The sequence below is a fragment of the Peromyscus eremicus genome, chromosome 19 (assembly GCF_949786415.1).
Source record: "Peromyscus eremicus chromosome 19, PerEre_H2_v1, whole genome shotgun sequence".
Classification (NCBI taxonomy): Eukaryota; Metazoa; Chordata; class Mammalia; order Rodentia; family Cricetidae; genus Peromyscus; species Peromyscus eremicus.
This window is the reverse complement of record NC_081435.1, coordinates 66,773,782-66,845,870: the sequence shown is the minus strand read 5'-3', so window position 1 is coordinate 66,845,870 and position 72,089 is coordinate 66,773,782. Positions and strand designations below refer to the sequence as shown.

Sequence of the window (72,089 nt, the reverse complement as noted above, 5' to 3'; positions counted from 1 at the left end):
CTCAGTGGCAGCATGGACCTAGAAACTTCCCAGAATTGGGGTGGTAAACATCACTTTCAGAACTGTTGGTAATGCACCTCTGCAATGAAACTAGACTCTCAGGAAACTGAGGGGGAAGTGATTTAAAACACTGGAAATCACCTAGTATTCCCTTTAAGAAGAGATGTCTGCTAGGGAAGTTCTACCTCAACACCACCATTCACATAGCCCAAATCATCTAATTTTGAAGGTTTTCTTATTTGTAAAAGTATGCAAATAAATTCCTGATTATGCAGTACAATAATATTATCAGAATCAATTGTAAGGAAAAGGGATATACTGAATATTCCATCTATGGAATTCCATTTATTCATCTTCCATTTATGGCTGCCATGTCATTATTCTAAAATACATTTCCAGAATAGTCATAAAATTCTAAGATTATGGGAATCTTTGGCTAGAAGCAATATGAAGAAATCTGTAGCTGTCCCAGATCAATAGTTACAGTATGTTTTCTTGACATTTTGCTTTTCAGGTAGAGCTGCATAATCTTTCTTAGCAGCTTGAGTCTTTGTTTTGTATTTCTCCTTTTTTCTTTTACTTATTTTTTCCAGGGTTCGAGGAGGCAGTCCTGGGACTCCAAACTAGAGCCTTTTGCATGCTAGGTAAGGGCTCTACAAGAGCGGCATCTATGATATTTACCTTCACAGTAACTGAGCTCACTCTTGTGCAGCCCTTGCCCTATTCCCTCCTATGTGACCTCATCCCTTTCATTGAGTGGCTGGATAATTCTATTCTAGATTTAAATTGACTGTTTATTTTCATTGCTGAAGTTTTAAGATATATTTAAAGATGTCTTGGAATGAGTTCCTATTGGGCATTATAATTACCAATCTGTATGTTTATATTTGCAAGTCAAACACATCCTCTAATGACAGCTAGTGTGTCGACCACATAGTTCAAGCAGTAATTAAGAGAGTTTATTCTCCTCTTCAATTATACTTCAATAAGCCCTTTCAAAATATCTAAATATTCAGGTCATGATTTTTGTACAAGGAAATGCATAGTTTCAGATGTAAAGATACAACTAATGAAACTGAAGTCTTTTTAAATTTAAATTTGATGCATTTATATTCATTATTTAATATAGTTTTGGGTTTTGTTCCCAAAGTCTAAATAGTCTACTAAGTTTTCATAGGAACACTAATGGTTTATATTCATCAAACTAACTTTAACATACACACATTTTATTACATGCCATTGACACATTTTCTTATCATTTGTGCCTGGGAAGTTTTAAATAAAATATTGTCATTGTTACAAGAGGTAAATACAATAGAATTTCAAGTTACTCAACATCCCCACAATCCTAAGGGGACAATATGAAATCATGACTTCAAAATATATCACTCTCTGCTATTAGTTTATGGAATATCATTTAAAATATTTTATTTAATATCTATACATGCATGTAATGTGTTTGGATCAAATCTATCTACTTCTAAAAAAAATCTACTTCTAATTCCTCACCCATAAATTCCTCCCATCTCTCCTGCCACTTTCATCTCTCAACTTCATTTGATCTCTCTCTCTCTCTCTCTCTCTCTCTCTCTCTCTCAAGTCTACTTGCTGCTGCCTACAGCAAGTCTTGTGCATAGAGTCCCCACTGTATTGAGTATAACCATTATACTCTGCAAACACTGAAGACATCTATTCCCTCTGGCGTTGTAATATTTCCACACCCTCTTTTTTTGTGATACCTGAGCTCTAGGGGAAGAGGGTAAATGCAGATGTCCCATTTAAAATTGAGCACTCGACAGCCTGCCTCTTATTGCCTGCATATTGACTATAAATCATCACCAATTATAAAAAGGCAGATTCTCTGATGATAATTGTGTACTGATAGCCTATAATGTCTAAGAAAGGCATTATGTCCTCTCCCCAAGGCAAGGTAACACCTTTAAAAATGATTACATGTATATATATATATATATATATATATATGTATATATTTCTTTATAATAGATGCTTTTTTATGGCATTTCAAAAAGTCTTTATTATTAGTTATCCTTCCCCACATTCCCTTCTCTATCCTCCTCCCCCATCTTCCACCCCATTTGCTCCTTCTTGTTCCATTATTCACCCTGTTACTTCCACACTCCCTGTGGTGTTCTATCTCCTTTTCCTTTAACACCCCCCATGGAAGCTTCCTGGTTTCCTGGCATCTACAGATAATCCAATTTAAATACACATACTAAAAATTCAAATATGGCATCCACATATGAAATAGAACATGTGGCATTTTTTTTTCCTGGGAATGAATGAACTCACTGAGAATGATTTCTGGCTCTATCCATTTACTAGTAAATTTCATGATTTAATTTTTCTTTGCAGCTGAATAATATTCCATTGTGTATATGAACCACATTTTCATTGTCCATTCATCCATTGGCAGACTTCTTTGTTAAATCATTTCCTGGCTATTGTGAGTAGAACAGCAATGAACATGGGTAAGCAGGTATCTCTGGGGAGAAGAGTATAGTCCTCTGGGAATATGCCCAGGAGGTGTATAGCTGGATCTTATGGTAAATTTACTTATAACTTTTTTTTTTTTTTAATTTTTATTTTGCAACACAATTCAGTTCTACATATCAGCCACAGATTCCCTTGTTCTCCCCCCTCCCGCCCCCCTCACCTTCCCCCCAGCCCGCCCCCCATTCCAATCTCCTCCAGGGCAAAGCCTTCCCCACAGACTGAGATCAACCTGGTGGACTCAGTCCAGGTAGGTCCAGTCCCCTCCTCCCATGCTGAGCCAAGGGACCCTGCATAGGCCCCAGGTTTCAAACAGCCAACTCATGCAATGAGCACAGGACCCGGTCCCACTGCCTGGATGCCTCCCAAACAGATCAGGCCAATCAGCTGTCTCACCCACTCAGAGGGCCTGATCCAGTTGGTGACCCCTCAGCCATTGGTTCATATTTCATGTGTTTCCGTTTGTTTGGCTATTTGTCTCTGTGCTTTATCCGACCTTGGTCTCAACAATTCTCTCTCATATAAACCCTCCTCATTCTCGCTAATTGGACTCCCAGAGATCCACCTGGGGCCTAGTCATGGATCTCTGCCTCCAGATCCATCAGTAGTTGGATGAGGTTTCTAGCACGACAATTAGGGTGTTTGGCCATCCCATCACCAGAGTAGGTCAGTTCGGATTGTCTCTCGACCATTGCCAGCAGTCTGTTGTGGGGGTATCTTTGTGGATTTCTGTGGGCCTCTCTAGCACTTTGTTTCTTCCTATTCTCATGTGGTCTTCATTTACCATGGTCTCCTATTCCTTGTTCTCCCTCTCTGTTTTTGATCCAGCTGGGATCTCCCACTCACCCAAGCTCTCTTTCCCTCGACCCTCGCCCTTCACTACCCCCACTCCTGTCCAGGCTGTTCATGTAGATCTCATTCCATTTCTCTGTCGTTGGGCGATCCCTGTGTCTTTCTTGGGGTCCTGTTTTCCAGGTAGCCTGCCTGGTGATGTGAGTAGCAGTCCAGTCATCCTTGTTCCACATCTAGCGTCCTGTTATGAGTGAGTACATACCATGTTTGTCTTTCTGAGTCTGGGATACCTCACTCAGGATGATTTTTTCTAGATCCATCCATTTGTCTGCAAACCTCATGATGTCATTGTTTTTCTCTGCTGAGTAGTATTCCATTGTGTATATGTACCACATTTTGTTTATCCATTCTTCAGTTGAAGGGCATCTAGGTTGTTTCCATGTTCTGGCTATTACAAACAATGCTGATATGAACATAGCTGAACAAGTGCTCTTGTGGTGTGGTTGAGCATTCCTTGGGTATATGCCCAAGAGTGGTATAGCTGGATCTTGGGGGAGATGGATTCCCAATTTTCTAAGAAATCGCCATATTGATTTCCAAAGTGGTTGTACAAGCTTGCATTCCCACCAGCAGTGGAGGAGAGTTCCCCTAGCTCCACATCCTCTCCAGCATAAGGTGTCTTCAGTGTTTTTGATCTTAGCCATTCTGACAGGCGTAAGGTGGTATCTCAGAGTTGTTTTGATTTGCATTTCCCTGATGATTAGGGATGTTGAGCAATTCCTTAAATGTCTTTCAGCCATTTGAGTTTCCTCTGTTGAGAATTCTCTGTTTAGTTCTATAGCCCATTTCTTAATTGGACTGTTGGGCATTTTGATGTCTAATTTCTTGAGTTCCTTATATATTCTGGATATCAGTCCTCTGTCAGATGTGGGATTGGTGAAGATCTTTTCCCATTCTGTAGGCTGTCGCTTTGCTTTGTTGACCGTATCCTTTGCCCTACAAAAGCTTCTCAGTTTCAAGAGGTCCCATTGATTGATTGTTTCTCTCAGTGTCTGTGCTACTGGTGTTCTATTTAGAAAGTGGTCTCCTATGCCAATGTGTTCAAGACTACTTCCTACTTTCTCTTCTAGCAGGTTCAGAGTAGCTGGATTTATGTTGAGGTCCTTGATCCACTTGGACTTAAGTTTTGTGCACGGTGATAGATATGGATCTATTTGCAGCCTTCTACATGTTGATATCCAGTTTTGCCAGCACCATTTGTTGAAGATGCTTTCTTTTTTCCATTGTGCACTTTTGGCTTCTTTGTCAAAAATTATTTGTTCATAGGTGTGCGGATTAATATCAGGGTCTTCAATTCGATTCCATTGGTCCACATGTCGGTTTTTATGCCAGTACCAAGCTGTTTTTATTACTGTAGCTCTATAGTACAGCTTGAAGTCAGGGATCGTGATGCCTCCAGAGGTTGTTTTATTGTACAGGATTCTTTTGGCTATCCTGGGTTTTTTGTTTTTCCATATGAAGTTGAGTATTATTCTTTCCAGGTCTGTGAAGAATTGTGTTGGTATTTTGATGGGGATTGCATTGAATCTGTAGATTGCTTTTGGTAAGATTGCCATTTTTACTATGTTAGTTCTGCCTATCCATGAGCATGGGAGATCTTTCCATTTTCTGACATCTTCTTCAATTTCTTTTTTCAGGGACTTAAAGTTCTTGTCATATAGGTCCTTCACTTGCTTGGTTAGTATTACCCCAAGGTATTTTATGTCATTTGTGGCTATAGTAAAGGGTGATGTATCTCTGATTTCCTTCTCCGCTTTTTTGTCCATTGTATATAGGAGGGCTACTGATTTTTTGGAGTTGATCTTGTATCCTGCTATGTTGCTGAAGGTGTTTATAAGCTGTATCAGTTCCTTGGTGGAATCTTTGGGGTTGCTCAAGTATACTATCATGTCATCTGCAAATAGGGAAAGCTTGACTTCTTCCTTTCCAATTTGTATCCCCTTAATCTCCTTATGTTGTCTTATTGCTCTGGCTAGAACTTCAAGTACTATATTGAATAAGTATGGGGAGAGCGGACAGCCTTGCCTCGTTCCTGATTTTAGTGGAATTGCTTTGAGTTTCTCTCCATTTAATTTGATGTTGGCTGTTGGCTTGCTGTAAATTGCCTTTATTATGTTTAGGTATGTTCCCTGTATTCCTGATCGCTCCAAGACCTTTATCATGAAGGGGTGTTGGATTTTGTCAAATGCCTTTTCAGCATCTAGTGAGATGATCATGTGTTTTTTTTCTTTGAGTTTGTTTATATGGTGTATCACATTGACAGACTTTCGTATGTTGAACCATCCTTGCATCCCTGGAATGAATCCTACTTGATCATGGTGGATAATTGTTTTGATGTGGTCTTGGAGTCTGTTTGCCAGTATTTTATTGAGTATTTTTGCATCAATGTTCATGAGGGAGATCGGTCTGTAGTTCTCTTTCTTTGTTGTATCCTTGTTTGGTTTGGGAATCAGGGTAATTGTAGCCTCATAGAAGGAGTTTGGTAATGTTCCTTCTGTTTCTATTGTATGGAACAATTTAGAGAGTATTGGTATTAACTCTTCTTTGAAGATCTGGTAGAATTCTGCACTGAAACCATCTGGTCCTGGGCTTTTTTTGGTTGGGAGACTTTTAATGACTGTTTCTATTTCGTTAGGGGTTATTGGACTATTTAAATAGTTTATCTGGTCTTGATTTAATTTAGGTATGTGGTACCTATCCAGAAAATTATCCATTTCTTTTAGGTTTTCCAGTTTTGTGGAATAGAGGTTTTTGAAGTATGACCTGATGATTCTCTGGATTTCCTCAATGTCTGTTGTTATGTCCCCCTTTTCATTTCTGATTTTGTTGATTTGGATGCTCTCTCTCTGTCTTTTGGTTAGTTTGAATAAGGGCTTGTCTATCTTGTTGATTTTCTCAAAGAACCAACTCTTTGTTTCATTAATTTTTTGTATTGTTCTCTTTGTTTCTATTTTATTGATTTCAGCTCTCACTTTGATAATTTCCTGGCATCTATTTTTCCTGGGAGACTTTGCTTCTTCCTGTTCTAGAACTTTCAGGTGTGCTGTTAAGTCACTAGTGTGAGATTTCTCCAGCTTATTTATGTGGGCGTTTAGTGCTATGAATTTCCCTCTTAGTACTGCTTTCATAGTGTCCCATAGGTTTGGATATGTGGTGTCTTCATTTTCGTTGATCTCTAGGAAGTCTTTAATTTCTTTCTTTATTTCTTCCTTAACCCATTGGTGATTCAGGTGGGTATTGTTCAGTTTCCATGAGATTGTAGGTTTTCTGTAGTTTTTGTTGTTGTTGAAATCCAACTTTAGACCATGGTGGTCTGATAGAACACAGGAGGTTATTCTAATTGTTTTGTATCTGTTTAGATTTGCTTTGTGACCAAGTATGTGGTCGATTTTAGAGAAGGTTCCATGGGGTGCTGAGAAGAAGGTATATTCTTTTTTGTTAGGATGGAATGTTCTGTAGATGTCGATTAAGTCCATTTGAGTCATGACATCAATTAAGTCCTTTATTTCTCTGTTAAGTTTCGATTTGGGGGATCTGTCCAGTGGTGAAAGTGGGGTGTTGAGGTCTCCCACTATTAATGTGTGGGGTTTTATATGTGATTTAAGCTTTAATAATGTTTCTTTTACATATGTGGGTGCCCTTGTGTTTGGGGCATAAATGTTCAGAATTGAGACTTCATCTTGGTGGATCTTTCCTGTGATGAGTATGTAATGCCCTTCTTGATCTCTTTTGATTGATTTTAGTTTGAAGTCTATTTTGCTGGATATCAGGATGGCTACACCCGCTTGTTTCTTAAGACCGTTTGATTGGAAAGTCTTTTCCCAGCCTTTTATTTTTAGGTAGTGTCTATCTTTGAATTTGAGATGTGTTTCTTGTATGCAGCAGAAAGATGGGTCCTGCTTTCGTATCCATTCTGTAAGCCTATGTCTTTTTATAGGTGAATTAAGTCCATTGATATTGAGGGATATTAATGTCCAGTGATTGTTCATTCCTGTTATTTTTTGGTGGTGATGTGTGTGTACTTTTCTTCGTTGGGGTCTACTGCTGTGGCTTTATCTATTGCCTGTGTTTTCGAGGTTGTATCTGACTTCCTTAGGTTGGAATTTTCCTTCTAGTGCTTTCTGTAGGGCTGGGTTTGTGGATAAATATTGTTTAAATCTGGCTTTGTCATGGAATGTCTTGTTCACTCCATCTATGAGGATTGAAAGTTTTGCTGGGTATATTAGTCTAGGCTGACATCCATGGTCTCTTAATGTCTGCATTACATCTGTCCAGGACCTTCTGGCTTTCAAAGTCTTCATTGAGAAATCGGGTGTTATTCTGATAGGTTTGCCTTTATATGTCACTTGGCCTTTTTCCTTTGCTGCTCTTAATATTCTTTCTTTATTCTGTACGTTTAATTGTTTAATTATTATGTGGCGAGGGGACTTTTTTTGGGGGTCTAGTCTGTTTGGTGTTCTATAGGCTTCCTGTATCTTCATAGGCATTTCCTTCTTTAAGTTGGGAAAGTTTTCTTCTATGATCTTGTTGAATATATTTTCTGTGCCCTTGAGTTGGTATTCTTCTCCTTCTTCTACCCCTATTATTCGTAGGTTTGGTCTTTTCATGGTGTCCCAAATTTCTTGGACATTTTGGTTCATGACTTTGTTGACTTTAGTGTTTTCTTTGACTGATGAATCCATTTCTTCTATTGTATCTTCAACGCTAGAGATCCTCTCTTCCATCTCTTGCATTCTGTTGATTATACTTGCATCTGAAGTTCCCAATCGTTTTCTCAGATTTTCTATTTCCAGCATTCCCTCTGTTTGTGTCTTCTTCATTTTTTCTATTTCCCTTTTCAGGTCTTGGACTGTTTCCTTCATTTGTTTCATTGATTTTTCTTGATTTTCTTTCAGTATTTTATTGTTCTCTTCCAGGACTTTATTGATTTCTTCTAATTTGTTTGCCCTTTCCTCTAGTTGTTTACAGCGTTCTTCACATTTTTTTGTCTTTTCCTCTACACGAGCCTCTAGCTTCTTCATGATGACATTCATAAGGCTATTTTCTTCTGCTTCTTCCAATTTCTGATGTTCAGGTCTAGGTGTTGGAGGAGGGCTAGGGCCTGGTGATGGTGTATTACTATTCATTTTGTTGTATGTGTTTCTGCCTTGACGTCTGCCCATCTCCTTGTGGTTCGTTCCTGGCCTTATTCGCACACTTGGTTCAGAGCTGACAGATTCAGGAAGTCTCTCTCTCTTGTCCAGATGGGAGCTCTCTTGTCCAAATTGGAAGTCCGGGACAGGATGGAAGCTCTTGTTCAGAAGGGAAGTCCGGGGGAGGATGGGTGCTCTCCTCTCTCTCTCTCTCTCTCTCTCTCTCTCTCTCTCTCTCTCTCTCCTCCAGATGGGAAATCCACTGCAAGATGGGAGCTGGGGGCCAGCCTCTAAGTCTCAAGAAGAGGCTTGGGGCTCAGGCGGATGGGCGTGGGGGCAGGGCGTGGAGACTGCAGGGTCTGCCAGGGGTCTTGGAGAAGGAGATCCTTCCCGGTGGGGCTAGAAGGGCACCTGCCCAGGGACTAGAACCTGGGGCCAAGTTGGGCAGGTCTTCCCCAGAGTGGCTGGTGCCCAGGGATGGGGTCGGGGGCAAGCTAGGGCACTCACCTGTGCTTCAGAAGGGAAGTCCTGGGCAAGATGGGAGCTGGGGGCCGGCCTCTAAGTCTCAGGAAGAGACTTGGGGCTCAGGCAGATGGGCGTGGGGGCAGGGCGTGGAGACTGCAGGGTCTGCCAGGGGTCTTGGAGAAGGGGATCTTTCCCGGTTGGGGTAGAAGGGCACCTGCCCGGGGACCAGAACCTGGGCCCAAGTTGGGCAGGTCTTCCCCGGAGTGGCTGGTGCCCAGGGATGGGGTCTGGGGCAAGCTAGGGCACTCACCTGTGCTTCAGAAGGGAAGTCCTGGGCAAGATGGGAGCTGGGGGGCCTGGCCTCTAAGTCTCAGGAAGAGGCTTGGGGCTCAGGCGGATGGGCGTGGGGGCAGGGCGTGGAGACTGCAGGGTCTGCCAGGGGTCTTGGAGAAGGGGATCTTTCCCGGTTGGGGTAGAAGGGCACCTGCCCGGGGACCAGAACCTGGGCCCAAGTTGGGCAGGTCTTCCCCGGAGTGGCTGGTGCCCAGGGATGGGGTCTGGGGCAAGCTAGGGCACTCACCTGTGCTTCAGAAGGGAAGTCCTGGGCAAGATGGGAGCTGGGGGGCCTGGCCTCTAAGTCTCAGGAAGAGGCTTGGGGCTCAGGCAGATGGGCGTGGGGGCAGGGCGTGGAGACTGCAGGGTCTGCCAGGGGTCTTGGAGAAGGGGATCCTTCCAGGTTGTGGTAGAAGGGCACCTGCCCGGGGACCAGAACCTGGGCCCAAGTTGGGCAGGTCTTCCCCGGAGTGGCTGGTGCCCAGGGATGGGGTCGGGGGCAAGCTAGGGCACTCACCTGTGCTTCAGAAGGGAAGTCCTGGGCAAGATGGGAGCTGGGGGCCGGCCTCTAAGTCTCAGGAAGAGGCTTGGGGCTCAGGCAGATGGGCGTGGGGGCAGGGCGTGGAGACTGCAGGGTCTGCCAAGGGTCTTGGAGAAGGGGATCCTTCCCGGTTGTGGTAGAAGGGCACCTGCCCGGGGACCAGAACCTGGGGCCAAGTTGGGCAGGTCTTCCCCAGAGTGGCTGGTGCCCAGGGATGGGGTCGGGGGCAAGCTAGGGCACTCACCTGTGCTTCAGAAGGGAAGTCCTGGGCAAGATGGGAGCTGGGGGCCGGCCTCTAAGTCTCAGGAAGAGACTTGGGGCTCAGGCAGATGGGCGTGGGGGCAGGGCGTGGAGACTGCAGGGTCTGCCAGGGGTCTTGGAGAAGGGGATCTTTCCCGGTTGGGGTAGAAGGGCACCTGCCCGGGGACCAGAACCTGGGCCCAAGTTGGGCAGGTCTTCCCCGGAGTGGCTGGTGCCCAGGGATGGGGTCTGGGGCAAGCTAGGGCACTCACCTGTGCTTCAGAAGGGAAGTCCTGGGCAAGATGGGAGCTGGGGGGCCTGGCCTCTAAGTCTCAGGAAGAGGCTTGGGGCTCAGGCAGATGGGCGTGGGGGCAGGGCGTGGAGACTGCAGGGTCTGCCAGGGGTCTTGGAGAAGGGGATCCTTCCAGGTTGTGGTAGAAGGGCACCTGCCCGGGGACCAGAACCTGGGCCCAAGTTGGGCAGGTCTTCCCCGGAGTGGCTGGTGCCCAGGGATGGGGTCGGGGGCAAGCTAGGGCACTCACCTGTGCTTCAGAAGGGAAGTCCTGGGCAAGATGGGAGCTGGGGGCCGGCCTCTAAGTCTCAGGAAGAGACTTGGGGCTCAGGCAGATGGGCGTGGGGGCAGGGCGTGGAGACTGCAGGGTCTGCCAGGGGTCTTGGAGAAGGGGATCCTTCCAGGTTGTGGTAGAAGGGCACCTGCCCGGGGACCAGAACCTGGGCCCAAGTTGGGCAGGTCTTCCCCGGAGTGGCTGGTGCCCAGGGATGGGGTCGGGGGCAAGCTAGGGCACTCACCTGTGCTTCAGAAGGGAAGTCCTGGGCCTACTTATAACTTATTGAGGAAACTCCACACTAATTTTTATAGTTCCTACGTGAGTTTGAATTCTTTTTTTTTTTTTTTTAAATTTTTATATGCATTGATGTTTGACCTGCATGTCTTTGTGAAGGCGTCGGATCCACTGGAACCTGAGTTACAGACAGTTGTCAGCCGCCATGTGGGAGTTGGAAATTGAACCTGGGTCCTCTGGAAGAGAAGCCAGTGCTCTTAACCTCTAAGCCACCTCTCTAGCCCCACAAGTTTGCATTCTTAACACTAATAATTAAGTGCTTCCCTCTCCCCATGTCTTAGCCACTGTTCTATTGCTGAGGAGACACCATGACCAAGGCAGCTCTTATAAAAAAAAAAAAGCATTTAATTGGGTTCTGGCTTGTGATTTCAGAGCTTTAGTCCATTATCGTCATGGTGGGAAGCAGGCAAACATGGCTCAGTAGCTTTACATCCTGATTCACAGGCAAAGAAAGTAATACCGGGCCTGGTGTGGACTTTTGAAACCTCAAAGCCCATTCCCAGTGACACACCTCTTCCAACAAGGCCATGTCTCCTAATCCTTCTCAAACATTTTTTCCAAGCATTGAGATATATGAGCCTCTGGGGCCATTTTCATACAAACCACCACAGTGCCCATCCAGACTAGAATGTTTTCTTTTTTAACTCTCAGTCATTCTCACTGCAGTAAGATGAAATCTAAAAGGACTTTCAATTTGTATTATATTTCCCTGATGGCTAAAGATTTTGGACATTGGAAAACATATTTCTTGGCCATTCTATTTCTTCCTTTGAGAATGCTGTTTAGTTCCATGCACAAAATTTTAATTGGGTTATTTTCTTGGAACTAATTTTGAGTTTTTTTTGTATATTCTAGACACCAAGCTTTGCCAGATGTATACTGGGTAAAGCTATTTTCCCATGTTGTAGGCTTTCTTACTCAAATGATGTTCTTTTCTGCCCAGGAGCTTTCTCTTTTAAATCTCATTTGTTAATTGTTGGTTTTGACAGTCCTGTGCTATGAGACTGTTGAGAAAGGCCTTTCTCTGCCAATAAGTTGAAGTATATTCCCTGGTTTCTTCTATAACAGATTCAGACCACTGGGTCTTATGTTGAAGGACTTGATCCATTTGGGGTTGAGTTTTGTGCTGGGTGAGAGACAAGAATCTTTCGTTTATCTACATTTAGTTATGCAGATTGTCTGCATGTACCATTTGTTAAAGATGCTGTCTTTTCTTCTCCAATATGTAATTCTTGCCTCTTTGTAAAAAAAAAAAATAAGGTGGTTATAGTTGCATGGACTTATATGTGGGTCTTCAGTTCATTCCATTTGTCAATTTTTCTCTTTTTATGATAGTACTATACTGTTTATACTGCTCTGATTTTAGAATAACTTGAAATCAGGGATGTTAGTACCCCTAGAAATTATTTTATTGTTCAGGATTGTTTTGGCTGTTCTTAAATTTAGCTTGCAAGTATTATATTGAGAAAAAATATGAGGCAGTTATTTTTGGTTAGCTCATGTTCTAAATATGAACTAAATATAATATCTCTTAAATGTCTGTTTTCAGCTTGTCCTCTGGATTCAAGAATCAGATATCCACTGCCTCCCCATTCTCTGTGTTTGGGTGTTGTGTGCGATTTTGACACAGCAGTATCTTGACATCACCACCACCACTGTCCCTGCCACAGTTACTGCTGCAGCTGCTGCCTTCCTAATGGAATACGATGGCACCACCATGGTTGTCACTGCCTGAGTTACTGTTGCAGTTCCTATCTTCCCAGTGGAGTGTGATGTGACTCAGTTGCAAACCACAGATCAGGCTATGAGACTGCGTGGTGAGCAAAAAAATAACCAATGTGATGGTAGTTTAAGGAAAACTGAGGAAAGCGTATTCTTTTTCTAGATGACAAACAAGTTGTATCCACTGATAAAAATGATTAATTTAATGAAAAATGAAAGATATAAAACAGAATGAAAATCATGGTAACATGAGTATCTCTCAAAGAATTCAATGGATATTTCACAAATAATTCTATTAAAATTACATCAATAGCTACTTAATGTCTATAGGTGGTCCTAAGAGAATATAGAAGATGAAGCTATTCATATTCACACTATTCATTGACATCCACTGAAGACCAGTTAGAAACTGTGTGTCTATGGCATCAGAACTACAACCCCTCTGTCTTCCACCTTAGCTCAGTGAAGTGGAATGTCATTACAGAGAAACACAGTAAGCAACACAGGACACTTACTCCCTGGCAGCTTCTGACTTGGAGGCTACCTTCCAGGGAGAAGCAGAATCTCAGCATTCCTTACCCTGCCTTCACCCACCCATTGAGGAACACAATCCTAAGTGAGACCAAGGTCAGGTTCACTCACGTGTAGGGAAGAAAATACAGGAGCTCTGATCGCTGCTCCCTGTTGCTTCCACCCAGGACAGTTAACCAAGAGGAGATAAGGACTCTGCTTTCCTTTCATACAGCATTTAGAAATAAATGTGGCATTTTCCACACTGATAACTCCAGATTTGAGACTTAATAACAGTGCTTAGGGGAAAAGCAGGATATCACTAAGAGAGCTATTGAACTCCCTCCCTAAAGGAACTGAAGGAAACAGGATAAAGAAGTTCATGGTTAAGGGAACCATTGAGAACAGTGGTGGCAGTGGTAAGCAGCAACTTATCTGCAAGGTTGCTGGTTCATTGGAGAGAAATGAGGAAAGAACCCTGCTATGATCAGAAAAACATCAAATGTTGACACTAGAAGCTTTTTTTTTCCTCTCAAAAGATCCAGAATAGATTGAAGAAATTAATACATCAATTTATGACTTGGAAGAGTATTGGAAATAACACATAACTGGCAAACAATTAATGGAGTCGAACAGGTCAATAAATCATGAAGTGCCAGAACAAGAAAGCATGGTGGAAAATGCTGTAATCCCAGAGCAGCTGTGGACATGGCCTGACTGTTATCCCAGGAACCACTAGAAAAGCCCTCATTATTGGATGAACCTGGCTTCACTGAAATTATCCAGTCAATTACTAAATAAATAAACAAGCAAACAATAAAAGCAAGCTCCAGAAGAGGAGTATAGTAACTGCAGATGATACACATTTTATTTGAAATGTCCAAAACTCAACAGAATTTACAAAACATGCAAAGAAACATAATGTATGCTCTGGATGGGTGGAAGGAAGGCAGCACCCATTCCTGTGAAAGTGGTCAGTACAGAATAGACATTCCAACACATACAGAGATGGGAAGAAACTTGGCCACAGAAGTAAGAGGAAATATAACGACCCTGTGGCATAAAATATAGTAATATCAGCAAGGAGATAGATATCATGGGAAAATCAATGGAAATCATAGAGCTGAAACATGCAGAAACTGAAATAGGAACTCAGTATAGTGATGTGAATTGACATAAGAAATAATTATAGACATGAGAATGGCATGATAAACTACCCACCTCAATGAACACAGATGAAGGGAAAACAAACAAACACAACAAAAACAAAAACAATAACAACAACAAAAGCATGAGCTCTGTCTCTCTAAAGTGAGCAGCAATGAGTGCATACGGGCATTTCTCAGAGAAGGTGAGCAGCAGTGAGCACGTGTGGGCATGCAGAGAAGGCAGGAGACAGGGAGCATGTGTACACTAGGTACCAAGAAGAGAGGAGAGGTGTAAAGGAGAAAAGGAAATGTATACTCTTTTCAATAATGTTCAGAAACCAAACACTTTAATAAAAATAATTCAGTTGGGAAGCATAATAATTGAAGAATTATGAGCAAAAGTGCCCCATGAACACAACACCATGCTGAAAGCTGAGGAGAGAAAGAGAACTGAGCACTTACGAGGGTGTCTCAACACAATCAGTAGTAACATTAAAAACAATGAAGATGAAATGGTCACAGGAAAAGATTATCAGAGTGCAAAAAAAAAAGTTATCCAACTTCAAGTCCAAAAGTTCCCTATATAGTAAAACTACTTTTCAAGTATGAAAGTTGAATTGCCTTATAATAATACTAAAAGAAATTGCCCAGGCTAAAAGCAAATGACTCCAAGCAGTAATTCAAAGAACAGAGAGTGTATTTCTAAAAGGAACTAATTAATTATGAAATATTTATTACCTTTCCTCTCTTAAGTAATTGAAAAAGCAACTGTAAAAATATATATAATCATGTACAGTCTATCACACACAAAATTGCAAAATGTGTCAATATCAGAAAAAAAATGGTGACTGGAAGCAAACCTTTTTTATGGTACAGAAATAAATCCAGTTTTTATCCATGAGCACAGAGAAAAAGAAAAAGGATTGAAAGGAAAGCTCATATTAAAAAAAAGCACTAAAGCAAATCTGCTTTCTTCTCATTTCCTTAACTATCAAAAATTGTATACGGCAGTATTTTAACAATATATTTCTGAACATAATATTTATGGAAAGGATAAATGCTTATCTATATAAAATATTATGGAAATGGAGAAAAAGACTAGTGTTACCAAGGAATGATGTTTCTATGACCCAGTAAAATTAAGTTAGTGCCAAGTCCAAAGCTTCTTCTTGTAAGTTAGGGTATGTATGGTGAGGCCTGAGCAACCACTGATGTAAACCTGAGAAATAATTACAAAGGGAACTAAAAGGCAACATTAGAAAATGTTTGCTTATCAAAAAAGCATGTAGTGAGGAAGTGATGAGGGAACAAAGGAACAAAAACAGATATGAGACATGAAAATAAAACATATGACACAAGCTCAGCTACTATAAGAATAGTATTAGATGTAAATAGGGTTTTAAACCCAACTAAAGGGCAGGGAATTGACAGATTGGCTAAAAAAAAAAAAATCAGAATTGAACATGACTTGAGTACATATTGTTTATAAAAGACATTTAGACCCAAGAGAAATGTAGATGGATAGTAAAGAAGAGTCACAAATTACAGATAGAGTAGCTACAAGAGAAGCTGAGCAGTCTCACGAACAACGAATACACTTGGAAAAAAAACGATTCAAGATAAAAGACATTTTACAGTGGAACAATGTGTATCTATTGGCTATTGGAGTTATAGAACTTAAATTCATATACACACTTAATAACATAGAGCAATGGTATTTATATCCTTAGTGACAGTATAGAAATACATAAAGCAAAAATTTATATACATATAGGTGAATGTTCTGAATAAGGGGAGATGGTAATACCTCACTTTCAATGTTGTCAATATAAACCAACAAATAAGACTCTACACTAGGACACAGTGGACAAGAGCTGGAACAGGCTTTGCTAGAGCGGTTTCTTCACAGCACAGCTGCACACACCCTTCCATGCCTGCCAGACAATTGCCCACCCAGGACGTCTGCTGCGTCAGAGACCAATCCACAGCACGTTCATACTGAAACTGAAACTGAATGAAATTAGAAGCACCTATCATAAGACATTAACACATTCCTAAATTGTCAGGAAGGAGGCAATTCAGAGACGAAATCAGGAGGAAATTCTGAAATATTTCAGATGCATTAAAATGAAAGCACAATACATCAGACCCTACAACAAGCAACAAAAGGAGCATATAGAACAGTAGTTCTCAACCTGTGGGTCACGACCCCTTGGCGGTTGAACAACCCTACCACAGGGGTTGCATTTCAGATATCCTGCATATTAGATATTTATATTACAATTTGTAACAGTAGCAAAATTACAGTTATAAAGTAGCAATCAAATAATTTTATGGTTGGGGTCACCACAACATGAGGAACTGTAATAAAGGGCAGGAGCAACATTAGGAAGGTTGAGAACCAACTACCATAGAAGAAAGTCCTAGCTATGAGTTCATGCATTTATTAAAGAGGACCGGAAGCTAATGACATCACTATCCATTATGAGATGATGAAGAAAGAAATGAAGAAAGAAAAGCAAGGTAAGTTTAATATGAGTAGAAGGGAATAAAAATATCAGGGTGTACTTTAGTCATACAGAATATAAGGTAATAAAGGTGCATATGAACAAAACTGAATGATAGTGCTTTAAAATGTCAACCTCTCCTCTCATCCTCTGTTAAAACAGATGAAAAACAAAACTTACTGGTCTTGATCCTTTTTACATTTATTTATCATGTGTCTGTGTGAGTGTGGGTATGCGTGTGTGTGTGTGTGTGTGTGTGTGTATGTACCAAAACATGCATGTAGAGGTCACAGGACAACTTTTAGGAGTCAGTTCTATCCCCCAACCTGTGAGTTTGGGAGATCAAACTGAAGTCATTAGGCTTGGTAGCAAGGATCTTTACCCGTGGAGACATCTTGCCAGCTCCAAAATGAAAATTATTGTACAGTTATTTTAATAGCTTTCTCTGAATATTAAGTTAAATAATATGTATATTCACATACAAAAAAAAATTAAAAAGCCGGGCAGTGGTGGCACACACCTTTAATACCAGTACTCAGGAGGCAGAGCCAGGAGGATCTCTGTGAGTTTGAGGCCAGCCTGGTCTACAAAGCAAGATCCAGGACAGGCACTAAAACTACACAAAGAAACACTGTCTTGAAAAACCAAAAAATAAAATAATAATAATAGTAATAATAGTAATTATATTCATAATATTGCATGGACCATTGAAACTACCCAAGAAAAATTTAAGCACCTACCAGGTAGCTTAGTCATCCACGACTCTCATTCTAGGTCATCTGACCCCCCTCTTCTGACCTCTGATGGCACCAGGCACATACATAGTACACACATAGTACACACACATATGTGTAGACAAAATGTTCATGCAGATAAAATATAATGAATACATCTATAAAATATAATGAATACATCTATAAAAAAGAATCTTAAAGTACTTATATGTTGACCTAATCACAATCTCACAGCCCAGGGTTTGGTTCTGAATGATTCAATGATATTTAAATTATTATGCAAAGCACAAAATATCCATGGATTATATTTTCAGAAGTTACATGACAGTATGTACTTAATGTGAGCTATATGATCAGATATATTTTCTTTGCAACCGACTAGATGATATGAAAGAAGTTTAAGTTTCAGAGGATGCAATGATGACATTTTTAAACTATGGTCACTGACTGGAATTGGACAGCAAATCTGTATTTAGGGCCACGTTACAGAAACTCAGCTGAAATAGCTAAAATACATGAGTTGGCTGCATGTTCACTGTGCTGAAGAAAGGTTCTAGGAGTGGTCCTGCATCTCAATTACGTTATAAAAGACATGGGCTTCTTCTGTGCTCCCCTTTGTCTGCCCAGCATTGGAGGTGTAGTGGCCAGCATAGCTACCTTCCATCTGCCAACTCAGCATAAGTTTTTCATTCTCTAAACCAGAACACACATGCTGCTTCTCTTTTCATTCTATTTTCTAGACTAGAAGAAGAGGTGGGGCCAAGAGAGGAGCATGCAAATCAAGACCATTCATACAATTTGCACAAGAGGTACCCCCCATACACACAATGCACTGAGCAATCGGTCCGCCCACTTTGCTGCCAGGCTGAGTCTCAGTGTTAGGTTGTGCTAAGCATTTTGTGCCTTACAATGACCACTTTCTACACACGACGGAAGAGGTACAGGTAACTTGTGAAGGAAAATCGTCAGTACTTACAGTGCTTTTGTGTAAATTTGAAGAGTGCTGGCCTTCTCCTTTGCTGAGTCAGTTTAACATCCAAGGTGATCAGAATTGAGGGTGTCCTTATGCATTCTCAGGAATCCTTGGCTGGAGCCACTGGGCAGAATACAACCTAGGCAACCATTCCTGAGAAACTGAGTCACACAGGCAGTGGCCAGTGAAGCAAAGCAATGCGTCAAGTGCTTGACACCAGAATCACCCTCTTAGCCAAGAAACGTCAGCGGCCATTCTAAAGTAAGATATACTTCTTGACAATATTATTTGGCCAGAAAAAAAAAAAGCAAAAAGAAATTGAAACTGGCCAACTATACTTAAGAGCGCCACGGTTTCAAAAGTGCTTTTTATTTCCAATTTAATTTGTTTTATAAAAGCTAGAGTGTGAATACATGGCCCTTCCAGGCTAGGTAAATGCTCACTACCTCTAAGTCACAGCCCAGTCCTCTGGCTGTAATTTTTAATGCTGTTCACATGCAGCAAATTCTGGAAATCAGCACTCATATTGTGAAGGGGCCCCAAAATAGCTTGACCACACAGCAGCCATGACAGGGGACCTAGACACAGCTTCTGTGACAGGCTTACGGGCAGGCAACACCCAGATCCAGGAAAAGCCTTAAGCTGACACCACCCAGGGATCTACCCAGGAGTGAGGAAGTACCTGACATCCCAAACATTCCAACCATTAGATAAGGTGGCCAGATGTCCTTGAGTCTAGCATACACCTATTTTTTGTTTTACAGATACTCCTAGACAATTGTCAGCCAATCAGGGTCCTGGACCCTGGAAATCCTCTCACCCCAACCTCTGCTATGATAAAAAACTCTGCCCCACCTGAGTTCAGGGCTCTCTGCTATCACCGCTGCATCGGACAAACAGAGGGACCGAGACCGGAGCTTGAATAAAGGCTCTTTGCTTTTACATATGGGATTTTGGTCTCCGTGGTGGTCTTTTGGGGGTCCCCACGATCTAGGCATAACAATATATATATATTGGAAATTAGCCCTCTCTAGTAGTGTGATGTAGCGACAGTGTCTTTGACAGCTGGATGTGCTGCAGTCAGGGCTGCCTTCTTTTGTATCTTGGGAATCACTCCTCTGTCCTCAGGATTAGCATAACTAGGTTTTGAAACTAGGAGTCTTCCCAGGGAATGGGGATCAATCTGCAAAGGCTGGGCATGAACTACAGTATAAACACACTCCAGAGCTGTGTTCAAAGGCCATCTTTTCCTATCTGGGAGGCAGTCACAGAGACAGCTCTGACTTTGTATCTAAGCCAGTAGCAAACCAGGTGGGGAAGGTGTGAGAAGAGAAACAGAAGTAAGGGGCAGAGTGACCTCTCAGCAGAGCCAGTATCTAGAGTCCCAGATGAGAAGGCCAGAAGCTCCCCAGGGACTCAACAAATGTTGAGGAAAGCACTGAATCTCACGAGGGTCTTTTAAGTTGGTCACTTTATAACAGTATATAAATGCATTTTCAAGGAAATATGACCAAATGACACTTACGTGACATAGACAAAACATGATTCTATCTACAATATCCTTAGCAAGCAGTATAGTGGGAGTTAGAATTTCGTGATCGGTAAATTTTTATGTGTGTTGATTATATTGCTGCTTTCATTGTTATCTTTATTGCCATTCTTCTAGAAGTACTTTGTCCAGAGTCTTGTATATTTTTGCGTGTTCTATGCAAGTATAGGCCTCCTTCCTGAGTTTTCAAAGAAGAAAAACTGACACAGCCAGTCCCTTCGTCCCACTCCCCAACCTCAGATCCTGAAAGAGAAACAAACCTTGACAGAGTCTGCAATTCTCAGGAGATAAAACTCGGAGAAGAACAGTCACCAGCAACACAAAAGGAAGCCTGCCCCGCTGAGCTGCTCAACAGGGCTCACTTGGTCTATTTCTGAGAAGAGTGCATTCATCCTGATTGTAATAAGTGAGCTTGGAGGGTTAGACAGGCTCTTTAATCTCAGAAATGATGCTGTGAACTCCAGTTCACCTGCTCGATTTATTTACATTGCTTCTGCCCACTAACAAATCCAACTCTCCATCAGATTAATCAACATTTATCAAGCAGCGGCGGGAGCATCATTTTGTAATTTAAGTAAAATAGAGAGGGAGTGAAATGGAACAGAGAGTGTAAAACTCCCATCATTCTGTGGCTATTTTATCTCTCGGTATTTTATTCCCATAATAAATGATGTACTTCTGACTTGAACAATATAGCAACCCTGTGCTCTGTTTGTTTAATGTTTCCACACCAGGGACTATCTAACTCAGTATAATATGCACACAAGGATGAAGGAGAAAATGGTCAAATTCAGATCTAGAAGGCTTAAGATCATTCAAGTAAAGCAAACTTAGATTATTCACAATGTTGTCTAGTGTTTGGTGGTGTTAATTCAAGTAGGTTATCAACAAGTAACAAAATAATTTTTTTAAATGTGTCATGTTATTGACCAACAAGATAAACATTTATTCATTCATATTTTAGCAATTATTGAACAGCAAGTATGTATCAGACATTATTCTGAGGGATGAAGCAATTGCCAAGAATAGAAGAAACCCCCCCCATCAAAAAAAGATGGATTATAGAACACTGAATAAAAATTCATGAAAAAATGGCGTGTAGTTGTGTTATGATGAAAATCATAGTGGACTAAGAAGACCAAAGAAGAGTGCTCGTTTCTATACAGCAACCAATGATACTGTTCTTTAATGATATTGGAGCAGAAATCTGAATGAATGGTAGGAGCCAGACATCCAGATTTCTGAATGAACTGCATTCTGGGCAGAAGGACTAGAACAACAAAGAACGCAGCTGGGAGGCCAGTGCTGCTGGAAAGAAGTGAATGGGGAAGAGAGGTGGGAAAGGTTACCTGCAATGCAGTGCTATATGTAACAGTTGGAATTTGAAGATGATAAGAATTGAGTAGAAAGTTGTTAAATCAAGTTATGATTTAACCCCCAGATGTAATATTCAAGAACAAAACATTTGCAATTACTTATTTTTCAAATGAAACATTGCTACCCCCCATTAACCATTTTAGTGATGCTGATAACAGCCATGGCAGCAGGACAGGCAGTCAGCCATTCACTACTTGGTCAAACTTTTTAAAAACTGACTTTTTATTTAACATTTTCAGTTGAAGTATAACATACAAAGAAAGACAGCTACAATTCCTGTATAAATGCTCAGTGAACTAACACAAGGCAAAATTAACAATGAGATTTAAAAAATTGAGCAGTTGAACAATGTACAGAGTTCACTCTTTGATGCTCCGTTCGCAGCTTGTCCTTATTCCGTGTATTTCAACTCTTCCTCAATTTGAAAGAGCAGACATCTGCTTTTCCTAGTTTTTAATCAGTAAGATATTCATTTTTGCATGTAGCAATATTTTTTCTTTTATAATTCTGTTCAAGGATCAGTTATAAGTTAGACCAGCTTTATGTTCTCACTTGCGGTCCTGATAAACATAGGAAATAGCTCTGGTCTGATAATGTAAGCACTGTGCATCTATGAATCATCTTATGTTTCTGTATGGCTGCAGACCCGGTGTACACTGTCGTGTTGTTCTGTGTGCCTAAGTGTATGTCCACATAAAAGTTGCTGGGATTTAAAAGAAGCTATATGTTAAAATTTAGAAGAATATATAATTTTTTTTTCAAAGTGCATGTAGCAATGTGCAAATAACCTTGATTTTAATTTGCATTATTCTGCTGACCAATGAACTATGACATTTATTTGCCCCTTACTCTCTTTGGCATACTACCTAACTTTCTTGTGCATTTATTTTCTGGGTTGTCCATCTTATTTTATAGACAAGAACAGTTTACATATGGTGTGAAATAATGATCTGCTCTTGGGAAATGTACAGTCTTTTAAAGTTGTCTCTCAATGATGAAGAATTCTGTTTTGGGTTTGTTGGTTTTTTGTTTGCTTGCCCACAGCTATAATCTTTCCTTCGACTTCTTTGTCTGGCGGTTCTTCCAGGTCATTCTCATTGGGGCTCATTACTCAGAGGTTTGTTCAGAGGGACATGTTGTCTTGATGTTCCTTATTAATTTTGTTTCTGTTCCTGGGCTTCTGTATCTGAAGTAGTTTGTTATTTGAGTCTTGATGTTCAAGCCATCTTTTTTCTTTCACTCTCAGCATGAACAGTGTTCAGGAGAGGATAAAATTTTAAGAAAGCTCAGATGTCATTTTTTTTCTCCCTGTGGGCTGGAAGTTCTAGCTTTCTTTGAGAGTCTGCTATCTAACAGAGAGGATCTACATTGAGCATACCCCTTGCTGATCCTCTCTGCTGTCCCTGCTGTGGCTCTCCAAGCCTAGCTGCCCTACCTTGAGTAAGCTCTGACCACTGGTGGGTTGGAGCGGGCGGTCTTGAAAACTGGGTGGCAAGATCTAGGCAGTCAGGATGGGTTCTACCTGGGAGCTCTGGGAAGCAAGATTCTGGAGGAGCTGGCTGCTTATAGAATAGGAAGAAGCAGGCCTGGTCTGGCACTCAGGCATGGTTGATGCCAGAAAATCCAGGCAGCTTGAGAGGTGAATTCCTGGAGGAATCAGGAGGTTTATGGAATGAAGCAGAATATTGCTCTCTCAGCACCTCAGAAAAAACAGATGACAGGGATGCACTCCCCCTAAGGGATGAGAAGGAACAGTGCCTACCTGAAAGATAAGCAAGGGTGGTTGCCAAAGAGGGAGGGAGTCTGTTGGGTAGGAAAGAGCAGGGCCCACCTGATGGGTAAGGGAGGGGGATTTCAGAGGAGCCAGACCTATGAAATGGGGAGGAGCAAATCCTACCTGGCCCAGGAAAGGCAAGACCCAGAGGACTCAGCCTTTGAGTTAGGACAGAGCAGACCTAGCTGTTGGGTGAGAATTCATACATTGCTTTTAATTATTTGCCTTTTACACTAACTCTCCTTTTGAATTTAAAAAATCATTTCAAATTTTGTCATATATATATATATATATATATATATATATATATATATATATATATATATATACTAGATATTTGAAATGTAGAATCTTTTGCATTTGAACATAATGTGTATACCTTATAATTTCTGTGTGTTTTTTTTTAATTTGTTTCATTTTGTTGGTGCTAAAGATTGAACCTGAAACCTAAGAATATGCTCTATCCCTTTCCTCTGTGTACATAGGTGCATGCGTGTGTGAGTGTGTGTGTGTGTGTGTGCATGTGCATGTGTGTGTATGCTTTCTTTTAAAAAAAATCTTCTAAGTCTAGGGCTTCTAGTACAATATGATAAGAGTGCCGAGTTTTATCATGCATGAGTATTACAATTTTTCCTCAACAATTCATATAATTATGTGAGTTATCATCTTAGTTTATTGGGCTAATGAATTATATATTATTTTTTAAATGTTGTGTCAATATTGAATGTGTGAAATTAATCCTGATCAGTTAGAGTACATAAATTGTGTTATACAATTCTGAATTTGAATTGATATTATTTGAAGATTTTTGCAGTTGGGTTCATGAGAGGTATTGGTATTTTATTTTCTGTTTTTTTGTGACATAGTTCTCTACTAGTAACATTAGGGTACTATTCCTCTGTAGATTAAGAAAAATTCTGCTTGTTTCTACTTTCTAGAAAAGATTCTAATGAATGGTTGCATATTTATCCTGAAATGTTTGATAGAATTCAACAGTGGATCCATCTGGGCCCAATTACTTCTGTTTTAGAAGATAATTAATTATTCATTTGAATTATTTAATAGATATTAACCTACTTAAATTCTGTTTCTTCCTTTCTGAGAATTGACATTGCCTTTCAAAGAATTTACCCACTTCATACAGTCCACCAGTTATATAGTCATAATATTTATATATTGTGTTTTAAATGTCCATGGAATCTATATTAATGTCTACTCTTTTGTTTCTGGAATGAATTACTGACCTCTTCACCATTTTCTTCTTCTTTTTCCTAGCTTTATGATTCAAAAAACCTGATATTATTTTGATGAATTTTTTCCCTGATAATATTTTAACTTCATTTTCATTTATTTCTGCCATGGTTTCATTAGATTTTAATTCATCTAACTTTATAATTAATACACTTTTCCTCATTTTCTTCAATCTTATATTTTAGATTTTCTGTAAGGTGTACATTCATTGGTATAAATTTTCTTTTAAGTACTGATTTTACTGTCTATAAGAAATCTTAATAAGTTTTTGTTTATTTTCACTTTTTATTTTTCTGAATATTTTTTTGACTTGTATGTTACTTAGAATTGTGTTGCTTACTTGGCAAAAATTCTGGGATTTTTTTTCTGTCTGTTTTTTATTTGATATTAATGTCATTGTTATCTAAAATCAAACGTTGTATGGATTATGTTCTTTTCAAACTATTATTCTAAGTTTTATGGCCCCAGTTGTTATCTATGGCGCACCTTCTATGTGAACTTGAGATTATGTTAGTATAGCATATCATTGTTTACCCAATAATCTTTCACATATGCATATAGCTTTTTGCTAAAACTAGACAACTTAATGATAGCATATATTTAGAATTACTTACCATATTTATTCTGAAAAACTGTGTCTTTTACCTGAAAATCTATGACATTAGCATTTAAGGAAATTATTGATATAGTTGAATAGCTACCAACTTTATTATAATTTTCTATTTGTTGCTCTTTATTTTATGTCTGTTGTTTTTTTTTTTTTTCCAATCTTCTTCTTTCACTTGTGGAATTAATTGAACATTTTATATAGTTGTATCTCATTTTCTTTTAGCATATCAGTTATGCGTTTTCTTCTCCAAAATTTATACCTGGTTATTATTAACAGTATATATTCATAGCCAATGCAACTCCGCTGTCAAACCACACTGAAACACTTCACACCTATACGTACATCTGATAGCACCAAAATAGTTCTAGGTTTTCTCCCATCAATTGTATCATTGCTGTTATTCATTTTACTTTTACCTTCACAATACATATTTAAAGATATTGCCACTAATATTATTTTAAATAAAATCACCTATTAGAGAAACCAAGAACATTAAAAGTTCTGGTATTGATCTCACTTATGTTTTCTCTGCTAATCTGAGCTTTGACCTGTATAATGCTCCTTCTCACCCATGTCTTTCTCTTAACATTTCTTGCAAATCAGATCAATTAGTACCCAATTCCTTCCATTTTTGCCTGAGGAAGTTTTCATTCATACTTCATATTTAAAGAGTAATTCCTATAGGACAGACTTTTAAGTCTTTATTTTTAGCAGTCAACATTTTAAGTACCTTATTCCACTCTTTTTTCCTTGAATGGTTTCCTAGGAGATGTTTGATGCACTTCTCATCTTTGTTTCTCAATGAGTAGCGTGACCTCTCTCTGCTTGACCTTTCAAGGCTTGTTTTTGATGCTTAATGCTTGAGTATGATACACATAAGTGTAAGGGGTAATTTTTGCATTATCCCATTTAATAGCCTGAAAGGTTTTTGCAACTGTTTTGGTGGCTGTTAGTCAGTTTAGGCTGTCACAACAATGTATCATATCCTGGGTATCTAAAAGTATAGAGCATATGAGTTCCATAGGCTTGAATTATCACTTTGACCTTAGGACATTCAGATGGTGGAGTTGTTAGAGAGGTCCTTTTAATGACTGCTACTTTTTCCTGCTATCCTCACAAGGAGGAAAGCAGAGGGAAGTGACAAGCTCTCTTGTGTCTCTTCTTAGAAGGCCATAATCTAATTAATTTGAGCTTCACCTCCATAAATATGGTTGGGTAAGGCTTCAGTATGTGAATGGAGGCCCGATCATTCAGCATGCAGTCATTGTCCTTTCAAGTACATATTCTGTACTTTCCTTTGTTATTCTCACCTGTGCACTTAGTTTTATTTTTTGATAGTCATCCCCCTTAATTACATATTATCTTTTCTTCAGTGTTCTTTTTACTTTGCTTTTCTGTTTTGGAATTTTCTACTGAGACATCCTCAAACTACAGATTCTCTTTTCAGCCATGCCCATCCTATTAATAAGTCCACCAGAGACATTATTCCTGTTACACTGTTCCTCTTCCTTAGCAAATCTTTACAATTCTTAGAATTTCCTTGCATAGACATTGCCCGTTTGCTCTCTCATGTTGTTTGTTTTACCCAATAGAATCCTTAATATCTTACTCACAGAATGCTAAACTCTAGGTATTATAATCGCTACATCCATATCTTTTTTAAAAAAATATTTTTATTTTACAGTTAACTTAATTTCACATATCAGCCACGGATACCTCCGTCCTCCCTCCTCCCACCTCCCAGCCCTCCCTCCCAATCCACCTCCCATTCCCACCTACTCGAAGGCAAGGTCTCCCCTGGGGAGTCAGTCCAGCCTGGTAGATTCAGCCAAGGCAGGTCCAGTCCACTCCTCCCTACACCAAGGCTGAGCAAAGTGTCCCAGCATAGGCCCCAGGCTCCAAAAAGTCAGCTCATGCACCAAGGACAGGTCCCGGTTCCACTGTCTGGGGGCCTCCCAAACAGTTCAAGCTAATCAACTGTCTCACTTATCCAGAGTGCCTGGTCCAGTTCCATGGGGGCTCCTCAGCCATTGGTTCACAGTTCATGCATTTCCACTAGTTTAGCTATTTGTCCCTGTGCTTTTTTCAATCATGATCTCAATATTTCTCTCTCATACAATTCCTCCTCTCTCTCGCCGATTGGACTCCCGAAGCTCCACCTGGGGCTTGGCCATGGATCTCTGCATCTGCTTCCATCAGACACTGGATGAGAGTTCTATCATGACAGCCAGCGTGTTCGGCCATCTGATCACCAGAGCAGACTAGCTCAGGCACTCTCTCAACCATTGCCAGTAGTTTACAGTGGAGTTATCTTTGTGGATTTCTGGGGACCTCTCTAGCACTCTGCTTCTTCCTATTCCTCTTGGGTCTTCATTCATCATAGTATCTCCCTCTCCATTCTCCCACTTTGCTCCTGATCCAGCTGGGACCTTCTGTTCCCCTAAGCTCTCTTTCTCCCGACCCTTGCCCTCCATTACCCCCACCCCACCCCCAGTTTGCTCATGTAGATCTCATCCATTTCTCTGACATTGGGCAATCCCTGTGTCTTTCTTAGGGTCCTCTTTACTAGGTAGCCTCCCTGGAGTTGTGAATTGCAGTCTGGTTATCTTTTGCTTTACATCTAGTATCCACTTATGAGTGAGTACATACCATGTTTGTCTTTCTGAGTCTGGGTTACCTCACTCAGGATGATTTTTTCTAGTTCCATCCATTTACCTGCAAACCTCATGATGTCATTGTTTTTCTCTGCTGAGTAGTACTCCCTTGTGTATATGTACCACATTTTATTTATTCATTCTTCAGTTGAAGGGCATCTAGGCTGTTTCCAGGTTCTGGCTATTACAAATAATGCTGCTATGAACATAGTTGAGCATGTGTCCTTGTGGTATGATTGAGCATTCCTTGGATTTTTGCCCAAGAGTAGTATAGCTGGGCCTTGAGGGAGGTTGATTTCCACTTTTCTAAGAAAGCACCATATTGATTTCCAAAGTGGCTGTACAAGTTTGCATTCCCACCAACAGTCTAGGAGTGTTCCCCTTGCTCCACATCCTCTCCAACATAAGCTGTCTTCAGTGTTTTTGATCTTAGCCATTCTGATGGGTGTAAGATGGTATCTCAGAGTCATTTTGATTTGCATTTCCCTGATGACTAAGGATGTTGAGCATTTCCTTAAATGTCTTTCAGCCATTTGAGTTTCTTCTATTGAGAATTCTCTGTTTAGCCCTATAGCCCATTTTTTAATTGGACTGTTGGGTATTTTGACACGGTCAACAAGACAAAACAACAGCCTACAGAATGGGAAAAGATCTTCACCAACCCCACATCTGACAGAGGGCTGATATCCAGAACATATAAAGAACTCAAGAAATTAGACATCAAAATACATTCATATCTTATCTGATTGTTGTCCTTATGATTTATCTGAGAAACTTTATTATTTGGTTTTGTTTAAGGCCTTTTACTATGACTTGAAATTTGTTTGTGACAATTGATAGACACACTGTATAAACAATGATGTTGAAACAAGCTATGGGTGGAGAGGGTATGTTCTATAGTCCTATGATTAAATTTCAAATTTCTAGTGAGACTGTTATAAGACTCTCAGCTTCACTGTGTTTCTTGGGTATCTCTCCCTTCCTTTAGGTGAAACTGCATAGACTCAGCATTTTCATCTTTTTAAGTTGATTGGATTCAGAAACAAAAAAGACAAAACACTACCTTGTAGCACGAATTATTAGAAGGTCTTATTAATAAAAACAAACCCAGAGCCAGGTATTGGGGTGAACGCTGAAAGATCAGAGAAATAGAACCAGCCACAGCCACCTCACCTCGCCAATTCCTCAGCTGAACTCCTTTCCTCAAACTGGAAGCCTCTGTGTCCTCATCCAAATGGATCTCAGCTGAACTACTGCTCAAAAGCCTAAAAGCTTAATAGTACTCTAGTTCCTGGTCCTCATGCCTTATATACCTTTCTGCTTCCTGCCATCACTTCCTGGGATTAAAGGTGTGTGTCACCATGCCTGGCTGTTTGCAGTGTGGCTTTGAACTCACAGAGATCCAGACGGATCTCTGCCTCCAGAATGCTAGGATTAAAGGTGTGTATGCCATCATTTTCTGGCCTCTATGTTTATCTAGTGGCTGTTCTGTTTTCTGACCCCAGATAAGTTTATTAAAGTGCACAATATATTGAGGAACACAATATCATCATACTACCTTTACTTTGGAAACGTAGTTCCTGTTGAGGAAGTTGTTTTTTGTTTTTTTGTTTGTTTGTTTGTTTTTTTAAATAACAAGATGCTCTAGTGTTTCTAAAAATAAATTCTTCCACACTTCTCTTTGCAGGAACAGGAGAAAAGGTCCTTCAGAAACAAGGAGAACATAATGGAACTCCCCGAAGTTAAAAGGGACCTTTACTGGGCTGTACAGTACTAGAGTTTTGATCCTTTTGACATGTCCATCCTAACCAGCAGTAATTCATCAGTTACTGACTTGATTCCCCTAGCCTGTCTCTGATTCCCATGGGGGTCCCCGCTGGTGAGTTTCCACTTTAGTAAATTGCTACTGTCTTTATCCAGCTTGCCTGTTTTTATAAATTTTGGCAACAGCAGTTTGTCTCAGATTTTGAATATCTTTATTTCAGTTAAACTGAGTTGGGCTGCTGAATAATCATGATATATACTGTTTCAAAAGTATGGTATATTTCACACTTAAAACCATTATTAACCTCTGAACATTTGGTAAGAAATATATTATTGATCTTTCCTTTTTTGCTATAATTAACGTCTATGATTTGTCTTTTTCAATTGAAGTAAATTATTTTTCTGATAATTTTAATATATTTGTGTATAACTTGGGTAATAATTTATCATCTATAAAATGTGTGGAAAAATTTAATTTCCTCATGACTGTTATTAGCAAAAAGACAAATTTGTGAGTTTAATTATATGCCCTCTAAAATAGTTTCACATATCCTACTGCAATGTAAAATTTAGAAATTAATTTATGCCATTTCATCATTCAGTTTTGCTTCTAGAATAAAATCTTTGCCTCCTGGACAAGAATGACCTTCCTTAATTATATTCTTGTGAATTGGCCTTAGAAAACCATCAGTTGCTTACTTAAAAGAGGTTTTTACTATTAATCAGGGAAGCATCACTTCTTAGAAACATCAAACTAAAGCCTAAATAAAGTGAGAGATGTGATTGTTTCCACATGCTCAGCTAATGAGCCAATGAGCAGAAAAAAACCACGTAAGCCTGAACCTCATGTCAGACCAATGGATGAAGGCAAGCCAGCCACCATTAGCAATGACAGCTTCCACAGGCACATCCATGTGTTTACTCAAGATAAAAATAAATGCATATAAAGTTCTAAACAATTAAATAGAATAACCTTATTGATGGTGCTCTTGAGAAATGAATTACTGGATGTCATATCACTATTAGGAAATAGCAAAATTAGACATAGTTGTTGATTATGCCTCTGCTATAATATCCAATAAGTGTATTGAGACCAAGCTTATAGCTAAAGGATAATCCTAAAAAGAGGAAAATAGTAAAGACTAATATATTATGCACAATCGTGGCCTCACCAAAGGCCTGTCATATTATACAGCATTAAACATCCCTGTACTTTTCTTTTATAGTGGTCGCTATCCATATAATAGGTAGTGGAAGAAATTACACATTACATTTAATTGTCATATTGAGAAGCACCAGAAAGCAGCCTTCCCTGGAATTTTAACAATGATCTGGTTGGCTTGCCAACTAATATCATATCAGTCTTCTAACTACTTTCTTTACGACTGTAATGATGACCTCAACTGATAGACTCTTACAACCTTTCTCAATTTAATCCAATTTTCTAGACATTTTAAATTGAATCTTTTTACACAAATTAATCTTAAATGAGTGATTTCCCACACCAGCAACTCCTTCCTCTTTCCCCCAGGAAAGATTATGATTGATGAATTGAATTATAGCTAGCTAAAATTGCATAAAATGTTCAAAGCCTACAATTAGCATGCAGTTTTGTACTGTAATTTATTTTTTAAATTTGTTGGTCTGGATTCAAAAAATTAAAACAAATGTTGAGGTTATGTTTCTGATTGATGAAAGACAACTCTTGTTAATCACATGGCCTTTTAGGTCAGAATCACAGGTTTCATCTTGTTTTGATTATCACAAACTGTTCAAAGTAGACAAGTTGTCCAACCCCAGTGAATGTAGCTTCCTTCCTATGAAAAAGGAAGTTTTACTGTCTATTTGATATAATTTATGTGATGACTAAATGAGAATATGTACATAGAGCATGTAAGAGTAAGATGAGTTGTTCTAGATAACACACACTTGATAACTAGCTATAATTTTTGTTTTTCAATCTGTTTTGGTCTATCCCAAGATTCTTCACTTCAGTGAAATGCTCTTCCTAATGCTGAGACCCTTTAATATAGTTCCTCATGTTGTGGTGACTCTTAACTATAAAATTATTTTCATTGCTACTTCATAACTGTAATTTTGCCACTACTATGAATCATAATGTAAATATCTGACATGCAGGATATTTGACATATCACCCTTGTGAAAAGGCTATTTGACTCACAAAGGGGTCACAACCCACAAGTTGAGAACCACTATCCTTAAGGTAATATTGGTTTAATTAGTCAGCTTAGAAAACATTCCTGCTAAAACAGAGATTTTATAGGATCTGGACTTGCAGAAGTGAGAATTAGGGTGGTTTTTGTCTCTTACTCTAGGCAATGTCTACACCTGGATGTATCATCAAGGAAATGCTGCACAGTCCTGGGGCTTCCAGATGTTTCTTTCTACAAAATAAAATAGAGGGAACAGATCTCTGGTTAATGCCAGTTACCATGGTGACAATAATGTAATATAAACACTTTAGGGATGTCTCACTATTGTCCTGCATCTGGAGATCATAGTTAGGCTTACCCAATTCCAGACTTGGGACAATTGAAATTTTACAAGACTATGTGGTACAGCTCAGCAGACTGCCATCTGCCCCATGACAGGTTGCAGGAAGTGGATAACTCTCTACAGCTAATGAAAAACGATTAGCACAGTCACCATACTTGGACACAGCCTCTTCTTCCTAAACTACTTGCCTCAAGCCGGTCAGAATTGTTTCCTATAAAGTATATGGCTTTAAGAATTCCAAAAGAGATCATTATTCACAATCATAAAAATAAAGCCTAGGAGGAAAAGTATGAGTGCAAAAAAGAGCATTAAACCAACCAACACTTATATTTATTCTCTATAATCACTTGTCTTTCTGTAACCATGAGACAGATGGGGAAATGGGTCAGAGGTGAGCTACTACACCCCATCATCACCATTGTTATGAACTCAATGGCCATCACTTTTCCATTGAGCCCAATACCCTCACAATACAAAGTACACACTTGGCCCTCTTCTAGACTCTCACTCTTCATTTACACACTCCTCTTTACTCTATTCACTCCACACAGCGAATCCATCCAACATGCAGCAAGACTATGCTATTAGTGCCTCTCACTTTTCTCTACTAAAAATAGCAGACACATAAACTCCCTAATTCCCCCATCTGAAACTAATGGAATTCCAGCTTCAAAGACTGTAACTTTATCTATTCTGCAACCCAGGTTAGTAAAATGACCCTTCCTCTGCCAACCTGGAGTGTCATTATTTGGGAAATATTACTTCTCAACATTCTCTCTCTTTGTTTGCCTTTTCCATTATTTGCAGTTCAGTGGCTATTAAGACCTGGTGCTGGAGAAAACAACAATAACAACAAAAGAGCCATTTAATAACTAAACTTAAAAACCAAAGCAGTCAGCACATAACAATGCCTTGTCAACATTTCTAAATGAAGCAGAAAGAAGGCGAGCCAAAAGGACAAAGAAAGGGCAAACAAGAGAGACAGGATGCTTTATGATGGATGAGTCTGCATAAGTGGTTTGGATAATGGCTAAGAGGTACAGTCTGCAGCACATTAGGGGGAGGAGGAAAGGGGGTACAAGAAGGAGGAGGAGGATCAGGAGGACGAAGGCTTCCCAAGAAGCTCCCAGGTTGGTGATATATAACCAGGTCTTGGAGAAATGCCACAGTGGATATTTCTCTGAGATGTTCCCTACAATTGCCCAGATTTTGAGACTCTTTGCTTTCCTTCACATTAGCACCACCATCTCCCTCCTCCATACTGTTCCACATGGTCATACCCTCAGCTAGAAGAAATAAATCCCCAGCTGATGAAAATTTAAGGTGGTTAGAATCCTGAAAGCTTTCATACCATAAAGGAAAACACAGTAGAGAAGAAAAGAAAATATTTTGGCATGAAGTGAGTCTTAGGGTTTCTATTGCTGTGACAAAACACTATGACCCAAAAGCAAGCTGGGGAGGAAAGGGTTTATTTGGCTTACACTTGATGTTGTTCATCACTGAAGGAAGTCAGGACAGGAACTAAAATCTGGTAGGATTCTGGAGGCAGGAGCTGATGCAGAGGCCATGGCGCGCGGCGGGGTGGGGTTGGGGGTACTATTTACTGGCTTGCTTCTCCTGGCTTTCCCAGCCTGCTTTCTTATAGAATCTCAGACCACCTGCCCAGGGATGGCACCACCCACCATGGGCTGGAAGCTACCCCACTGATCACTAATTGAGAAAATGCCTGCAGCTGTATCTCAAGGAGGCATTTCCTCAACTGAGGCTCCTTCCTCTGATGAATCTAGCTTGCATCAAGTTGACATTCCAAACCAGCCCATACAAAGTGTTTTCTAGTCCCCATAGATGTCTCTGAGTTAGAGAACATTTTCTTAGATAGGCTTTCTATGCAGTTTTAGATATTTATTAATAAGAGTTGTGACCCTGCCACCTCAATTGTTTTAGCTCCAGAATTAGGATCCACACTCCAATGTCCACTGGAAAGAAGAAAACCGAAAGAAAATTTTCTTCTGGCTCATTTCAGGAGTTTCTGTCAGACTGATCCTAGCAGGCAGGCAGAGCATCCACAAGCCACAATAAACAACTGTATCTTCCTCTGAGTCTGTTATCCATGGTTGCACCCAAGGCAAGTTATTAAAAACTGCAATTTTTGTCCCATCTCAAAGTGCTGCCACACTTTATCCCCCACCTAGTTTTGGTTCACCACCACTAATCTGAAATCAAGTCAATACTGAAACAGAAAGTGGGGGAGTAATTACACCACACAGTCTTTGTTAACCTGCTGACATTGTGTGCCAGACTTGAGTCAGTCTCTCTGGCTTCTTTATAGATCTGTGGCTGAAAGTCTTGTCCAGTTGTTTTGCTCCACTTGAAGCTGATTCCTGCAAAGTAAGAGCTATTCTCAAAATTTTCCAAAGACTGTGCTAATTCAAAAGCACTATCCAGGAGTACCAGGCTTAGAACTTAGCTTCAGCAGGTCTCTTTGTCTACATCTTACTCATGTCTTATCTTCCACTGGCCTCTGCAGTCCCCTTGCAGGGTGCCTTCAGTTAATGCTGCCTTTGTGGCATCTCCATATCTAACAGAAGCTGAACTTATTTCAGTAGTCTACTCATCCTTTCTAAGTAAGATCCTACTCATGTAAACTCTTTAACCATGTAAAAGGAATACAGAATCCAAAGTGGCTGTTCCCCAGGTAGGTAGAGATAGAGTGGAAAGAGATACGAGGAAATGCTCTAAAGCCAAAGTCATGTGCATTGATTGTTTCATAAGATTTTGGGTCCTCAGATGTTTGCAATTGTCAAAACTTAGTGAATGTTCACTTAAGGCTTATTAATTTTATTATATTGAAAATAAAAAAACAAAGAAAAACTTCAACCAACTGATTTCTATCTTTCCAAACTTGCTTTTCCATGAGCAATTTTTATTTCATGCATTTCTACTCATGGCTAAAATACTGTGGTCATCGTTGACTTTACCCTTCAAAGCAATCCATCAATTAATCCTGCTGTCCCCAACTCCAAACTATAATTGAATATAACATGCATTATTAATATTCTAAGCTACTCCATCATGTACTATTGCCTGCATCATTGAAAATTCTTATTAATGGTGTCTTTGCTTACATCCTGTCACTGATGCATTTCTTTACCCATTCCAGATTCAGAAGTATGCCATAAGTACTGAGAACCATGTGAAGCACAAATCAACCATCTCCTTTTTTTTTTCCGATGCTAATCTCAAGTAAAGTAAAAATGAGAAGCTATTTCATTATCTACTTAACTGGATTGAGATTTGTCTAGCAACTAATAAAACATATCTGTAGGTATATCTATGAAGTCATTAGCAGAGACAATTTGATTGTGACGTACATTAATCAGGGTTTTCTAGAATAAAAGAACAGATAAAATGAATATATATATATATATATATATATATATATATACATACATGTGTCTCAGTTAGAGTTTTATTGCTGTGAAGAGGCACTATGACCATGATAACTCTTATAAAGGAAGGAAAACATTTAATTGGGGCTGGTTTGCAGTTTCAGAGGTTTAGTCCATTATTGTCATGGAGGGAAGCATGACAGTGCACAGGCAGACCTGGTGCTAGAGAAGGAGCTGAGAGTTCTACATCATGATCTGCAGGCAGCAGAAAGAGACTATGTGCCACACTGGGCATAGCTTAAGCATATAAGACTTCTAAGCCTGTCCCAACAGTGACACATTTCTTCCAATAAGGCCATACTTCCTAATAGCACCACTCCCTATGGGCCAAACATTAAAACAAATGAGTTTATGGGGGCCATTCCTATTCAAACCACCACCATATATGATGAATAAATATATAAATATATGAATGAATACATATATATATACACAAACATAATATGTATATATAATGAATATGTATGTGTATGAATACACACACACACACACACACATATATATATATATATATATATATATATATACACACACACATATATATGTATGATTTATTAGACTGGCTTACAAGCTGTGGTCCAGCTAATCCAACAATGGCTGTCTCCCAATGGAAAGTCCAAAAATTCAAGTTGTTCACTCTGCAAAGTTGAATGTGTTAGCTGATCTTCATTGTATATCAGAATCCCAAAGAAGTAGCCTATAATACCAGTAAAGAAATGAAATTGTTAGTGAGAGCAAGGGCAAGCATGTAAAAGACAAAAGCTCCCTTCTGGCTGCAACCAGAAACTGTGACCCAGATTTAGGGAGGGTCTCCACACCTCAAACGATTGAATCAAGAACAATTCTTCACAGGTATATCCAACTACTTGGTTTTTAGTAGTTAAATTGACAACCAAGAAAAGTCACCAAATGACTTAATGCGTGGACTAACCTCCTGATGTGTTCATGGGTACTTTGCTACTCATCAAAAATAGTTTCTTTTAGATGATATATCCTAGGCATTTCATAAGCTTTGAGAGTGTCACTACTGATGCTTGCAGTTTGATATAATGGTAATAAAAATGTTACAGGAGTGACCAATCCATTGATTTTTTTGCATGGATTTAAGATCCACTTCATGAGATGGAACCCATACCTGACACTCCTAAAGTGTCTAAAACCTTGAAACTAGATAGGTGTGGTGGTTTGAATGAGACTGACACCCCCTACCCCACAGAATCATAGATTTGAATGTTTGGTGACCAGAGAGTGGCATTATTTGAAAGGATTGGGAGGTTTGGTCTCATTGGAGGAGGTGTGTCATTGGGGTGGGCTTTGAGGTTTCAGAAGCCCATGCCAAGCCCAGAGTCTCTGTCTTCCTGCTGCCTGTGGATCCAGATGTAGAGCTCTCATCTTCTTCTCCAGCACCATGTCTGCCTGAGTGCTGTCAAGCTCACCACTATGTTGACAATGGACTAAACCTCTGAAACTATAGGCAAAATCTAATTAAATGCTTTATTTTATAAGAGCTGCTGTGGTCATGGTGTCTCTTCACAGCAATAGAAACCCTAACTAAGACAACCACACTCAAGTGCAGGTCTCAAACCCAGAATTAGTTAGCCAACACAAAATTGACCCCATGGTTTTGATATTATTGTTTTGTTTTTGTGCCTTTGTTTCTTTACTTTGGTTTGATTTGGTTTTTTTATTTTGTTTTGTTTTGTATTTTTTTAACTTTGGTCTTATTGGGTTGTTGTTGGTCTTATTAGGTTGTTGTTGTTGCTTATCTGTTTGTTTGCTTTGATTTTGGTGTTTTGATTTTTGTTTTTTATTTTATTTTTTGTTTTGAGAGAAAGAAAGAACATGAAATTAGGTGGTTGTGGAGGTGGGGAGATTTAAGAGAATTGGGGGAGAGAAAAGAATATGATCAAAATAAACTATATGAAAAATCAACAAAATATCAGATACTTAGTGTTGGCAAATGATGAATTCTGAGCATTGAGTATGGGAAACAGATGTAGTTTTTGATTGAGAGCATTTATAGGCAAGGTTTCAGGATAATGGTTTAGTCATCCAGAACATACCTTAATGTATCATGTAAAATTTGGGGTACTTGGCTTGACTCTATGAATTCTTGGTTTTGTCAAAGCCTATGTTGATCACTACATAAGCCTAGCTTGTCTCCACACTTCCTCAACCTTCACATTTGTTCTTTCTGGTTTACCTGAAACACAGGTGTCTATGGATAAGAAGAAAAAAAACTTTCTAGTGGTATCTTTCTAACATGGTTACTGTTAGGGTCACACATAAATTCAAATTCTGTTGATTTCATACTTGTAAAAATTGTCTGAGGTAGTGTGAGTTTTCATTTCAAGAACAAATGGATGATTGTTATCATGTGTTATTTCTGGCCTAGTACTGAATCTTGGATATCTTCCCATTTTTAACAAGTAACATTAACTCACTTTGAGGGAGGTATATTCTTTTCCAGGGACAATGTCAGCTTTGTAATATTAATTTTCCAGTGGCCTTGAGGAGCCAATGGTTGCCAGTAGGCATCTGTTCCTCTACAGAAATAGCCAAAGGGCCATGCAAGATATTGGACTTTCTTCTGGCCATGGAAGAAGTGTGTTCCAATATCAACTCAAAACTTGGAAATCTAGGGAGAAGCCGTTCCACATTACTTCCAAAGAATTCAAGCCCAAAGCCCATGTGATGAGCTAATCATTGTAATAGCGTGAAAATACAATACCAGACAAAATAAGATAAGCAAATACAAGCTTAAAATAACAGGAAAAAAACTGAGATAAAGAGAATAATGAAAAAGCAAGAAGAAAATAACAAAATAAAAATGGGAAAATATTGAGTAGTAGAAAAGAAAAAAATTGTTCATGTTCTCTAAAAAGCTTATTTTGAATCATTTAAAGTAAGAAAAAATAAAAAGAAAACAGATTAGAGAAAATATGACAAACAATAAAAAAAACTGAGATGAGAACGAAGTAATTCTAGTTAAGGTCGTAGGTCATACAAATCCAGTTTCTAGAGATAGAAGGATGAAAGATTTATTCCCAAAGACCAATGTAAGTAGTAGGGATTCCGTAACAGTGACTCCTGTGAAGGCAGAGCAAGAAGTAGGCCTGTCTTGTCTGTAACTGGCTTGCTTTAGTTAGCCAGTGCTCTGTTTAAAATAGAAAAAAAAGGTGTATTCCAAAAGTCTTGGTTTAATTAGATTGTTATGATTGATATTTATACTAGAAATGAAAACATATGGAATGCTTTTAAAAATATGATTAATACTGGAAATGCAAAATATTTAACCAGATGAAAATAAAATAAGAAAATAAAACTTAGAAAATGAAAAAAAGCTGGGCGGTGGTGGCGCACACCTTTAATCCCAGCACTTGAGAGGCAGAGGCAGGCGGATCTTTGTGAGTTCAAGACCAGCCTGGTCTACAGAGTGAGATCCAGGGAAGGCACAAATCTACACAGAGAAACCCTGTCTCGAAAAACCAACAAAAAAAAAAAAAAGAAAAGAAAAAAGAAAGAAAGAAAATGAAAAAAAAAAAAGCAGGCAGTGATGGTGTACACCTTTAATCCCAGCACTTGAGAGGCAGAGGCAGGTGGATCTCAGTGAGTTTGAGGCCAGCCTGGTCTATAAATCGAGTTCCAGGACAGCCAGAACTGTTACATAGAGAAACCCTGTCTTGAAAAATAAACAAACAAACAAAGAAAGAAAATGAAAAAAAATGATAGTTTGTGACTCTGGGGGAAACATAACCCTAAATGATATAACTTCATATACATCAAACATTAAATAATAAAAACCCAATGCCGGGCAACCTGGCTTAAAGTTGCTGGTCAAAGGAGTCGAAGAGACTATTAGAATAATATAGGATATTATATTGCCCTTGTTGCTTCTCTGTACTGCAGCAAGTAAAAGAGACATAAGACTAGGAAGTTGTGTCTAGCTCTGTTTCTGTGCATTTAGATCCTTTATAAAAAAAACTTTTGCAGGCTTTATGTGGATGTACATGGCCCTGGATGTTGCACACCATTTGTAGGTGGAGTTTTCCTGTCCCAACCACCTGTTCCCAAATAACCAGCAGGGACTTCCCAAATAATTGACTTAGAGACTTAATATAAATTATAAATGCTCAGCCAATAGCTCAGGCTTATTACTAACTAGATCTTACATTTAAAGTTAACTCATATTCCTCATTGATGCTCTGCTACAAGGCAATAAATTTATTAGCATGACATGTTCACCTCCTGTTCCCCCTGTGTCTGGTTGGCAACTTCTGATAGCTCTTCTCCTTCCCAACATTCTCAATTTTGCGTTCCTGCCTAACTTTTTCTTGTTCAGCTATTGGCCAGTCAGCTTCTTTATTGAATCAATTACAGGGACAAATCTTCACAGTGTACAAAAAGATTATTCCACAGCAGTACCCCATTTTTAAACCAGGTTATTTGTTTTCTTGAAATCCAGGGGGTTTTTTTAGTTATTTATATATTTTAAATATGTATCTATCAGATATATAGTTGGCAAATTTCATTTCTCATTCTGTAGGCTGTTGCTTTTTCCAAATGATGGTTTCCTTTGCTGTACAGAAGCCTTTCAGTTTCTTGAGATCCCATTTAATAATTGTTCATCTTAGTTTCTGTGCTAAAGGTGTTCAGTTCAGGAAGTCTTTTCCCATGTCAATGAATTCAAGGCTATTCCCACTTCCTCTTCTCTCAGGTTCATTGTATCTGGTTTTTGTTGAAGTCTTTTCTTTGATACATTTGGAGTTCAGATTTGTGCAGGGTGGTAAGTATGGATCTATTTGCATTCTTCTACATGCAGATTACTAGCATTGTTTGATGAAGATGCTGTCTTTTTTCCAGTATACATTTCAGGCTTCTTTATCAAAAGTCAGGTATCCTTTGGTATATGAATTTATGCCTGGGTCCTCAACTCAATTTCATTGATTGATACAGTGTGTATATCTTTGTTCCAATACCATGCTGTTTTTTTTAATTACTATAGCTCTGTAGTACAATTTGAGGTTGGGAATGTGATCTTTCCAGCAGATCCTTGATTATTCAGGATTATTTCATCTATTCTGGGTTATTTTTGTTTCCATATGAAATTGAAAATATTCCTCTCAAGGTATGTGAAGAATATGTGTTGGAATTCTGTTGGGAACTGCGTTGACATTATAAATGGCTTTTGATAGAATGGCCATTTTTACTATGTTAATCCTACCTACCCAATCCATGAACATGGGAGATCTTTCCATCTTCTGGTATCTTCTTCAATTTCTTTCTTCAAAGACTTGAAATTTTATCATTCAAGTCTTTTACTTACTTGGTTAGAGTTACCCCAAGATATTTTATATTACTTGAGACTATTGTGGAATGTGTTTCCCTGATTTCTTTCTCACTCATTTTTCATTTGTATATATGTGGAATACTGATTTTTGTGAGTTAATTTTGAATCCAGCTATTTTGCTGAATGTGTTTTTCAGCTGTAGGAGTTCCTTGGTGGAATTTTTTTGGTCACTATGTATACTATTATATAATCTGAAAATAAAGATACTTTGAGTTCTTTCCTTTTAATTTGTATCCCCTTGATCTCCTTCAGTTGTCTTATTGCTTTAGCATCATTTGGAAAAAGCAACAGCCTACATAGACTTCAGGTACTATGTTAAATAGATGTGGAGATAGTGGACAATCTTGTCTTGTTCCTGATGTTAGTGGAATTGCTTTAAGTTTCTCTCCATTTAAGTTGATGTTGGCAATGGGCTTGCTGTAAAACTGCCTTTATTACATTGAGATGTGTATCTTGTATCCCTAATCTCTCCAGTATTTTTTCTATCTATCTATCTATCTATCTATCTATCTATCTATCTATCTATCTATCTATTTATTTATTTATTTATTTATAATTAAAAAAATTATTCATTTCACATACCAAAGATACTTGGTTTAATATTTGTTTAAAATTACCCATACAGCAGTAGTCACCTCTCTTTCTGTGTGTGCTTATGTGTGTCCATGTTTGTATGTGTATGTGTAAACCAGACTATAACCTCAGGTTTTATCTGCCCTCTTCCATCTTCCTGCCCCTCCATTCTCCCCCTCCCAACCCACCCACCATTCCCTCCTACAATAAGGTAAGGCCTCCCATGGGGAGGTACATTTAGTAGAGGAGTAGGATCAGAATCCATCGTTGGTGCATGAGCAGGCCTTTTATCTATGATGGGATATCTCTCCAGTACTTTTATCATGTAAGGGCGTTGGATTTTGTCAAAGGTCTTTCCTGATCCAATGAAATGATCATGTCATTTTATTGAGTGTGTGTGAATGTGTTCATGTGTGTATGTTGGATTATATTTTAAAAATCTCTGAGAAGTGTTTTGAAAGAATTGAGCCTGACAACAAATGTTGAAGAATGACTAAAATATATGTTGGCCAACTAAGTACAGATAGTTTACAAATTATCTATGTTTGGACTCAAACTCCCAAGTTAATAACTGTTCCTTGGGGAAGGCAGTTTGCCTTTTTGTGTCTCAGTTTACTGTCACTATGAACAGGAAAGTGGTGAGGGACCACAAACATTGTTATTGAGATTATATGTAAGTGCTTGAAAAGGTTTTGTTTAATATTACGCATATAGCAGCAGTCCCCTCTCTTTCTGTGTGTGCTTATGTGTGTCCATGCTAGTATGTGTAGATGGAAACCAGACTATAACCTCAGGTTTCATCCCCCAATCATTGTCCCCTCTTTCTGTGTGAGCCATAGTCTCTCACTGACCTAGAGCTCACCAGTTAGGCTAGGCTGAGTGACCAGTGCGCCCAGGTCTCTACCTGCCTCCACCTCCTCAGTTCTGAATGATGAAATGCTCTCTATTCTTAAAAATCATTTTCTATTTTTGAAATCAGAGTATAATTATCTCATTTCTGCCCTTCCTTTTCTTCCTTCCAACACCTCCTGTGAACACCCCTCTTTGCTATCTTAAATAATAGTCTCTTTTTCTTTCATTGTTAATATATATATTATGATGTGTGTGTGTGTGTGTGTGTGTGTGTGTGTGTGTGTGTGTCTAAACACATAAATACAGCCTGCTCAGTTCGTGTAATGTTACCTGTATGTGTATGATTTCAAGGACGACTCTTTTTTATTGGATAACTAATTGGGGGACTCTTCTATGGAAAAACCACTTCTCTAGTTCTCAGCATTCCCCAGTTGCTCATTCCTTTTTCCATCTTAGCTTGACATTGGTGTCCAGCCTTTCTGCCCAGCCATTGCACATCCTTTACCAGGGAGTCTATCTGAGTAAATGGACAGAACTAGAAAATATCATATTAAGTAAGGTAACTCATACCCAGAATGCCCTATTTTTATGCAGATTCTGGGGATCAAATGTATGTTCTTATGCTTGCAATGCAAACACTTTGCTGACTGAGCCATCATCCCAGGGCCTGATTCACCCTCTTTTATTTGCAATTTTATTTTCTGCACTCAAGTCACCTCCAATAAACTGTACTCTAAAGTTACTTAATGCAAAGCTCTAGAAATAAGCAATTAATATTTTAAATAACTTTAACTATAACATATTTGCTGTAGTTTATTTTCCTCTGATTTTATTATTGTTAACCTCTTAATGTGTATTGGTTACACATTAATCTTTATCATAGGCATATACATAAAGAAAAAATACATAAAGAATACAATGATACCAAAGGTTTGGGACAATTACTTGCACACTAAGAAAGGTATATCCTGGGGAGAGATAACTCAATCAGGAAAGTAAAAGATATACCTTGGAGCTGGAGAAATAATTCTGTAAATTATTTGCCTTATAAGCAAGAGGACTTGAGTTTAATGCTCCAAACCCAAGTTTTAAAAGCCAAGCTCACTGGTCCAATAGTGGCATGGCAGTTCTGAGGGTAACCACCTCCTGACTGAATCGGAGGTCCACTCCATGAAATGTAATATATGCCTGGTACTGTAAACCTGGCCAAAAGCCAATGGCTAAGGGGGTCATGAGACCTCGGAGAAAACTTACTACTAATACATTGCTAAATAGACACACAGTTAAAGTGCCTTCTAAATATTTATGTTCAAACTGACAGTCTGTTGCTGTTCTCAGCCTTAGTCAGAGAAGCCTCTTTGAGCATTGGCCAATGTTCAATTCAATGTTTTCTTCATGCTGGGGAGTGCAGTGCAGGCTGCTAGGGGAGAAAAGTTAGCAATAGCCTTATCCTGGCTCCAGCAATCTCCTCACTTTCAGTGTCTCCAAAGTCCAATCACATCTCTTCAGTCATATCTGTCCAGGTCACTGTTGTCATGAAACCTATTTCCAGGAAAGGACAGCACCTTCCTGGCAGCTACAGTTGACTCAGGCCTTTCAAAACAAGCACAGTAGAACTGGAAGTCAATTGGTGTCCACCCTAGGCTGCTTCTTTGCAGAGAAAATTCCCTCCTAAGCTTGTATCTTATCTCTTTAGCTCTTTCCCTTGTAGTAATAACATCTATTGTTTTCCCCCGTGATTCCTATCTTTCATTGCATTGCATGGATGTGGCTTGTCATCCATCATCTTACCCAGAAGTTGACAAAACATTCACTCAGGTGTACTTTTAAATGCTTTATTATTCTTTCTTATTAGGACTTCTTAAAGTTACAAATTTATATATCATAGTGTCTAGTTTATGTCTCAGAGGTATATGTGTGTGTGTGTGTGTGTGTGTGTGTGTGTGTGTGTGTTATAGAAATGAAGTTTTAATGTTGTAAGGGAGGGCTAAGGAGATGGCTCGGTGGTGGGGGGTAAGTCATGTAAAAGCACGAAGACTGGAGTTCATGTCCACAGCAACCTCATGAAAATCTAGGAGTGGCTGTATGAGCCTGGAACGCCAGTGCTGTGGTAGAGAAGAGGCAGTAGGCTTACTGGGGTTTATTGCCAGCTAGTTTAGCTCTAGGTTCCATGAGAAATCTTGTGTAAATTGAACACTGGACAGTGACAGAGAACAGGACACCTCATGCCTTCCTTCAGCTCCCCCATGTCATGGACATACACCTGTATAGACACATGCACATATACCACCTCCTCTTCTTGATAGATGCCTGAGCCTTGAGGGGAGTGGCTTGATAAAGACATCCCATTTAGGCCTGAATGTTCCAAAGGTCTCTGACTTTCTACACAATGTCCAGTTGTAAGTTTCTGTGTTAATTCTCTTCTACTTTCTCGATAAGGGTTGAGCAATGCACTAATATGTGGGTATAACATTTTCATCACTATGAAACATTTCATTACTATGTAAATGAACTAAACCTTAAGGGAGGTCACATCCACAGTTATGATGTGGCCTTTCATCATAACTACCATCATGTGTAGCAGCACGTTGCTGTGTTTTTCAAGTTCCACTGGAAGCTGAAACTCCGTTTATTGCTTTCCCTTTTCTTTTGTCTCTTCAGTCCCCTACTTTCCCCTCTCATGTCCTGACTCTACAAAAAGTTCTGTCTGTTGGCTTTGTGTCCTGAATATCAAGGGAAAATAAGGAAATATTAGATGTCCACACAAATGCCTACCTATCTCATAGAGGACAAGAACCAGGTAGACAATTTTAGGAAAGCAAGACACCCAACATTTTGGAATTGTTTCTTTTTTAAAATAAGATATTCAACATTTTATTTTAAAATAGACTCTGTGTCTATTGATCTTATAGGCTAGTATAAGTGCATTGGCTGGGATAATCTGGAATTTGGGGCAAGTTAGGTATATTAAATGTAGATGTAACCAACCGTCTTATTAAATAAGATACACAGAGCTGATTCAGAGAAGAAAGCCAAGAGGTCAGAGCTAAGAGCCTCACCCTTCCTGCTTCAGTGATCCTCTTCAGTCAAGAGAGCTCTCCGAAAGGGACCTACTTCCTGTGTGTATGTCTTTATATAGTCTAGCTGTTCTGCCTTCTCATTGGTTGTAAACCTAAACATGTGACTGCCTTGTCACTGCCTGTATGTACCGCCCTCCAGGTCCTTAAAGGCGTGTGCCACCGCCGCCATGCACTTGCTATGGTTCTAATAGCTCTGACCCCCAGGCAACTTTATTTATTAACATACAATTAAAAATCACATTTCAGTACAAGTAAAATACCACCACAATTAAATGCATGTTTGATTTATGATATACTTGCCTTATGAGTCTATCAAGATGTGATCACTTGCATGTATATGTTTATGTTTGTGTTCATATGTATGTGTGTACATATGCACATCGTGTGCATTTGTCATGTAAGTGTGAAGGTCAAAGGATAACCTGAGATCTCAGTCTTCAGGTGCAAGAGTTTAATCACATGAGCTTGTCTAGGTAGCCCTTGAATTTTGAGGGACCCACTTTCCTCTGCTTTCCATCTGTCCATCACTACAATTACATGTTTGAACTGTGAGATCCAGCTTTTAATGTGGGCTCTAAGAATCAAGTACATTACTAATTGACTATTTTCTTAGTTCATGACCCATTACAAGTCAAAGGACATCTTTATATGTGAAATATTTATGATATATATCTGCTTGTCTACTACTAAATCTGACGTCCTTTGAGAAAGCCATTATTACTGAGCCAAGTGTATACCAAGGAACTATAGCATAATGTAATCTAAAATGAAAGGAGAAATTTGCACCTAATTTCTAATCTGGGTGTTTTCATCTCACTGGCAGACAAAGGTGTGTGAATTGTCTCCACACAAAACCATCAGCTACTGTCCCAAGAGGCAGCTGAATCTGATTTCTGATCTGTGATGTTGGAACAGGTGACTTGGAGAAAATGAGCAGTTGGTTTTCTTACCTGTAATGTGAGAGAGTTGGAGTTAATCATCACTTAAGTTTCCTTGAGGCTTTAAAACTAGCTTGCTGTTTGGAACTTTCCAAACCTTCCAATCATGCAGAAAGGGACTAAGTCTTACAATTCTCTTTTCATTTCACATTTCTGTTTTCCTCCTGGGTGATTTAAGTCCTGGTTTGTGGAGCAGAGAAGAGCTGAAATCACAGTAAGGTACTGAGGGTAAAGAAAAAACAAGGGGCAATCTGGTCCACTCCTACCTCTGACTGATAACACTGAGGTTTCCAAACTGTGTGATTTGTTCAAGTTCCCTTTGTATTAGTGGACATGTGCAAAAAGAAGCTTCTTGGATGAGGATTGCGAAATGCCCTTTTTTTGAGTATAAAGGTAAATACTTAGGGGGTAGTTTTAATATTATGTCAGTATCACAGGAAAATAGCAGTAGGTTTTCATCTAGGGTATATGACTTACCAAGCTACAGGTTCTTGGGTTAGTTTATATTACCAGGCTGAATTTTCCCCTATTAAGTGGCTTTTAAATCCAATCAGAAAGTGAATTTGCAAGGTTTTTTTTTATATAATAAAGGTTTTTTTAAATAATAATAAAAAAACAGAAGTGCTTGGCTACTCTCATAACATCATACTGCTCTTGTACCTGTTGCCATGGATTGAAAGTCAGCAGCTACATATGCGGGAGAACCTGTGGTATTTTCTGGGGCTGGGTTACCTCACTTAGAATGATTATTTCCAGCTCCACTCATTTACTTGCAAATTTTCATTTTTTTTTTTTACAACTGAATTGTTGCATGAATCTCAAAGGGTCATATCAATAAAAACAAACCTGGAGCCAGGTATTAGAGTGAACGCTGGAAGATCAGAGAAGCAGAACAGGCCACAGTCACCTCACCTTGCCAATTCCTCAGCTGATCCTGTTTCCTCAGACTGGATGCCTCTCAGCTGACTGTGCTGCTCAAAAGCCTAAAAGCTTAACTGTAGCTGGAGAGTTTTCTCTCTGGGTCCCGCCAAGCCCTGGCAGTCCGACAGTCCACTTATAAAATAAACACACAGATGCTTATATTATTTAAACTGTTTGGCCTAATGGCTCAGGCTTCTAGCTATCTAGTTCTTATATCTTAAATTAATCCATTTCTATAAATCTATACCTTGCCACGTGGCTCTTGGCTTACCAGCATCTTCACAAGCTGCTTGTCATGGTGGCAGCTGGCAGTGTCTCCCTCTGCCTTCCTGTTCTCTCAATTCTCCTCTCTGTTAGTCCCACCTATACTTCCTGCCTGGCTACTGGCCAATCAGTGTTTTATTTATTGACCAATCAGAGCAGCACATTTGACATATAGACCATCCCACAGCACTTAACCAGGCCAAAAGCCTCTAGTTCCTGGTCTTCACGCCTTATATACCTTTCTGCTTTCTGCCATCACTCCTTGGGATTAAAGGCTCACTTCTTGGGATTAAAGATGTGTGTCACCATGCCTGGCTGTTTCCAATGTGGCCTTGAACTCACAGAGATCCAGAGGGATTTCTGCCCCTAGAACACTAGGATTAAAGGTGTGTGCTACCACTGCCTATCCTCTATGTTTAATATTGTGGCTGTTCTCTTCTCTGGCCTTAGATAAGTTTATTAGCATGAACAATATTTTGGGGAACACAATACCACCACATTTCCCCTTTTTTGTCTAAAATTAAAAAAAGCTTATAACTAATACAAGAAAAACTATCCAATAAGTATATACAATATATACAGTCAAGAATTACATTAATGATGTTGAGTCCATTAACATTTGACAGATTCAGATAAAAAACCTCCATTATATATATTAACAATGTCCAGTCCAGTAACATTTGATAAACTCAGACGAAAAATTTTCATTACTTATCCTATTTAAAACAAGTAGTTCCCTTTTAAAAGTAGATTCCATAATCTCCCTTTTTATCTTATCATATTCATATTCTCTCTTTTTTCTTTTCATAATAGATTCAATAATCTACCTTTTGTCATTTTTATATCTTCCCCATTTTTCTTTTTAGAGTAGATTCAATGATCTACCCATTTATCCTATTATTTCTTTATCTTTTTTCTCAGAATAGACTCAATGATCTACCTCACATCTATATTCTCTTTTTCCTTTTTCTTTTTTTAAACAAAAACTCTGAATCTAATCTCCTTGTTCAGCTCTTTTCCTGACCATTAACAATTAACAACTTGTAACCAACCATCATAAACAATGACAATATCCATAACTCATTAAATGACCAAAAACCTCCCATCCTAACTCTTGGGAATGTGGGCGTCATTTTCTTAAAATTACTTCCTGCTTTCTGGGGGAGAAGGCATCTTTAGGGGATCCTGAAAAGAAAATTTTGAGTTAATTGTCAAGTCCTGTATCATTTGTCCAGTCGCTGCATAATGAGAAAGTGCAGGGCTTGTTTCAAGTCTTTGTTCAAGTAGTCTGTCAGGTTGGATCATCTCAGCTAGCCATCTCAAAATTGTTCTGAGCAGTTTGTAGTCCAAAGCCAATCTTTCCGTGGTGTTAATCAACTTGATGGCTTTACCATAGTCCTTGTGGAATCATCATTGTGGGGTCCCATAATCCTTTTGAAGATTTCAAAGTTGCTGTTAGGTGTGGTCATGTTTCCCTGAAGATTTTTTTTTTTGGTCTCCTCTGTGGTTTGGAGCAATCACAGTCTGATAAATGTCTGTCTCTTAGAACCATGAATGTTCTTCCTAGAAGAGAAAATCTTCACAGCAATTTCTCCTCACCATTTGTCTTGCCAAACTTTTCCAAACTGATCTTTGCTGATGCTTTCTTGTAACACGATGGTCCTGCCAATTCTTCTCTGAAAAAGCAGCAGTAAGCCCTTTGTCTCAGGTAGCAGCATCAATGCAGTCACCAACACTATGAGAAGGAGCCAGCAACTCTTGGAGCAGCAGTCACTGCCTCCATGATCCCACTGCCACTGTTTGTAGCTAGTCCCCAGCTGGCCATAGCTTCTCCTTAGCAAGCCTCCTAGGCCAGCCTCAAACTCAGGTCCTCCTGCCTCTGCCTCCTTCAGCAAATCCTACCGGCATGTGCCATCACAACCAGCTGAGGGTAGCTGGGGCCTGAGCTGGGGCCCACAAGGCCACAGGCAAGCAGCTTTTTCATGAATTTGTACCACAAATGTTGGGCGCCAGATGTAGCAGGAATCTTAAAAGTTCTTATCAATAAAATCAAACCTGATGCCAATTATTGGGGTGAACGCTGGAAGATCAGAGAAGCAGAACAAGCCACAGCTACCTCACCTTGCCAGTTCCTCAACTGATCCTGTTTCCTCAGACTGGAAGCTTCTGTGTCCTCATCCCAATGGCTCTCAGCTGAACTGTTGCTCCAAAGCTTGAAAGCTTAACCAGCCAAAAGCTTCTAGTTCCTGGTCTTCACGCCTTATATACCTTTCTGCTATCTGCCATCACTCCCTGGGATTAAAGGCTCACTTCTTGGGATTAAAGGCGTGTGTCATCATGCCTGGCTGTTTTCAGTGTGGCCTTGAACTCACAGAGATCCAGAGGGATGAATGCTAGGATTAAAGGTGTGTGCTACCACTGCCTATCCTCTATGTTTAATATTGTGGCTGCTCTCTTCTCTGACCTTAGATAAGTTTATTAGCGTGCACAATATTTTGGGGAACACAATACCACCACAATGAGTAATAACTATTTAATTGTGTAAATGAATCATGTTTTTATTATCCATTAATCAGTGGATGGACATCTAAGCTGTTTCCATTTCTTGAGAATTTTGAATAGAGCTACAATGAACATAGATGAACAAGTATCTCTACAACAGCATATAGAGTCCTTTGGATATATGTCTAGGAGTGGTATAGCAAGATCGTACAATAGATCTATTTCTGCCGTTTTTAGGAACTCCCACTAATTTCCCTAGTGAATAGTATCAGTTTGCAGTCCCAATAACAGTAAATAAGTGTTCCCTTCTCCCTATCCACACCAGAATGTGCTGTCTTTGATTGTTATTAACCATTCTGACAGTATATAATCTTAGATGAACTTGTAAAATACTTTTAATTTTCATTTCTTTTGTGGGTAAGGTTGTTGAACATTAAAAAAAAAATTTCTTAGTCATTTATATTGGTTCTTTGTGGAACTTTCTGGTTTGTTCCATACCCCCATTTGTGTGTATATTCTAAACATACATCTTCTGTCAGATGCATGACTGGTAAAAATTTTTGCCATTCTGTGGGCGGCCTCTTCACTTGATTTATGGTATGCTTTGGCTTACAGAAGCTTTGTGGTTTCCTGAGATACCATTTGTCAATAGTTGGTTTTAATGCATGTACTATTCCAAAATCATTATCTGTGGCTGTAAGTAGAAGAATATTCCCCACCTTCTTTTCTAACAGATTCAGGATAGATCTATTTGTAGTTGAGTTCTGAATGGGATGTGGGATATGGATCTAATTTCATTCTTCTACATGTAGTCCTGCTTGTCCAACACCAGTTGTTGAAGAGGCTGTCTTTTCTTCAGTACTTTTGGCCACATTGTCAAACCTAGGTTTCTTTATTATAACTGGGTTCTCAATTCTGTTCCATTGATCAATGCTTTTTTATGGCAGTACTATGATGTTTATTACTATAACACTGTAGTACACCTTGAAATCTGTGATGGTGGAATCTCCAGCAGTATTTTTTTTCCCCAGGTTTGTCCTGTCTATCCTGGGTCATTTGTTTTTCATATAAATTTTAAGAGGTTTTTTTTTTTTCAATTTCTGTGAAGAATTACATTGAAATCTTTAGGGGAAATTACATTTAATATGTACTTTGCTTTTGGGAGGGTTCTATTTCAGCCATGTTAATCCCACAATCCATGAGCCTGGGAGGTATTTCAATCATCTGGTATCTTCTTCAATTTCTTTCTTCAGGGTTTTAAAGTTTTCATTATACAGCTCTTTCACTTCATTTGTTTAGGTTTATTTCTAGATATCTTTTTGGTTATTGAGAATGAGATTATCTCCTTGAGTTAATTTTCAGTTGGTTTCTCATTAGTATATAAGAAGGCTTTTGGGTTATTTTGTGTGTGTTAATTTTGTGTCTTGCCCATTTGCTCCTGTGTTTAACTACTGTAGGAGTTTTTTGATGGAATCTGTAAGATCTTACATATATATATATATATATATATATATATATATATATATAAAATGTAAACATAACTACTTTGACTTCTTCCTTTTATCTCTATCCCATTATCTCCTTCTCTGAACTTACTGCTCTAGTTAATACTATATTGAACAGGAATGGAGAGAGTAAAATTCATGTCTTATTCCTGATTTTTATGGAAATACTTAGAAAATACTTTTCTCCTTTTTGATTTATGTTGTGTGTGGGCTTGGTGTATATTATCCTTAATATGTTGAGACATACCTTCTGTATCCCTAGACTCTCTGGGATTTTTGTCATGAAGCATGGTAGATATTTTTCAAGGGCCTTTTCTGAATCTAATGAGATGACGGTGTAGTTTTTGTCTTTGAGTCTATTTATGTGGGAACTACACTTATTGATTTGCACAAAGCTGACTTGATTATAGTAGACAATTTGTAGTATGTTCTTGGATTCAATTTTTAAGTATTTTATTGAGTTTTTTTAATCTATGATCACCAAGTAGCTTGATTTATAATTTCCTTTTTTTCTTTTATGTCTTTGCCTAGTCTAAATATCAGTGCAATTCTGGTTTTTTAAAAAGAATGTGGAAGCATTCTTTCTTGTTCTATTTTGTAAAATGCTTGAGAAGACTGCAAAACTCTGCATTAAATCCAATTGTGCCTAGAACTTTGTTTGTTTGCTTGATGGTTGATTGGAAAGCTTTTTTTTTTTTTTTTTTTTTTTTTTTTTTTTTTTTTTTTTTGGTTTTTTGAGACAGGGTTTCTCTGTGTAGCTTTGCGCCTTTCCTGGAACTCACCTTGTAGACCAGGCTGGCCTCGAACTCACAGAGATCCGCCTGGCTCTGCCTCCCGAGTGCTGGGATTAAAGGCGTGCGCCACCACCGCCCGGCTGGAAAGCTTTTTTTTGTCTTTTTATCTTTCTTCCCTTTTTAAATTTTTTATAGGTGTCAACTTCCTATTTCACTTACCACAGAGTACTGAGACCGCCTCAAAACACTCCACTTGCAAAGACTGTATATATTATCAAATGTATAAAAACAACATACTTGGGAACCAAAAGAGAATAGTAACGTGGGTGAGAAATGCTGACACAAGAGGTTTGTGACAGGTATTATGCAAAAGGTTAAAGGTTAAAGGTTCAAAAATAGCCTCAATTATTTCAACCTAAATTAGTCCTTGTGCACAGATATCTTTTTTTTTTGGGGGGGTGATATACTCATAGCTGATCCTCTGCCATTTGTGTTTCTTACTTTGGAGGAGCTGGATTTCAGAGGTGACCCTTCTGCAGCCTCCAAGTGACGTGGGGCATTCACTTTTTGGGAGGATTATCTTTGAAGTTATTTCAAGTGTGTAAGATCTGGTAGTTTTGCTCTTATGTATTTATTAAAGACATTACTAAAACCATAAATTACCCAGTTGTGTTAAACTATAAAGCTTAGGTGTTTAATAGGAAGTTGGTTGGTTAATTTAAAATACATCTAAAGGGGGAAATGTTATATTGTTTCGAGCCAGGGTCTCCTGTAACTTAAGTTGGCTCTGAACTTGTGATCTTCCTGACTATTTCCCAAGTGCTAAGATCATAGGCATACATCACTATACCTTCTTTAGGAGAAATTATTAAACCATTGCAATTTTTCAAAGAACATATAGGAAATAAAGTAGACATCATGCTTATCTTAATATGTAATTTTGTATCACTGTGGCTAAGATATCTTGTTCAGCAGGTAAAAGGACCTGCTTTATGTATGTACACTCAGTGCAATAAAAAAAAATACTGTAAGAGTTCATGATATTGTAATGTGAATAGGTGCTGAATGTCCTGTCCATTTTTTTTTCCTATATGGCAAAAGAAAATTATTTTGAAAATCACAGAAGCTTGGATAAAAATGACCATTTTGTACCCAGATAATTCTGTACGATTACAGATTCAGTTACAGGGAGATTTCTTCAACATTTCAGAGATGATATTCTAGCTTTCATGAGAATGTTGGTGTCAATTGCAGTACAGGAGGGAAGAAATTGTTTCTTTACAGAGGACTTACCCCAGATGCCCACTATCATTGGCTCACTGTGTTCGAATCCACATGTACACATTGTCCCAATTCTGAATCAGCTTGAACTTTGACTAATGATTCCTGAAGGTCAAAATCAGAGCTCTTCCCCAGGATCTTGGCAATAATGAACAAGGTGCCTGAGAATGCCTGGTCTCCAAGATGTGCCCTTCCTGGGAGGCTTTCTGTACTGTGTCAATCTCATTGCTTGTGATGGATTTTTAACCTGTTAAGTTAAATTTAAACCTCTTTGAATTGTTCTCTCTTCTTGGTTTAATTTCGGTATGTTGTGTGCTTTAAGGAATCCATCCATCCCATTTAGCTTTTCCAATTTGTTGGAATCATGTTTGAAGTGTATCCTTGCCCTCCTGGATTTCATTGATGCCTTCGTCTGAGCTCCTTTTCATCTGTAATTTTATTAACACAGGCCTTTCCTGAGCTTCCTTTCATTAATTTGGCTGAAAGTTTGTCAAAATTATTAAACTGCTCGAAGAACTAACTCTCTATTTCATTACTTCTTTTTATTGTTTTTTTTTTTTCAATTTCTATTCTATGAATTTCTGCTCTGATTTTGATTATTTATCCAAGTCTGCTGTCTTTGGTTATTTTTTGTTCTTGCTCTTCCAAGGCCTTAAGGTTATTGATTAAATTGTTTATTTGGACTCCCTTTGATTTTTTTTAACGTAGGCACTTAACCTTATAAATGTTCCCCAAAAGATTGCTTTCATTGTATCCCATAGATTTTGGTAGCTTGTGTTTTCATTTTAGTTTAATTGTAGGAGATTTTTAATTTCCTCTTCCTATTTCTACCATGATGGATTCATTATTCAGTACTGTGCTATTTAATATTTGTGACTGTGTATTTTTCATGACTTTTATTGCTAGTGGTATTTGCCTTAGTTCACTGTGGTCAGCTAGGATACAAGAAATTACTTCAGTTTTTCTGTATTTGCTGAGACTTGCTTTGTTTTCTACTAAGTCAGCTATTTCAGTGATTCTGAACTGAAGGAATCCAGTTTACCATTTTCATTAAAACAAGCTTAGAGGATGCTATGTAAATATCATCTGATTTCTAGAGCTCAGATGGTGACATTTAAATGGAACTAACTGGACCAAGCAATCAGAGAGTATTTTGAGTGCATTTTCCAGGTTAATGTTGTAACATAACTCACAACTCAAATTAAATAGCATTCATTCTGGAGAAGTAGCTTATGAATCATGAAAGGCTGTCTGTAAATATATAGTTACACTTGTTTCCTAGTATTTGTCAAGAGAATGAAGGATTGTCCTTTTCTTTTTCATTTCTTTTTTAGTGGTGCCAGGAAGCCAGGCCCTTGCACATACTAGGCAATATACTTTAGCTTACTCATGTTTGGCTTTCAGAGATAGTCTTACCAACTAGTTCAGGATGGTCTTGAACTCACAGAGATAAGTTGTCTCTATCTTCAGAGTGCTGAGACTAAAGGCATGAACCACCACACCTGGAGCATCCCTAGTCTTTAAAGTGATGCTTTACCCTTTAAAAACTTACCAACAGTTTTTAATCTTTCTGAGTAACTGCATACAAGTATGTTCATACATATACCTACCAAACTGAAATCAGACACTCAAATGAAGTTTCCCAGAAGTTTCTGTGGCTGATAATCCAAAACAGCTGTTTATCTCTAAATACACTAAGAGTGATTAAATGAAGTAAATATTCTTGCAGCTGTAAATGTCGGGGGCAGAGTAAGCAATGGAGTGGCAATGATAGAGTTCAAGAGCTTTGAAGCAATGCTGCTTGAAGACTTTGTGTTAGATACAGCAGTGCAGAAATTAAGATAGAGCTATGAGGACTCAGAAGACAAGAATTTGATCCAGATATTCTTGAGCAATGTATTGTGGCTTGAGTCATGATTTGAAGGGATTGAAGGCTCACAAATGAAAGTTGGCACCTTGATTCCTGATCCCAATTTCCACATGTGTGCACCCCTGAGAACCCAGAGGCCCATCTAGGTGCTCAGCACAGAGGAGGTGAATTACCAGGGATTATTACGTGGCTCTGGGAGTGAGCTTCATTAGCCTTCATTGATAAGGCTTGTTTTTTGTCTTTGTATTCCACGCAGATGGTAAAGGTTTAAGTTGTAAAGAACTTCTATGAAACGCACGAGGATTATGAGGGAAACGCTTTCTCTTTGGCTGTCTTTATTATGTGACATTTAAAAAAAATTAGTAAACTTTTTAATGGTTCTTAACTTTTAAACTTTTTTGTCACTCTAGAGCTCTTGAAGACTAAACTGCAGTATATTACAGGGATAGGTTTTTGTCTCTTATAAACTTAAGTTTAACCAAAAAAAAAAATCAGAACTTGTAATCCACTTTGTCCAAACTTCTATGTCAGAATGTAATTAATAGATGCTAACCACGTGGTGGTACTTTGAAAAAGCAAACCTGACTGAAGAACTCTCTGGAAAGCTTTAAAGTGGCCTTTCTGTTACATGTGTGGTACAAGTGGCTCATGAGCACATGGATGTCCTAACACTTGTGTCCTATACTTCATATCTGCCGCTGACAGAAACTTGTTATGACTTTTGTGCTTAACACACTTCAGTGATAGGAACCTTTAGGACTGCACCAGAGTCAACAAAACCTTGGTACGGTGACAGCTTGGTCCTTTATTTCATTTGTGGCTGAAGACAAAGGTCTGTGTGCCTATCAATATCCACATTAACTTGTGGTTGATCATATAATCACTTGCTATATATTGTGACTCTGTGCAATAAAACAGAACTAAACATTAAAAAAAAAAGAGGAAGATGGGTCCTCCTTAGCATTTGAATGTAATGTTTTGTGTAGATCAATTAGATCTATTTGATCTATGACATTATTTAGTGCTATAGTTTCTCTGTTCATTCATGTCTAGACAGAGTCCATTGGTGAAACTGGAATGCTGAAGTCACCTAGTAATAATTAATATGCTGGGGTAAGTCTGTTACTTTATATTTAGTAGCATTGCTTTATGAAGACTAGAATTTGGTACAAGCATATTTAGGATTGTAATATCTGCTGATGGAGTGTTCTCTTGATCAGTATGAAGGGACTTCTTTGTCTCTTCTGAATAATTCTGGCTTGTAGTTTATCTACAGTCTGTTAGAGGCCTTTGTTCAAAATTATTACTGAAATATGTAAATTAATCCTGCCATTTTGTTGATTTTATGGTGGTTTTGTTTGTTTGTTGTTTTGTTTGATTGTTGTTTGTTTTTGTCTTGCTTTGTTTAGTCATTGACTCAACATTGTTATGTTGTCACATTCTTGGATATTCTTATCCTTTTCTTCAATCCTAAGTATTCCTCTCAGTATTCACTCTAGGGCCGGCTTGGTGGTAATAAATTCCTTTAACTCACTTTAATCATGGGAAGTTTTTTTTTCCCCTGATAGATAGCTTTACTGAATATATTAGTCTAGGCTGGCATCTATGGTTTCTCAGAAATTTTAGTACACTGACCAAGCCTGTCCAGTTTATAAAGTCTCAGTTGGAAAATAAGATGTTGTTCTGGTATAGCTGACTTTGTGTATAACTTGATCATTCTTACATCTTCTAATATTGTTTATTTAATCTGTATGTTCACTGATTTGATCATCTTATGACATGGGGAATTTATTTTCTGATCTTGTCCACTTGGTTCTCTGTGTCCCTCTTGTACCTCTTTAGGTATCGCTTCTCTTAGATTTGGAATTTTTTCTGCTTTGACTTTGTTGAAAACATTTTTGTGCCTTTGACCTGGGTTTCCTCTCCTTTTTTTCTGTATCCATTGCTTGTAGGTTTAGTCTTTCTCTAGTCTCACCTTTTCTGCATGTTCTGTTTATGGCTTTTGTAGATTTATCATTTTTAAACGAGCCATCCAATTCCTCCAGCTTATCCTCAAGCCTCCATATTCTGTCTTCCACCCAGTCCATTCTATTGTTAAGGCTTTCCATTGAGTTTTTTATTTAACGTTAAATTTTTCTTTGAATTTTTCTTTTGGTTTTTGTCTTCTTTATAACTTCTCTATTAAACTCTATTTTCATATATTGAATTGTTTTCTTTATTTCATTCAACTATTTGTGCTTTCTTGGGCATATTTGTAGTTGCTATTCTGAAATCATTGTTCTTTGTGTCATCTAAGCTGCATTCCTCAGGGATTGTTACTATGGAGTACTGATTTGTGGTTGCGCTGCATTGTCTTCATTTTTGTACTGTTTGTGTCTTTTGATGGGACCTGGGCATCTGGGGTCATTGGCATTGTCTTTTTTTTTTTTTTTTTTTTTTTTGGTTTTTCGAGACAGGGTTTCTCTGTGTAGCTTTGCGCCTTTCCTGGAACTCACTTGGTAGTCCAGGCTGGCCTCGAACTCACAGAGATCCGCCTGGCTCTGCCTCCCGAGTGCTGGGATTAAAGGCGTGCGCCACCACCGCCCGGCCTGGCATTGTCTTTTGATATGTATATCTCTCCCACATTTTTTTTGACTGGGCATTTGTATCTCTGTGTGCCATTACTCCAAGTTGTCAGACTTTAAAATCAACTAAGTAGTGTTTGAGGCTCAGTTTGTGGACCATTCAGTGTTGATGTTTGACATGTGTGCTGGAGTATCAGAAGTTTTCCTAGCTCATTTAGTGCTAGAGAAATATCCTTCTGTACACTGTGAATACATATTACTCTCATTGGTTAATAAAAAGCTGACAGGCCAGTAGCTAGGCAGGAAGTATAGGTGGGACAGCCAGAAACAGAGGACTCTGGGAAAAAGAAGGAAGAATCAGAGGAGATGCCAGATAGCTGTTGAGCAAGCAAGACATGTAAAAAATGAGGCAACAAGCCATGAGCCATGTGACAAAGCATAAATAGAAATATGGGTTAATTTAAATGTAAGAGTTAGCTAATAATAAGCCTGAGCTATTAGCTGATTATTTATAAATAATACTAAGTCTCTGTGTGGTAATTTGGAAGCAGCTGCCAGGGTGGGGAGTGGGCGGTCAGGACAGGAAAATTTCTGATTACAATCTAGGGCAAGGTGAAACTTCTGACCACACAAATGAATAATAAAGCTGTCAGGTTCTGTAGAAGATATATGAGGCGCTTCACATGGTCCACAGGTGGTGGAGGCTCAGATTGTGATAGCATTGGGTAGTGCTACATGTGGGAGGCACTCTTGGCTCTCTACAGTTCTCAGGTGGCAGGAGCTAAATCCCAAAGATTTAGATGGTGTTACCTGTGGGAGGCACACAATTCTTCATGATACTCAGGTGGTGTGGGTGTGGGTGGAGCTCAGGTTTGATATTAGAGTTACTTGTGAAAGGCACAATGCTCTAAGCACTGTCCTTAATTGTCAGGAAATGGGGTCACAGACCAAGTGGGAAACACGAACTGTGGTTGGTTCATAGTTCTGTGTGTGGTTCTCAGGTGTCTGAGCAGGGACTGAGGTAGGGGTTTGGTGGTCTGGAATCTTTTCTTACACAATGGTGCATGTAAATTCATCAAAATTATCACACATACACACATGAACACAGGAACTCTCCCCTAGTTCCCCAATAAACACACACACACACACACACACACACACACACACACACACACACACACACACTGACCACTACCAGCTAAATACCACATCTTCTCACCTTTCTGGTGAGAACCCATTGGAAAAACTCTTTTTGAGTGCCGAAAAGGTGAGCCAGGGGGCAAGCCATCAGGAGGTTATTTTGTGGGTTGGTTTAATTTATGGGGTTTATTTGTATCCTCTACAGTTCAGCGGGAAACTTTGTAAATGATGTTCACAGGCACTAAGCTGTGATAACTGAACTGATGAGTTAAAGACTTGACTGAACATTTAATGTTGCTTATTAAATAATTATGATGAGGTTTGATGAATAGCTCTGATTCCCTGAACTTCCAACTGAGATTTTCAGCATGAGTTTCATTAAACAGAGGCGGATGGAGCCTGCTGCAACCCAGCTGCAAATGAGCTTGTGAGACATTTGAACTGGAAGCATTCAAATGTGGGGAATTCAGCTATCTTGGTCTATTTTTCCTGGTCTCAAAACTACTATTTCATTTTCATTTGATGATGAAGTGGAGGCAAATCATCCCATGTCTACGGGGCTTTCTAAAATATCATTGCAAGCTATCTCCATATGTAATTTATGAAAAATTAATCTATATTCTTTGTGAAATGAAGAAACCTATTCAACTTAAAAAAATAAAAGTCTCATCCTGCTATGTCAATCACCTTATAAGAGTCTATTAGATAACATGTGCCCAAAGCAGAAGAGCTGAGAAATACAGCAACTTATTAATACTGCTGCCTCAAAGTCATGTGTTCCTTGCACAGCATCTGTCTCCTGCCTTAGAAATGACCCCATATGCTGTGACAAGGACTTATTAGATCATCCAACAACATGATTTCAAATAAGAACACCTTAGCAATGCATGCCTTCCATACTATATTTTAAACATTTTAAGCAGCTGTAGTGTTACATTGTGGCAAATATAATTTATGTATCTACTTACAATTCATATTTAAATTTTTGTTGTTGAAAGTTTTTATACATATCATGCTAAATTTCTCCATAGGAGAAAAAATGTAGCCTGCCACATAGGGAGAGGTCACTAGGCTCTGTGAAAGGTGAGCTACCTTCAGAGAGGCAGTGGAAGGCGGTGGTTAAGAGTGTGGGTTCTAGAACCTCACTAATTTAGTCTCTATTCCCAAATATCAGTCCAAATGCCACACAAAGGAGCTTATGTCCAGCATTGGTGATTCAAAATTCTGAGACTGAGTCATAAGCAGCTAAAACTATACCTTAGAAAATTCCTGAATGCAGAACACTTCTTTTAGTTTGCTGAATTCCTAGTGGCATAGAAACATTGATCTGACTTATTCTGATTTCCTGACTAATAAATAAAAATTCAGCAGAGCTCAATTTAAATTTAATTTATTTTTATGTTAATCCAAAAAGAGTTAAGAGGATTTTAAAAATATTCAGGATATCACTAAGTTTCCCAAGCTGCTCCTGAACTTGCAATTCTCCTGCCTCAGCTCCCAAGTAGCTGCCATTATAGCATGTACCACCATGTTTCACCTTTTTTTTTCATTTTACAAATCTCAATAATAGCTGCATTCTTTAACTATGTAAATAGTACATAGTAGCCTTGATTTTAGCTTTTGACCTATGAAAACAATGACAAAAATGTTTTGGTTGTTTTTTTTTTCTCCATCAGGGACATTTTATTTGCCTGGGTATTATTTCCCAGAGTTTATTTTCTATTTTGTATATTATTCATCTTTCATAATAACACAGATGAGAAGTTGCTGCTATTTTCTCTACAGCTCTGATAGGAACTTACCCATTCTACTTGGCTGAAGATTTGTTTGTTCACATTTTAGAGGAAAATACTGGTAGAAACATCACAGGTAAGCATAGTAATGTCTGCACATACTGGTTAGTTTCGAAGGTTATAAAATGTAATCATATAAATATCATAATAGGCTATTCTTAAATCCATGATAGTTTAAATGTAGCATCTTGTCCTACCCTCATTTCCAACTTTCTAACAAACAAAACTAAATTAAAAAGCAGGTACATTTTGTAGAAAGTATAGAGTATTATTGCCTGCTCCAAATGCTGACTTTGTTTATATTCCTTAGCTAAGATCAAACCAAAGATAATGGAAAGCAAAAATATGCAACATATGGCAACAATGCATCATAAAGGAAATCGTGGAGCAAGCTTAAGTTACGTGCACACCAAAAATAACAAAATTCTTGCCCAAAGTTATTTTATGAGTGACACCTGCTGTGACGTAACAGCAGAAAGATCAAGAAATAAATGAAGTAAGTCATGATGTCAGTGAAATGTCTTGAAGTTTCCAGGCCCACTTTCAACAGCCTTCCTGGAAAGTTGGCCCGCTTTGCCTTTGAAGAGAGCCATCAATCTTGCAAAATATCAACACAGTGATTAGTGAAAGCATGCCAAACTTTATCATTTTCTTCCACATTCCACCTACCAAATAAACCATATCATCTAAAAAAAAAGGACCCATAAACTAAAACCACCCTGCAATGTGCTTTTCTGAAAGATAAGAGACATTGGCAGAAGCAGTGGGATATAAACTGAGAAGTAAAAATCACCATAGAAGAAAGAAACCGAATGATTCCAAAACATATTGTGCCCCAAATTATGAGATACCAGTCGCTAAAATAATTATGACACCTTATAGATAACAATAAAAAATTCCAAATTTTATTCCTATCTAAGAGTTGTGGACAAGCATTTCAGTCTTTAGGCAAGCAATAAACAGATTTTGGTAGCAATCAAATCATGTTTCTGCATTCTCTCTTTTTAAAACAAGGCAGCCAGACTAAAGCAATAGTTGCTCTAGTTTCGCAGGGTTCTCATATACGTGATAGTCTGGTGTATACTGTTTCTACAGTTTGGGGAAGGTGGGAAAGGGGGTAGAAATTTCTTCTTCTAAACTAAAATAGCACATTTAAAATCATAGGGAAGAAAGTCTATAGGCAGATAATCACCTCATGCTTCATGTCAGCAAGGTGAATGGAGGGCAGCACAAGTGTCTTGACTACCATCAAGGAACAGTAACTCTAGAACAGGCTTAATGCTTCACCCCAATGAATATTCTCATAGTTAATTGTTAGGATGGGCAGCATGAAACTTTCAGTTATAGTTAAATTTTGGTGGCAGTGATTTATCATACTTTGGCTTGGGATGTTCTTAGATTTAAACACTTACTTTGTTGACTGTATTCTGTGTAGACTAGGAAGAGTTGAAGAGCCTGGGAATGAAGAGCCTGGTAGGAAGGCAGCCCTGAGATCAGAGATTAAGAAAACACACTTGTGAGGTCCAACTCAGAAGCAGAGCTTTTGTATCCACTCTAGTCTGTGTCTTCCACATGGACTAATCTAGCTTCCAGAGCCCCTAGGAACTGCTTAGACTGCAAGCTCCTTCACTTGCTGCAGGGGAGTAGCCATGGCTGAGTATTGAGGCTAGTTTGAGCCAAGAATTAAGGTTCTTGGGTTTTATCTTTGAAATCAACTTAATGATAAACAACATTCCCAATTGTAGTAGTCTGTCCAAAAAAAAAAAAAAATCACTTTTCCCCTTAAAATTGTCTGAACATTTTTGTCTATACACAGAAACACACACACACACACACACACACACACACACACAGACACACACACACACATACACACACAGACTCACACACATGCATGCACATACATGCATTCACAAGACTGTAGTCTAACTGATATAAAAATTGTATAACTATAATTGTATTCATATGCTATATATATATATGTAAGTAGGCCATATTATACATTTCCTTTAGAATAATACAATATATCCACTTAATTCAATTTTAAAATAAGGTGTATACCCATAATCAGACATTTTCTTATATTATGATACTATTTAATCTATTTAGTAGTGATATAATGCCAATTTCCATTTGTTAAAATCACTTAAACCTCTAGAAGATAATCATACTTTTGTAGTATATTGATGGAAAACAACCTAAATATTTTTTAAATGATGAAAACAATAATATATGATAATATGAATAAAGATAATAGAGTAATGGAAAGTCCAAATGGGTAATATAAACACCCCATAGGTCTTTGAGACAGGTGAGGGAAGGGAAATCAGGAACTAGGGGAGAAGTAACTATTTCCTTTTCTGCCAGCCCTCCCACAGCCACATGGGACAGGTGACTCCTGATCCTTCTTAGCATAACATTATCAAAATGCCCTGCACCTTCCCAGTCAGGTAAGGAAGTATAGGAAAGATACTCTGTCCACGGAAATGAAGGGGTTAAGTGGGCTTTGAATTGAATTTAAACCATGAAACAGAATTGATGTGTCTCCTTTATTGTTCAGAAGCCAATAGAAGCTCGTGATCCAATCCACTCCATTTATTTCTGTCATGCTGAGCTAAAGGCTAGAGCGCTTTCTTACTCTAATAAGTGAGTAGCCCTGCCTCCCTCATTGCGGCTGAGTCTTTGCTGACCTATATTTCTCTCATATGGATGGATCACCGCTAGTGAGTTCGACAGACGCTATAATATCATTATGCAAATGCCAGCTCAGTGCCACTTAGGAATCTCATGGACTGATCACTTCATTATCTGCCTTATCAGAAAATACAAGAGAATTGTGTTCCATACTCGATGAGATGAGAACATAATTTAAATGAAGTAGTTTCCTGTCTGACTACTCGGCGGCTACCGTGGCAGAGGAGGAGGGCTGGTCATAAAAGCCTGATGGCAATAGACACCGCAGGGCAGGGGCACTGCTGAGCCGGCTTCCTGTGCTCTGCCCTCTTCTTTCTTTTTCCAAATAAGAGCGGACGATAAGACACCAGGCAGCATTTACTTTGCTCACCTGCTGTCATATGCCCTTGAAAAGCGTCTGTCTTAGAATAGAAGCAGTTTAGCCCTATGCCTGGAGAGGCAGGTTGTTTAGAAAAATCTCTCAAACCTTAGGATCAGAAGACCTGGATTCTCCAGACAGGGATCCTGGTGAGACATTGAGTATTTTACATTATTCCTTTTTTAAAAATCACTTGACCTATTTAGAGCCCATATCTATAAAATCAGGGACTTAATGAAGTCTACATTTAAAGACCCTTTTAGCAATAGCATTCTGTTCTTACCTGGAATATTAATATGATATGCTTTTGTTAAGCTTTATTGTATAGATACAAAGTATGGCCATTGGTAAAACATGACTATATTAAATCACACAATGGCAGTTATCATGAGTTCCTATTAGAATGGTATATATGAAAGTATAAATTTCATGCTGTAGATTTTATATATATATATATATATATATATATATATATATATATAATTACCAATAAAACTAATGGACCAAGCACCTGAATTCAACTCATGACACTGACCATCACATGCTGGCGTTCTGGCCTAACTACTCAGCTCCTAGGTTTACATCTAGCCCTAAATACACTCACGTCTTCTTCCTGGACAATTCCTACTGGCATGAGGCAACCACCCAGTTGTCACCTTATCTGTCTAATTATGTTGTGACATAAATAACATTGTGCTTAGACTTTGTGACTTGACCTCTCCTATTGGAATCCAGCTGCTTTTTTGCAATTGTCTTTAGTTGTTGGCTTCTGTGTGTTTACACCTACCATAGTCACTAAGGCAAAAATGCGCCTGGCATACAGCAAGGCTCCGTAAATGTTCAGTCAACCTAGGTCAAAATTGACCAGATGACAGAATGCTCTGGAAAGGCCATGTGGTGGAGATTTCCCCATACATGAGGGCTGTGAGAAGTGGGTAATGTTCCCTACGACCCCAAAGGAGAAGTCTCCATAGAGACAGCTCCAAGAGAGGCCCAGTGCCAGTTGGAAAAGAAATTGATTTGTTCTCCTTAGGTCAACTTTAAGTATGTTTTTGATTCGTTCAAAAACCCTCCTTTTTTCCTTTTATTATTTTTTTAAATTTTTTTATTTTATAATTAATTTAATTTTACATATCAGCCACGGATTCCCCTGTCCTCCCTTCTTCTGCCCCCCCAATCCACCTCCCATTCCAAAAACTTTATTTTTTTTTAATTGAAGGAAAGAAGTTTTGATATTCAAATCTTACAAAAAGAAATACTCTTGATTATGTAGCTCAGGCTGGCCAGAATCTCACATCCCCTTAACTCAACATTTCAGTGCTGGAATTCCAGGCATTCACTGCCTGTTCATTCTTTTTTTTTTTTTCTTTCCTTCTTTTTCTATATCTATTTTTTTTTTTCATTTTACATGCCAACCACAGTTCCCCATCTCTCCCCTTCTCCCACTCCCCACCCCCATCCACTCCTCTGAGAGGGTAAGGCCTCCCTTGGGAAGTCAACAAAGTCTGACATACCAAGTTTAGGCAGGGCCAAGCCCCACCCCCTGCATCAAGGCTGAGCAAGGTATCCCTCCATAGGAAATGGGCTCCAGCAAAAGCCAGTTCCTGCCAGGGATAAATCCTGGTCCCACAGCCAAGGGCCCCACAAACACATCAAGCCACACAACTGTCACCCACATTCAGAGGGCCTAATTCTGGCCCATGCAGTTTTCCCAGCTGTTAGTCCAGAGTCCCTGATCTCCCACTAGCTCAGGTCAGCTCTCTCTATGGTTTTCCCACCATGATCTTGTTCCCCCCTCCCTTGCTCATATAATCCCTCCTCCCTCTCTTCAACTAGACTGCAGGAGCTTGGCCTAGTGCTTAGCTGTGGATCTATCTTTACATCTGCTTCCATTAGTTATGGGACGAAGGTTCTATGATGACAATTAGGATCTCCCTAACCCCATAATGGCTCCCTCTATCAAGAAAAAACTTTCATACAGTATATTTTCATCGTGTTTTCCCCTCCCCAACTCTTCTCAGTTTCTCATCCCCTATGCCCTCTCTCTCTCTTTCTCTCTCTCTGTCTCTCTCTCACATCCATCAATACCTCTCCGCAGAAAGCCCTCTTTAGTTCACAGCTATATTAAAATGACTCCAGTCCCAGGGGTCTGCCTGTAGACTAGAACAGTTTTGATTGAACAATGACATACAATGGAAGGCTTACATTAGTCTTTTATATGAAAATTCTCTGCCTGTGAAACAATTCCACTGAAACTGGAAGTCCCTGGGGCAGGTTAGGATTTGCACATATTGGCTTCAAGTCAGGGAGACACCAGAAAGTGCCATAGAAACACTGCAAGAAAGGTTTCACCCACTTTAGTAGATGTTTTTCAAATTTTCAATTGTAGTACTTAGAATACACCAGTGTTCTCAACTTTTTCCCAGAATTCTAAAGCAGAACACTCTGTAGACACACAAAATACCTTTGTTGAATAAATGAATGAAAGAGAAAACAGAAGTAACATAAAGTTTAGTTCCTTTCATTTTCAGTTGAGTAGGTCATAAAATTGAAGGTAGGTAAAGTGACATTCATCTGTAATCCTAGAATTTGTAATGTCAAGTCATGATGATCCTGTGTTTGAGGTTACCCTTGGATACAAGGCAAGATCCTGTCTAAAAACAGTGATATAAAATTAAAGAAAGGGTGTTTGACACTGAAGAACTGGTAATTGTCATACTCCATCCATTGACAAAGAAAAATGAAAGTGAAAAATGCTAGGAAATCTCTTCCTAGATTCTCAAGTTAATCAGTAGCCACATTCTCCCTGTCTTAGTCCATTATTGTTATTCCACACAACCAACTGGGGGGTATCAAAGTTCCTGCAACTGGGAAGAATCACCTTGATTGGCCATTTTTATTCCTTAGGAAATCCCGTACCAGGACTCATGTCATCCGATCGCTCTCCAAACAATTATTACATTACAAATACGTGCCAACATTTCTGCTTCAACCTAGTGGCATCAGAAAATGAACAGGCTGTGCTTCCTGTCTAGTGGATTCCTAAAATTTCATATGACAATAAAAATTAGTGGATCCATCTCTGTCTCTGTATGTCTCTGTCTGACTGTCTGTCTGTCTCTCTCTCCCTCCCTCCCATCTCTCTCTCCATAACTCAGCTCAGCAAAAAAAATCAATGTTTGGTACTAGAAACCAAACCAACCACCTGGAGCTACTGAGGTCATGGATCTTGGAGGAAAACCTGCAACTGCCACTTTACCAAACCAGCATCAACTCCTAACTACAGTTTTAATATTTATTCTTATAACTGTAGATAAGTGTACCTCTTAACTTTCTTTAAAGCAACTTCTCTTGGCGAGAGATGGGAACCATTACAGAAAAATAAATCAATCAAAATGCAGAAAAAAAAGTGATTGTGTGGTATACAGCTCCCAGAGATCCATCTACAATACTCCTCCAGTTCCTAAGGCTTAGGAAAACTTAGGGAACATCTTGGAAAGGGAAGTGGAAACACTTTAAGAGTCTGGGGACCAGGGCTCTAATGTGAGATTTTGTGGTGACATTGTGTTCCCCAAAATATTGTGCACCCTAATAAACTTATCTGGGGTCAGAGAACAGAACAGCCACTAGATAAACATAGAAGCCAGAAAATGGTGGCACACACACCTTTAATCCTAGCATTCCAGAGGCAGCGATCTGCCTGGATCTCTGTGAGTTCAAGGCCACACTGGAAACAGCCAGGCGTGGTAACAAGAGCTTTTAATCCCAGGAAGTGATGGCAGAAAGCAGAAAGGTATATAAGGCGTGAGGACCAAGAACTAGAGCTGGTTAAGCTTTTAGACTTTTGAGCAGCAGTTCAGCTGAAATCTATTTGGATGAAGACTCAGAGGCTTCCAGTTTGAGGAAACAGGATCAGCTGAGGAATTGGCAAGGTGAGGTGGCTGTGGCTTGTTCTGCTTCTCTGATCTTCCAGCATTCACCCCAATACCTGGCTCCAGGTTTTATTTTATTAATACAACCTGTTAGGATTCATGCTACAAGATTTTGTCTCTTGGAAATATCAGGGAAGCTACACCTATGATATCTCAGTAACATGTCTGCATAATGAAGACCTGAAAAGGAGAACTCCAACAGATAAGCTAACGTGAAGGGAGGGATTTCATGGAGCCATGACCTGAGACAAAGAAGTACAAGCAACAAAGAAATGTTGAGAGTGGGGAAATGGTCATCCTGAAGAAAGAGAACATCACTTGGTTTTCCAATACTAACTGCTCAGCCTGAGATAGTATACATACAGAATATTATGTAGACTGAGCAGACTGTTTTTATATATTTAATAATAAATATATATGTAACAACAATTAGAGAATAGGAGGCCATGAATTTGAGACAGAGAAAGAAGCTACATGGGAGAAAGGAAATGATGTATGGGAGGAAAGAAGGGGAAGATGATGTAATTATATTTTAATTTCAAAAATATTTTTAACACTCAGTGAGTTTAACAAAAAACAAAACAAAACAAAACAAAAAACATCAAAAGCATCACCAATGGGAAAGCCTCAACCCATAAGAAGGAATTATTTAAAGTTTGTAAGGCAGGGTCAAGGAAATACTGTACTAATACTTCAATAAAGAAAAAATAAACTAGCATGCCAACAACTTCCAAGAACTATGGGATACAATCAAGAGAGCAAACCTAAGAATCCACAGAATAAAGGAAGCAGCTTAAACACATGCTGAAGGCACATCTACACAACAAATTACAGCAGAAAAATTCCCACATGTAGAGAACAAAGTGAACATTCAAATGTAAGGAACATTTAGAACCTAAAATAGACCTAACCAGAGAAGCATCACTCCACAACATAGTATTGATGTGAATTAAATGAGTGACAACAAAAGCTGTAAGTGAAAAATGCCAGTCAGCTGCAAAAGGAAGCTCCAGAATAATGTCAGATCTCTCATCAGCAAGCCCAAAGCCCAGAAAGTATGGAATGATGTGATCAAGCCCTAAAAGTAAATAACTATAAACCAGTGATTCTCCATACAACAAAACTGTCCTTCAAGATGGACGGTTTAGTGACAAATGTTCAGATCTGAAAATATAGATACAGGCAACATTATATACATTTAATTTAACAGGTTATATTTGTAATACATGTGTGTGTGTGTGTGTGTGTGTGTGTGTGTGTGTGTGTGTGTGTGTGAAAATACAGATATTCATGAAACAACAATTAATGAAGAAAAAGACCATCAATTTGAAGGAGAATGGGAAGAAGCATAGAGGAAGGTTTGGAGGAAGAAAATGGAAAGGAGAAATGCTGTAATTAAATTATAATCTCAGAAATAAAGAATCAAGAAACATCTCAGGGCAAACACAAACTGCAGCCATTGGCGATCATCAAACTAGCAAGTCAGGAGATAATTCTGGGCAACTGTACATAGAGAAGAAAGAAAAGCAACCTCAGAAACAGCACAGGAAAGAAAGAAATTTCAATAGTGTAGCAGACGATCAAAGGAAAGCATGATAGAAGTCCATCCCGTCCCCCACAGGAAGCTATCAAGTCTCTAATACAAATAAAGGAAAAGAAAAAAAAAAAACAGAAATGATCCAACCAGCAACCACAGAAAACAATAAAATAGCAGCAATTAGTAAATACCTCTCAATGATATACTGAGATGTAAGTGACCTAAAGTCCCTAACAAAGATTTGTTGATTGGATTAAATATATTTATTTGACATTTTGTTTCAAGAAGCACACACCTCACTGACTGGAAAACCAAACAAAAAACAACAAAGACCAAAAGTCAACTGGAAAACCATCTGGCAAAACTATTCTGACATTTGAAAGGTGAACTTCAAATCAAAATTATGCAAACAAACTAAAGAAGTCCACTATATACCATTAAAAGAACATCCATGGGGACAACATAAAATCTATAAATATACATGTGCTCAGTGTTGAGGCTTCCACTTTTACACACAAAAATACTAACTACATTATTAGACATTAAAGGTCTGATAGGACCTGGAACAACAGTGGGTGGTTTCAATACTCCACTTCAATTTTAAGTACAACATCCAAACTAAGAACCAACGGTGATATCTCAGACTTAAACCACAGATCAAGTGAACCCAACAGCTGTCTGCCGACGACGACACCATTTCAGTGGTTAAATTTCATTGTCAGTGTAACTGAGTTGGAATCATATGGAGAACACAGCTCTGGGCATGTCTTTCCGTGTTTCCAGAGAGGATTACTGAGGTGGCAGACTCCAGGTAAAAATGAGTAGGAACTCTCTTATTGGCTGGGGTCCTTGGCTAGATAAAACTAGAAGAAAGCAACATGAGCATCAGCCGCTGTGTCTCTCTCTGATTGCTGACTCTAGGTTCAATTAAGCCGCCACCTCAAATTCCTTCTGCCATGCATTCCCCACTGTGATGGGCTGATGCGTTCCTCTTTATAATGGGCTGTACCCTCAAACTACAGTATACTTTTTACTCCCTTTTTTAGTCTTTAAAAATTCCATAGATCTTTACAATGCATCTTAATCCTACCTGTCCCCCATAACCCTCCTCCACATTGCCTAGCCCCCTTCCCCAAGATATCTCCCTTTTCCCATCAAGTCCAATTAGTAATTCTCATATACCATGTCTGGGGGCGTTATCCACTTAGTCATGAATACCCTGTCAGTGATTACCCTTAAAAGAACTATTAGCAGAAACTAATATCAGAAACTATTCATTGTCAATAGCTACTCAGCCGGGATGGGGCCTTGGGCATTTCTCTCACTCTGTGCTAGAAGTTTTAACTGGCTTAATCTTGTGAGATCTTCTGCCACTAATCCTAGTTGCTGTGAGTTCATGTGTGCAAACAGCTGTGTCATATCCAGAGGCTAACATTGCATAGCATGCCTCACCACCCTCAGGCTCCTACAGTCTTCCTGCTCCCTCTTCCACAGTGTTCCCTGAGTCTTAAGAGGTGGTCAATACAGACGTCCCATCTATGACTGAACACTTTCATTCTCAGCACTTTGAACAGTAATATGTCTCTCCACCAACCTATTTTCCACAATAAGAAGATTCTCTGATCAAGGCTGAGAGCAACACAGATCTATGGGTAAAAAATATAAATATTTAGAAATCAATTTGAAAACATGACTACTTAGCAAAACAAATTCAAAAGATGCCCCCTGCCCCCTTGGGTCTATGATTTCCCTAGCCATTGGTTTTGATTATGTTTGTGGTACCAAACATGAATTCCCTCCTATGGAGCAAGCCTGATTACCAGTCAAGGGAGCAGTTGTTTATCACCATAAACATTATAGCCACTATTGTGCTAGTGGTTACACCTTGCCTGGTAAGTCAGATTTACAGCAGTCAGGTCTAGAACTGAGTAAGACCACTGATGGCTTTTTTTCTCCCAAGCAGCCTGCACAGCATCTTTTAGTACTATGGACAAACCAGCGGTGGTGGTGGGGTTCTGCTTAGTTAATAGTTGATCTCTCTGTGTCCTGTATCCAAAGTGAGTGTTGTCTTCAGCATTAAGGTTTCACCACCTACTTATGGTGGGTAACCAAAAGTGACAGTAGTCCATGCTGATTATTTGAAAGCCTCTGTGGCCTCCAGACTAATAACTGGTGAGGAGGAATCTCATGACTGGCACTGAGAGATTTATGTGTAATTAGCTCATGTCCTCTGGGAACAGCGTTGTTCAAACATGTGGGGTATCAGTTCAAACTCCATTGCTGTTGTTCCAATTTTAATGAGCTTATAAATTAGTTGGGTTTCATAATGCTTCTTCAGACGTCCTTAGTTTCGGTTCACCCATACCTTATCCCTCTTTTCCTTTAGCTCCCTGCCCCTCTGTGCTTGAGTATTCAGATTCAAGTATTCTTCTCTCTCCACACCCCACTCTGTTCTTCCATATCACTGACATAGTTAGTGTGAGCTGTTGATTTAACATAGGCTGGAGTTACCTGAGGAAGTCTCAAATTGAGGGAGAGGGTTGCCACAACCAAACTGGCCTGTGGGCATGTCAGTGCAGCCTGTTTTGATTGCTAATTGGTGTAGGAGGGCCTGGCCCACTGTGGGCAGTACCACCCCTGGCAGAAGGTCCTGGGTTGTATAAAAAACTAGTTGAGCATGAACCAGAGACTAAGCCAGTAAGCAGTGTTCCTCCAAGGCTGCTGC

General features: G+C 38.9%; 1 long non-coding RNA gene across 2 annotated transcripts; it reads right to left on the bottom strand.

The window, feature by feature from the left end:
• Nucleotides 1-31,729: 31,729 nt before the first annotated feature.
• Nucleotides 31,730-66,271, bottom strand: LOC131896076 (uncharacterized). 2 transcript variants are annotated; one of them, XR_009375361.1, is made up of 4 exons: nt 66,101-66,271; nt 62,256-62,330; nt 34,306-34,408; nt 31,730-31,915 (listed from the first exon to the last, which is right to left on the bottom strand). It is a non-coding gene; the product is annotated as an uncharacterized LOC131896076 (long non-coding RNA). The 2 variants fall into 2 exon arrangements; XR_009375360.1 differs by lacking the exon at nt 34,306-34,408.
• Nucleotides 66,272-72,089: the final 5,818 nt, after the last annotated feature.